We start from the raw sequence: 72,089 nt of genomic DNA on the forward strand, positions 1-72,089 counted from the left end.
TTTATCCCAGCTATGATGGACAGCATGTTCTCTCCTCTGATGGATTCAATATCAAGAGTACTATAGTTAAATACTAATCTTCTATAAGTGACTCTGTAAGTGCCTTAATGGTCTACATATCTGGCCAGCAGTTATGTGGGGCAGGCTTTTGGTGAAAATAAAGTTAAATGTTTTTCTCTATACTCTCCAAAAATGCTTCTGTTGTCATTTATTCTTGTAATAAGAGCACAGACCTGTGTTAGGAAAGGCCTACTAATGTCCAGTTCAAAATTGGGGAGCAGATTTTTAGTTATCCTGGTAACAACCTTACTGTGCTTATAATTTTAGGGTTTCAGTTCACCATGGGGTATGGCTGATCTGAGACTTCATAGCTTTGCATTCTTGAGACTTTCTGGCATCTTCTGTTAACATCTTGTAATTCTTGTCACATTGATTCTTTTTGTTTAGTCTTTCCTTCTTTTTATAGATATAAAATGCTTGGGGAAAACTATCAAGACCATGTCTTCCTGAACAATAAACTAATACCTGAAAGGTTTTTTTATATATATGAAGAGCACCATCTGCTTCATACCACCCTGTCCATCTATAAATTGAACAACAAAGAAGCATCTATTAAATATCTTCTAAGTTCCAAGCACCATGCTTATGAGAAGAAAAAAAAATAATATGATTACTATCTTTAGGGAAGTTGTATTCAATGGGACAAGATGACATATACATATATAAGTAGCTACAAAATGTTAAAATAAATATCAGATAATATGGAAGAAATGCATTATCAGCTAAAGGTTGAGGAAAGGCTTCATGTAGAATATAGAGTTTGAGTGACCTAGAGAAAGGATTTTAAGAATTCTGAGAGGTCTGGGAGACAGAGCAAAGGCAAAAATATAAAAGATGGAAATTCATATGTGAGAGACAGCAAGAAAAACTTAAATCTTTTTCTCCCTTGCAAATTTTAAACCCTCTACTTTGATAATATTGCATTAGCTTACATTAAGCACAGTAAAAGGATATACAAGTGAAATAAATCTATATGATCTACAAAACCCAAGTCAGTTCTTGGCTATTCATCGATGCTGTATTTTCCTTATGTGTGTGTGTGTGTGTGTATATATATATACACACACACACGTATATATACGTATATATATATACATATATATATTAATATTTTAATTTCCCTAATTACACATCAAAACCATTTTTAGCAAGTGTTTTTAAAACTTTTAGTTAAAATTTTTCTCCCTTCCTTTTTCCCTATTCCTCTTCTTGAGAAGGTAAGCAATTTGATATAGGTTATACATGTGTAGTCATGTAAAACATATTTTTATATTAGTCATTTTGTGAAAGAAAACAGATTTTTTTAATAAACAAAAAATTTCAAGAAAAATTAAGCAAGAAAATTATGTGCTTGTGATAAAATATTATTGTGCCCTAAGAAATTATGGGCAGGATGCTCTCAGAAAAACCTGGAAAGACTTATAGAAGCTGATACAAAGTACCATGTACTTTTGAAGGGCAAAATAATATTCTATCACAGTTACATAACAAAATTTGTTTATCCATTTCTGCAGTGGATGGGCATCCCTTCATTTTCCAATTCTTCACCCCCAGAAAAGTACTGCTATTAATATTTTTTAATGTAGAGATCCTTTTCCTTTTTTTTTTTTTTTTCTTTAATCTCTTTTAGGATATAGGACTAGTAGTAATATTACTTGGTCAAAGGGTATGCATAGTGTTATATATGCATATTGGCCATAGTTTCAAATTGCTCTGTGGAGTGGTTGAATCAGGTCACAACTCCACCAAAAAATGCATTAATGTCACATTTTCCCCCACATTACCTCCAACATTTGTCTTCTATTAATTTTTTTGTTCTTTTTATTTTGTTTTGTTTCTTGATTTACCATAAAACTATTATCTTTCATTTGCCCAATTCTAATTTTTAAGGAATAATTTTCTTCAGTGAGCAAAATTTTGTACTTCCTTTTCCATTCAGCCAATTCTACATTCTTAAGGAGGTATTTTTTTTTTCTTCAGTTAAGTTCTGTGCCTCTGTTTCCATTTCATCAATTCTGCTTTTCAATGCATCCTTTTCCTCATTTTAAAAAATTTCCTTTACCATTTAACCTACTCTATTTTTTAAGGTATCATTTTCTTCAGTATTTTTTATATCCTTTATCAAGTCAACCCCTTTTTTCATGACTTTCTTTCGATACTCTCATTTCTCTTCCCGATTTTTCATCTACCTCTTACTTGATTTTCATTTCTTCAATGGTTTTATTTTTTTCTCATCATTTATGTATCTTAACTTTTAAAATACACATTTCTTTATATCATGTTGAGAGAGAAAAATCAGACCAAAAGGGAAAAACCATTGGAAAGAGAAAAGAAAACAGAAAAAATAAGTGAACATAGTTCTTTTTCTTATTATGCTTCAGCTGAAACAAACAAAAAAAAGCAGTAAAATAGATATAATTAAATATAATAGACGTCTATTAATTGGGGAATGGCTGAATAAGTATGGTGTATGAAGGTAATTGAATATTGTTATTCTATAAAAAATGAGGAGATTGCTTTATATCACTGAAGCACTGAGAAAAAAATACAGGTCTTTCATAGTTGATCATTGCATAATCTTCTTGTTACTGTGTATAGTGTATTCATGGTTCTGCTTGTTTTAATCAGAATCAGTTCATATAAATCTTTCCAGGCCTTTATAAAATCAGCTTGTTCCTCATTTTTTATAGAATAACAATATTCAATTACCTTCATACACCATACTTATTCAGCCATTCCCCAATTAATAGATGTCTATTATATTTAATTATATCTATTTTACTTTTGCTTTATCTGAGAAACCCGTGCTTTTTTTTTTTTTTTTTTTTTTTGCTTTAGCTAAAGCATAACAAATTCTGCTCTAGCCTTTTGCCTTGACTGTGTATGTATTTGTGTCAAGTGTGTTTCTTGTAAATAACATATTATAGAATTGTTTTTTTAATCTGCTCTGCTATTTGCTTCTGTTTTATGAGAGAGTTCATTCTATCCACATTCATAGCTCTGTATTTCCCTCCATTCTATTTTCTTCTCTGTGTATACTTTTGTTCTCTCTTTCTATCTTGTCCTTTAGTAGTGTTTTGTTTTTAATATATTCTATCACTCCTCCCCCATTTTCTTTCACCTTTCTACTCTAATTTTTTATAGGGTAAGATAAATTTCTATACTCAACTGAATGATTAAGTTATTCCCTCTTTGTGCCAAAACTGATAAGATTAAGCTTCATAGAAGGCTCATCCCTTCCATCCTTTCCTTCTATTGTGATAGGTCTTTTGTGCCTCTTCAAGTGATCTAATTTGTTCCATAATACCTCCCCTTTCCTCTTGTTTGAGTACAGCCCTTTTCCCACCCCTTACAGTCTTTGTCTTTGATATCATCACATCAGAATTTATTCACAACCACCTTTGTCCATGTGATGCTCTATTCTGACTGCCAGAAACAACAAATACAGTTCTCAAGAATTACAGATACCATTCTTCCATCTAGAGATATAAACAATTTAATCTTTAAATAATAGATATTTCCTCCATTTACCTTTCTATATTTCTCTTGAATTCTACATTGGAAGATTAAATTTTCTGTTTAGTTGTTTTTTTCAATACAAATGATTGAAAATCTCTTACTTCATTGAAGATCCATCTCCACCACTGAAAGATGATGCTCAGTAGTTAATTCTTGGTTTTAACTCCAGGTCTTTTGTTTTCTGGAATATGGTATTCCAAGCCCTCCCATCCTTTATTATAAATGCTGAGGGACACTGGGAAATCCTGACTGTTGCTCCTTGATACTTATTTGCTTTGTCTCACACTTGCTGTATTTTTTTCCTTGACATTAGAGTTCTGGAGTTTTGCAACAATGTTCCTTGGTGTCTTCCTTGTGGCATCTTTTTCTGAGGGTGAGACTCTTTAATATCTATTTCTCCCTTTGTTTCAAGTACATCAGGGCAGTTTTCCTTGATGATCTCTTGAAGAATGCTATCCAGGGTTTTTTTTTTTTTTGTTTGTTTGTTTGTTTGTTTGTTTTTTTTGTTTTGTTTTGTTTTGTTTTGTTTTCCCCCTTTTTGGTCATGATCTTCAAGTAGTTCATTTAATTTAAAATTTAAAAATTGTTTCTTTTAGATCTATTTTCCAAGTCAGTTGTTTTTCAATGAGGTATTTTACATTATTTTACATATTTTCATTCTTTTTAGTTTGTTTCATTGATTCTTAATATCTCATAGTTATTAGCTTCCATTTGCCCATTTTAATTTTCAATGTGTAATTTTATTCAGTTAACATTTGTATATTTTTTTTTTCCATTTGATTAATTCTACTTTTCAAGGTGTTTTCTTCAGTGAATATTTTGCATTTGGCCAATTTTATTTCCTAAGGAATCAACTTCTTTTTCCAAGCTGTTGTACCCTTTACATATCCCTTATATACCTCTTGCATGCCCCTCATTTCTTGTCTCTTTTTTTTTTTTTTCTTTTACTTCTCTTGTTTGCCCTTTAAAATCTTTTGTGAGACATTCGGGGGCGGAGCCAAGATGGCGGAGAAGATACACGCCACTGTGTAAGCTCCTTTCTTCCCTCACAACCAACTAGATTTAATCAGCCTCAGAAATAGCGTTGGACTGATAGAATCCACAAGGACTGGAAGCACAGCTTACCAGCTGAAGAGAATCTGGAGTTTCAGCAGGAAAGGTCAGCTCCCAGGGGAGGAAGAAGAGAGGCCAGCACAGACGGTGGGGTAGTGGCACACTGCACCGGTCGCACTGGAGAGGGCTCTGGGATCAGAGAAACTGTGCATACCCTTTGACCCAGCAGTGCTACTACTGGGCTTATATCCCAAAGAAATACTAAAGAGCGGAAAGGGACCTGTATGTGCCAAAATGTTTGTGGCAGCTCTTTTTGTTTTAGCTAGAAACTGGAAGGTGAATGGATGTCCATCAATTGGAGAATGGTTGGGTAAATTGTGGTATATGAAGGTTATGGAATATTATTGCTCTGTAAGAAATCACCAGCAGGAGGAATACAGAGAGGTTTGGAGAGACTTAAATCAACTGTTGCTGAGTGAAATGAGCAGAACCAGAAGATCACTATACACTTCAACAACAATACTGTATGAGGATGTATTCTGATGGAAGTGGAAATCTTCAACATAAAGAAGATCCAACTCACTTCCAGTTGATCAATGATGGACAGAAATAACTATACCCAGAGAAGGAACACTGGGAAGCGAATGTAAATTGTTAGCACTACTATCTATCTACCCAGGTTACTTATACCTTCGGAAGCTAATAATTAATGTGCAACAAGAAAATGGTATTTATACACATATATTGTATCTAGGTTATATTGTAACACATGTAAAATGTATGGGATTACCTGCCATCGGGGGGAGGGAGTGGAGGGAGGGAGGGGATAATTTGGAAAAATGAATAAAAAAATAAAAAAAATAAAAAAAAATAAAATCTTTTGTGAGCACTTCCAAGAAGCCTCTTGGACTTGAGACCAATTCATATTGGTCTATATGAATTCATATTACTCTTTGAGATTTCTCTGTCAAAGTTAGTATTTTTAGTCTTTCCTGTCACTATAATAGCTTTTTATGGTCAAGGTTCTTTTCTGTTTCTTGTTCATTTTCTTTCCTTTTCTTTTTGTATTTCCTCTTTTTTCACATTTATGGTTGAGCTGGGCTCTTATAATAAAAGGGGAGTTGTCCCATGCTTTCTGTTAAGTTCTGAGCCTTGGTTCCATATATTTGGTATTTGGTATTTTGCTTCTCTCAAAGGGTTGCTTTACTTGCTCTTTCCAGGAAATACCTGGAGAGCTCCAGCAGCTTTCTATCTTCACCACCTTACTATTTGTGGTTTAAGAACCCTTTTTTTTTCCCCCCTGCTGAGGCAATTGGGGTTAAGTAACTTGCCCAGGATCACACAGCTAGGAAGTGTTAAGTGTCTGAGACCAGATTTGAACTCAGGTACTTCTGACTTAAGGGCTGATGCTCTTTTCACTGCACCACCTAGCTGCCCCTGGAAGAACTTCTAAATCAGCTACTTTACCTGATTCAATGACTTCTAAGGCATGACTGGCTGGGGCCTGGTCTTGCTAATGTAATCTGTGCTGGATCTTAGCCTTTATGTCCTGGATGGGAGTTGTCTCAGACAAACTGAGAACTGGAAAAGACCTTAACTTAAAAAAGCCAATGTCTCCCACTGCATTTGGGGCCATTTCCAGTTGTCCTGATTTGTATTTTGGCACTGAGCCTTAATGACTCTGGAGAAGAAAGTGAAATTGGTGACTCTGTACAGCCCTCTCTCATTTAAATCTAATTTATTTATATATATATCATGACATCACCTCCTTGATGTCCTGGTCCTCTTTGAGAATAAAGAACAAACAACAGTATTGTTTGGAAAGCAGTACAAATTTGTTGGACTAACTATATATATACTACATACTATACTATATATAGAATCTCTTTAAGATCTCTTGAAGGCAGTGGGGCTCATTAAAGCATGAAGAACTAATTACTTATTTGATCTAAAGTATATTTCCTTTTAGCTGAGGTTGGAATAAATTTCAGGGAGATATCAAGAATTACCAGAGACAAAAGGAGGATTGTCTTGACAATGCTCTACTCCTATAAGTCTTTTATTCATTGCATTTTCTTTATGCTATATATGTAATATATTCATATATTAAAAGCCTGACCAAAAAATAGGTATTCTCTTATACCAATATAAGCAAATTCTAATGCTCCTCATGGATTAAAAAAAAAAAAAAAAAAAAAAAAAGAAAGAAAAAGCCAAATTGAGAGATTTCCACAGAAAATGAGACTGGGTAAATGTAAGAGAAAAGGACGAATACAGTTCATGTGAACCTCATAACTGGACTTTTGAAATGTAGATTATATGTAAAATACTGTTGAAGAACATAACAGGAGTTTACAAAGAGCATCAACTAATTGGGTCAAGGAAAACAGAATCCCAGAGCAGACAAAATATGAGATGAAACCATGCTTTTGACATTTATGAGGTAGATTGCAAAGTATATAGGGCACCAGGCCTGGAATTAGTAAAACTTGGATTCAAATCCAGCCTCATTTATCTATTAGCTGTGTGATCTTTGGAAAGCCATTTAACTCTGTTTTTCTCAGTTTCCTCATCTGTAAAATAAGCTAGAAAAGGAAATTGTCTTTGCCAAGAAAATTCCAAATGGGGTCACAAAGAGTAGGAATGATTGAATAACAATAAGAACAAATAGTGATCAAATAATTTAATCTTTTAACTTCCCTTATCCTCAGTTTTCTTATTTGTAAAATGATAGGGTTGGGTTTAATGGCTGATGATATCCCATTCCATATCTTAATCTCCGTCCTATGATCCCCTAAAATAACAATGAAAATAATTGAAGAGAAAACTCTTATTCAGAGAGTTGACAGATGATCCAAATGATTTATAATATAAAAAGAACATTCTTATACAGAAGTGGAGGGAAGAAAACAGATCTAAAATAAAACAGATGTTTCCATATTCCTATAATGATTTTTTATAACATCAGTGACAGAAGAATCACTTTATTTGGACCTTAACATCTCAATTATTGATGTGCTACACAAGTAATTTTGAGACACTTAAGATGACAAATTTAGGAAGAAATTCAAATGAACTCATGATTTCACTGATGCACACTTTCCCTGCAATGATAGTAATCTCAACCTATCCATGCCTGTTTTTCTTGTGTGACTCCTGTCTATTTTCTTACATAAATTCATAACAAGGGTCCACCCAAAAGATTAAAATGCTTCTTGACTTTTTTCTCATAGTGACAAATGGTGATAATAATCATACCTAACTTGGAGTACTAAAAACATTCTGTGTATTTTAATTGTACAGAAAAGAACTCAAAACTACTCATAAGATTAGTCTGTGGCAAGAATGTAGGAGGACAAATGTCTCACTGATTCTCACAAAATTTGGGATTCCTAAAGAAATACTATGAGCACTTTGTATAAATCCTTTTTGGAAAACTAATGGAAAAACATAGGCAAGAATCACATAGAATCAGGAAACATGGATAGGTTTTGATTTGTACCAAAGGAGTACATATTTCATTTGGGATTGCTCATCCTCTCTCTATATCAATTGGGTAAAATTAAATTAGGCCCATTCATCTGTACATAAGGATCCCTAGGGGCTAAATTTTGACTTATTTTTAAAAGCTAATGTTATTTATCATTGTTATTTCTAACTCTTCATGACTCCATTTGGAATTTTCTTGGCAAAGACATTGGAGTGGTTTACCATTTCCTTCTCAAGCTTGTTTTATAGAAGAGGAAACTTGAGCAAATCAGGTTTAAGTTTTTTGCTCAGTCACTCAGCTAGGAGGCTTCAGAGGCCAGAATGGAAATCAGGAAGAGGTGTCTTCAGGTCAGGTACTCTATCCAATATACCACCTACCTGGCCCAAATGTTATATACATTTTATTGTATTTTTATTTATTGTCTTAACTATTTCCTAATTATATTTTAATCTTGTTTCATCATAAGTGGTTCAGTGGATAGAATGTCAGGCCTAGAGTCAGGAAGATGAGTTCAAATCTGGCCTCAGATCCTTATGAGCTGTGTGACCCTGGAAAGTCAAAACCTCTGTTTGCTTCAATTTCCTCATCTATAAAAATGAGAGTAATAATAGCACTCATCTCCCAGGATTGTTGAGAAGATCAAATGATATTATGATTATATGTGTTTAGCACAGTGCCTGCCACATAGTGAGTGCTGTGTAAATGTTATCTATTATTTATTCAGTACTCAAGGGTGTTGTGGGATGCTTCAGAATAATACAAACCTTAAAGTTAGGGCTGACGTCTGCCCCTAAATGTCTACAGTTTCTTTCTATGCACAATTTTTTGGCAGAAATGTTTTAGACCTGAGTGGAAGAGTATGGGGCAGAGCTAAAATAGCTATGACTCAAACACACCACAAAACTATGACTCAGCCAATCATCCTCAAAGGGCCTGACACTCAATTAGTAAACTTGTTTTAATTTCTTACTCCACAACAGAGTCTGCCTTAAGCACTGGAAATTCAGACAACAAGCCCCTGACCTTAAGGTACTTATATCCTAATAGAGGAAGTGATATATGTTCTTGTTTTTTCTAATTCTCACTACCTTGCTTTCCAATAGTAAAGATCATCATCATGTTTGATTTAATTTATGCCATTTCTTGAAGAAATTCATTCCTATTATGTATTTTTTTTTGTAATTGGATTATTCAAGATCAAGGTATTCCATATTCCTCAAGTTATATAAAATTACTTGGAAAATACTAGTGTTTAAAAAATGGTCTTTAGTGGCACTGAGAAGTTTAAGGATCTTTAAAAGAAGTGTGAATAGCACAGGAGATAGAATGTCAGTCCTGGAGTCAGGAAGACTCATCTTCCTGAGTTCAAATGTAGCTTTAGGCACTTATTAGCTGTGTGACCCTGGGCAAGTCACTTAACTCTATTTCCTCAGTTTCCTCATCTGTAAAATGAGCTAGAGAAGAAAATGGCAAACTATTCCAGTGTCTTTGCCAAGAAAATACCAAATAAGATCACAAAGAATCAGATATGACTGAAAACAATTGAACAGTAATAACAATAAAAGCTGCATATTTTCCTAAGAAGGCAGCATGTCATCATGAATAGAGAGCAGTATGTACAGAGAGAAGGGAGTAGATTCGGGGATGTCATGGAAGTAAAAATAACAAGGTTTATTAGCAAGTAAATGGAAATTTTGAGTTAGTAGAGGATCCTCCCTGGCATAATTGCTTGTCCATAGTAATCACTTAATAAACATTTGTTGATTGATTGATTGTTTTCTTGAGAATAAATGAATGACTCACATTATTTGATTGAGTTAAATACTAAAGATATTGAACCACACCTTTGGATTTGGGCTTTTAAAAGGAAGTAAATAGATCTGTCAAAGAGAAGTGATGGAATGTTAGATAGAGAAGGTAGAGCAGATTTTAGCCACAAACTTGGAAAATACACACAGAGAGAAAAATCAAGTAGCAATTTGGGTGGAATAATTGTTCAAAACCAATTAAAGAATTGTCATTATTCATCAGAAGATGATACTCATGGATATATTCGCACCTTGCAAATGACATTATCTTTAAGAAGTAGAAGAAATAATTTTATATTTTAATCTTATCAGATTTACCAGTCTATTCATATTCTTTCAAGGAAATGGCCTTTAGTTGAAAAATAAAAAATACCATACTGTTTTTTAGGACATTTTAAAATTCACCCCCCAAATTTTTAACTTTGAGATTGATTAGTTTACTTCTAGTCATTCTTTGAAAAACAAAAAAGTGTACCTTGGATGTGTATTGTAAAAGAATAACAATCACCACAGAGCACACAGGCACAAATACCTCTTAACCTATACCTCCCATACCTATACCCATACCACATATACCTCCCACCTATGTGGGAAGGAGGTCCATGGGTTCAGAACATTTCATATTTTTTTTTATTTTTTTGATGTATTTATTAGCTTTGTGGATTACTTTTTCCTTTTTTTTTTTTTTTAATACTCTATCATGAGGAATATCAGGAGCAAGGGAGAGATTCAGGTGGACAGTAGATGGTTAAGAGACATAAGAAAAAATACCAATAAGATTGTATTTAAAAAAAATTAATAGGAGTTTCTAATATGTAGTATTAGAGATTTATTTTTAGCCCAACTTGTGTTTCCATTTATTTAGGGAGTTCCACCAAAAATGTAGGGGACACTCTCTACCTAATCAGATCTACATATCTTTTGCAATTTCATTAAAAAGTATTTTGCCAATTTTATACAAAGACAATTTTTTAACATTCCTTTTTTAAAAAGTTTAGTATTATAGCATTTATTAAAATAATTCTGTAAGCTAATAGAAACAGTAAAACAACACACACACACACACACACACACACACACACACAGAATTAAAATGCATGCTATGTAAAATCCTCAACTAAAAATTTAGCAGCTAGCTAAAAGCCCCCAAAAGGACAACACTCTCAATATAATAAAGTATTGCAAAACCAATCGGCAATTTTCAGTTATCAAAATTGTGGCTTTTATATTTGGTATATATTTTTTTTCAATCAGGAAAGATTATTTTTAAATATTATATAACATAACATAGAGAACAATATTGAAAAATACATAATAATCTCTTGAAGATGACTGTAAATACATTATTCCATGTGTTTCTCATAACCAATAGCTTGGTTATGGAATATACATAGCATGAAACTATTCTTTATAAAGAATAGACAAAATACATGTTAGCTATACAGTAGCAAAGAAGAGGCACTTCCATCTACCCACTCAAAAAATAACATAATACTGTCAGAAAAAAAAAAGTCTTAAAACAAAAAAAGTCTTTTAATAAGAAAAATATAATCAAAGACTTGTACCAGTAGAAACTGTGAAGGCAAAAATGAGAAGCAACAAATAGATAGTGTGAATGTCCTATTAGTATTTTAGATATAGTAAATCAAATAGAGAAATGTCTGCAATGTGCTGGTTAGGACCTCTGTGGAGGACTGATGCAAAACCTGCACAAGTATCATATAGGATGAGATGATGGGAGAAAGGGTTATGATTATTATTATGGAAAAGACAATATACATTGTTGAAATCATTTTCATTTAAAGTGTTTGCTTGCAGAATTGAGCTTCTGGTTTAAAATATGGCATTTTGTATTGGTATAAAGGTCATGGTATGAAATAACTTCAATTGTTAAATTATAAAAATGGTAAAAAAAAAAAAAAAAGAAAAGAATTCATGATATATGATGTTAAATAAATGAATGGTTATATGATAGCCAAATGTAAATGCATCACTTAAATGGTCTCAATAGATGGGTATTGCAAGGGCACATCAGTTTCAAATACCAAAAAGAATTTAAGGATTATATTCTCTGAACTAAATACCTCTCTGGGCTATCTGTCTCCATTGGGAATTAAATATGAATCAAAGTTACTATGGGGCCTTTTATCAAAATCCATTAAAAGAAACTTGGCCCAAAGAGAGTCTCTTTTATCTGACACAAGTATTATTATCAGCTATCAAATGGATACTGTGCAATTAAGTATTAATTTGTCATTAAAAAGGTTACTTATGTGGGTTTTTCTTTCATCTAAGATATTTTCACTTTGTAAAAGTCTTTCAACAGAGTTTCTATGTTGAATAGTGTCTATTCTGCTTTTGAATCAATGGAAACCTGTAGTGGTTATAGTAAGGAAGATAAAATCAAGTATTGATACCAGTTTGACTTTTTCTTACCATTTTTTTTTTTTGATCTCTAAAAATGATAGATCTCTTTGCTAATTTTATCTTAGAATTTAGTCATGCTTTAGTCAGAGAAATTTAGGTAACACTGAAGAGAACACTGGACCTATAGTCAGGAACTTGTTGGTGTTGTTCAGCTGTTTCAATCACATCTGATTCTTCATGACCTCATTTTGGGGTTTTGTGGCAAAGACACTGGAGTGGGTTTGCCATTTCCTTCTCTAGCTCATTTTATAGGTGAAAAAATTGAGGTAAAATAGGATCATAGTATTAGTTAATTTCTGAGAATGGATTTGAACTCATGAAGATGAATTTCCTGTTTCCAAGCCCAGTGTTCTATTCATTTCATCACCTACCTGTCCCAAAGTCAGGAAATGAGTTCAAATTCAGCCTCAGACACTTACTAGCTGTGCATTCCTGGGCAAATCACTTTCCTTTAGTCCTACCATGGTTTCCTAAAATGTATCAAATGAAAAACCATATGTGAGAAGTCATTTAGCACGGTCTGGCTTATAGAAGGTAAATATTTATTTCCTTTCCCACTTTTGGCAGGCTTGAGATTTACTGTCTATGACAACAGAATAGGGTACAATTAGTTTCTGAAAGATACTTAGTAGCTATTCTCAGAAAGCATGGATGTGTGAAGTTTCTATTTTTCATGCATACTTTCTTATTACTAGTACTAGATCTAAGGTCCTTCCCTGAGGGAAGGAAAAGGGAAGACTGCCATTATCTTGCATTATTACTGGGTCCTTTCTTTCCTGATGCCTCAGGTAAGAAGCCTGGGTCTAGTCCTGTTGTAGAGAGAGGATAGCAGATTAGACTTTAGAGCAAGCATTAGCAATAACCTGACCAGCCTTCAAAGCATATTCAGAAAGAGACCCGTTACTATATCTTCAAATATATCTTTCACTTAAGAATATGTCTGAGGTTACCCCATGCCCATATCCAATACACCTCCATGTACTTAGATTATGCAAATTTTTGTTCCAATCTCCTTCACTTTCTCCTCTAAATATGAGTCTAGCAAATGGATAGATCTTTTCAGCTTGCTCACATAGAATCCTTTTATAGAGAGTCCTGGGAAAATGACTTCTGGGAAAATAATGATGTAGTGTAATGGGAAGAGACAGACTGACAGAAAAAGAGAGACAGAGGGAGATAGAGAGAAGGGAAAGAAAAAATGGGAAAGGAGGAGAGGGCAGAGGAGAGATGAAGAAAAGTCTCAGGGTCTTCTCTCATTATCTGCTCACTGTTATTACCAATGAAGGATTTTTCTTATCCAGCAATGTTTCCCTTCTAATATGTAGTTGGAGGTGGGGCAGGACCTTTCCTCTAGTGATATTTGACAGAATAATAATGCCAGAGTTGCCAAGATAAAAATTGGTCTGGCGACCAGCCTCTGATGAAAAATGTTTGAGCCCAGGGCAAGACACAAGTGTTTCCAACAGATATGAAAACCAGAACAATCCTTTGGAATAAAAATATTTGAGGAATCTGGCTGTAACTTAAGAGCCTATGGCTACCCCTTTTCAATAAATTGAAAATTATTCTGGTCACTTTTCAAAAGTGGAATGGTCTAACTTAGCTCTAGCTAATATCCTGCTGTGTAGAGAGAATTTACTGCCAGGGCTTCTACCTTCTGTTGTATAACAACTGTGCTTGGATAAACATATGGGTGAAAGGCAGAATGTCACCGAAGAAAGCTGCCTTTTAGAAATCTGGCTTGTGAAGAACCATTTGCTATATTTCAGATTCATTTGTATGCATATTTGTCCTGCCTCTACAGATATGAAAAAAGCCAGATACTTTCTACTTCAAGGCATCTTTTCAATTCAATTAGGTTGCTATTATTTTTCTGATCTTACTAATATTTTCAAGTAAGTTTAAGTCATTTTAATTATCTGTATATTTTGAAATCTTATTAGTGAGTCCCAAAGGCTTTTGTACAAAGACTTATTTTTTGGAAATAAATAAATAAATGAAATGTTTCCCCAATTACTACATTGAAAAGATATCTCCTTAGGGAACTACATGTTGTTTTATTCTTGAAGTGTTTTTATTCATCAAAGCTTAACTTAACACACATAAAAAATTCTCTAAAGCTTTCAGAAATGTCTTTTTAACATATAAAATTACAATAAAAATGTTAGAAATATTCTCAAACAGTAACACTTCCAAAATCAATAATAGAGAAATAGAAAATAAAGTTGTTTTTTTTTTTTTTTTTTTTTTTTTTTTTAATCTATTTACTTAGGAAACATTTCTTTGGTCCCACCATATTTTCGGCAATCACTTATCCACAAAACATCAGTCTTTCCTTTCCATGTCCACTGATTCTTTCTACTGCTTACTAAGTTAACAACACAAGTACTTACCAAAAATAAATAAATAAATAAATTATTATACTCATTATAGTCTAGTCCAATCCATATCTAAAGAACTAAAGAATTCCTTTTACAACATTACTAACACGTGGTTCTTTAGTTATAGCTTGAGGACTTACAAGGAGTTTTGCTACTCACTAAGTCTTAAGGTGGTCTATTATATTTTGGGATATACCTATTTTCCTTGAAAAAATCCTAAATTCATCTCTTTGCAAATTCTGCTTATTATTCTTAGTTCTGGAACAAAGAAAAGATACATCTTATCCTTTTTTTTAATAGTATTTTTTCCAAATACTTCCAAAGACAGTTTTCAGCATTCACCTCTACAAAATTTTGTGTTCCAAATTGTTCTCTCTTCCTCTCTTCTTCCCCCCTCCCCAAGACAAGAAGCAATTTGATATGTTAAATATGTGCATTCTTTTAAACATATTTCCATATTTGTTATGCTGCATAAGAAAAATCAGATCAAAGGGGAAAAAACAAGAAGTCTTATCTTTCTTTCACAAGACAGCCTTCCTTGAATTTTAAGATTACTATCATTTACCTATTAAACCTTCCCCTCCCCCCTTACCTTACTATCTCATTTCCTTCAGCTTCTTTAAATAGTATGAATATGAGATGTATTACCATTCAGATTTTCCTCCTTTGAAAGTTCTCTAGTTTATCAATATTCTTCCTAAAATGTGACACTCAGAACTAAACAAGATACCCCAGATATGTTCTGATCAGGTCTATTTCTAGACCTTTATTAACACTGCCCAAAATTGCATTAGCTTCCTTGGCTACTATATAAAGCACAGTATTGTGGAAAGAGTATGAAATACACATTTACTAGATTCTTGTGCTTTTTAGTGAACTTGTTTTTGGTGCTTAGTTTTCTTTTCCTAAAAAAGTCTTTCCTATAGTTCAATTATGTGAACTCTTTAAGGCCCAGTTCAGGTAGGATTTCTTCTATGAAAGTCTTCTTTAATTCCTTAAAATGGAAATAATTCCTCTTTCCTCTGTGTTGCTCTTTAATGTTTCATTGTATTATGCATATGTCTTATTTGTGTATGTCTTATTTGCCCTTAAACTTTAAGTTCTATGAAAATAGGGACCAAGTCTTTTTCCTTTTTATATTTTTCTATATATCTTGCAAAGCATCTATTTCAGTACTTTGTATATAGTAAATATTAAATGTTTAATGTAATAGTGAGTGAATGACCAGGTTTTATAATCTGGCTCTAACATGTAATTGTTTTGTAGCTTTGTAAGAATTATATAATCTATATATGATCCCTATGTGAAACTTAAATTTTTAAAATTCTGATTCTGGGTTATTGAATTTAATTGGAAACTTCAAGAGAGGTATATTAATAATTTACATATACTTTTCACATGTGAAATACTACAGATTTCAATAATTTTTTCAAATTGCCTTTTTTCATTTGATTTTCATAACAATGTTGTATCTTCATTTTATTGATGAGAAAAATAAAGTTCAAAAAGAATCCTATTCTTTCCTCCCCAATATTTTTTTTATTCTAAAGTTGATAAACATCAAATAAAATCTGCATTTTCATATATATTATGAAAAAAGGAGAGGATTATTTGTGAAACTACATTGCTCTGATATGTAGAACTTGCTTTCTTTTAAAGTATATAGTAAATTCAATACATAAATGTCAAATTTCTCTTACTTATCTGTGAATTACTTCAGTTCTCTCTTCATCATTTTGGAGGAGTGGAAACATATCCCTAGCTTTCCTTTCCCTAGTACTCAACTATTTAAAAAAGAAAGTCAAAACCCTTGTACTAAATATGCATAATCAAGCAAAGCAAATTAACATTGACTATGTTCATTAATGTTTTGGTTTGCATTGTGAATTGATCATCTCTATCAGGAGTTTGCTTTGTCACTGGTTTCCCAGAATCATGGTAGCACTTCAAATTAATCAAACTTCTGGAGTCTTTATCTTTACAATGTTATTAGTATATAAATTGTTCTTTTGTTTTTGCTGACTTCACTTGCATCAATGCAAATACATCTTCTCAAGTTTGTTTTCAATTTTCCCTTTCATCATATCTAATGACACAATAACATTCCATTATATTTACCTGCCATAATTGTTCAGACATTCTCCAGTTGATGGGCACCACATGTGTTTTCAAATCTTTGGTACAGCAGTTGCTAACTCTGTTTCCTTGTGGAACTTCGACTCTTCCCTTTTTTGATTAAAAAATTGGAATTTTTTTTCTCATATACCAATGGATCACTTTGTATTCCACTTTGGAGACTGTTGGAACAGATGGCATTTTAACAAAACTACTTGGTTTAAAAAGTCAATTTTTGGGAAGATGAGATATAAAATATTCTCTTCCCACTTCAAGCTACTTTTGTAAACAATATAGGTAATTATGTTAATATTTACATAATCTCATAACTCAGAGAAGCATAAAATTGAATTGTTAATATATCAAACCTAGGTAAGTTAAGATTATCTTAAAGTTGGGTAGTGGTGTCAAAAGTTACCCTTCAAGATATGAATAGTGTTATCATTTTCATATGACATTAAATATAACCTTTAAATTTGCTATTTTTTCATTTGTAGTTTTTCAGGGGAAAAACAAAAGAGAAAAATGCCTGACAAATTTTGCCAAGTAAAAATGACTATTTGGTGCCTGGTTGTCTGAGCATAGCTTGAAAAGAAGAGTTTTAAGAATCCTATTCTGTCTGATCTTGTGTGAAGAAAATGCTTGCTGCTATACAATTAATAGTTTCTTCTCCCTGGAAATTCTGGCTTAAAACAAATGAGTTGTTAACTCAACTTCAGATAATGATATCTTGTCTACAGAGTATTCTATTTTTGCATATTCTTAAACAGAGTTCAATCTCTGCCTTTATAATTAAAGAGTGAAGTTTGAGAAAACTTTTTTCCCTCTTAATTATTGAGGGTCATAATTGATTTGGGAAAGAAAAAGGTAAGAGTGAAGTGAGGAAACAAGTAGGGAAAGAAATTTTGAGTTTTTCTACTTACATAAAACTTGGATTGTTTTTATATTCTTATTTTTAAATAGTTTTTAGTAATTTAGTAATGAATTTTCACACATAAAACCACTGATTTCAGAAATGCTCTAAATTCAGATGCTGGTTCCTCAGGCACTCAAATCTTCACAGTTCTGCCAATATTTCCATATTTAGACTTTTAAAAAAAGCCTGAGGGTTCAATTAGCCCATAGTCATTTTTGGTCCTATTTGGAAGAAGCTGTAAGATGGATCATTTTCCTATACTTCAAGGGAACTTTGTACAATTGAAACCCAAATAGTGGAACATTCGAGCGGTAATCAAAAGAAAGGCTAGTCAAGGATGATCAGGACATTATTTGGAAGAGTAAGCCTGGACTTTGCTCATCCTCTGGGTTTAGTTTGGGTAGTATTGCAATTCACATGAATTAAGTAAGGCTGACCTTCCAAGAGCAAGGGGGTCTTTTCTTTAGAAATTCCTGCATTCTTTTTGCATTTTCGGGGGAACATCCAGAGTAGTACTCTATATTGTGAGAGTTGGGAAAGATGAAGAGCTGGATCAGAACTCAATGACCAAGAAATTTAATTTTCTTCTTTTGTAGTGGAGAATTTGGAGGCTCCAAAAGTTTAAGTGGCTGAGGCAGTGGACAGAGCACCAGCCCTATAGTCGAGAGGACCTGAGTTGAAATCTAGCTTCAGACACTTAACACTTACTAGCTGTGTGACCATTGGCAAGTTACTCAAGTCCAATTGCCTTGAAAAATAATAACAGCAAAAAAAGTTTAAGTGTCTTGATTACTCACTGAAATGATTAGTCAGGAATGGGATTTGAAATCTAGATATTTTAATTCTAGAACCAGCGATTTAGTTTAGTTTTTTTTTTTTTTTTTTTTTCTTATTTTCACTGTACCACACAAGTAGCTCAGGAGAGGAATAATTTATGCTTTGGTATGTTCTCTTTCTGTCTTTTATTGTGTACTAAACCTATTCAATGTTTAATTCTTTGGGATCTTAAGTGCTTATATTTGGGAAGATGATGGCCACATTTTTTAAAAGTCATATACTAGTTATCTCAACTTTTAGTTGGATGGGGATGGGATCAGTCAGATGGGGATTTGCTATAGATAGTATTGAAAATGAATTTTCCTAGTCATCACATGGCAGGGGCAGAGAAAAATGATTATTACCTTTACCCTTAGCAAGCCACTGGGCCATTTGAGAAAGAAAAATCCTCTCTACAAGAGAGGATTTTTACCTCAGAGGAAACAAAAAGCAAAACAGTAACTTTGCAATGAGAATAGTTTAGATGGTTCAGTAGATAGAAGGTTGGAGTAAGAATCAGGAAGACCCATCTTCTTGAGTTCAAATACAGCTTTACATACTGATTAACTGGGTAACCAATGGGAAAGTCATTTTAACCCTGTTTACCTCAATTTCTTCATCTTTAAAAACATGTTGAAGAAGGAAATAGCAACCACTATTATCTGAAATAAAACCTCAAAATGTAATCATGAAGAACATGACTAAAACAACTCAACAACATCAAACTTTGCCATAAGAAAAGGGACAAATGCATGTTACTAAATCTGTATTCTAATTAGGGATAGAAAATTCCTTGCTTAGATAAATAAAGAAATAGACACATATACATACATACATACATATAGATAGATAGATAGATAGATAGATAGATAGATATAGATATAGATATATAGATATATAGATTATATAGAGATAGATGCATCTCCTCATAAATACTTTATATTGAAGTAAAAATGCATTTTCCATGTAATATAAAAGGTAGAAGAGACCTTGGATAATATTTGAGATTTCTCCCTAATATCACTGATAAAGAAACTGACATCCAGAAAGAACATATATTCAAGATCACACCCCCTTTCTGAATCTAGCTTTTCTGATTCCCAATCCCAAACTCTTTCCACTATTTTTTTTTCTTTTTTAGGAAACTAAAAACAAAACAAAAACTGAAAAAAAAAATTGAGTTGTGACAAAGGTCTAAAAATACATGGTTAGAAATATTTGATTCAAGTCATGTCCATGATATCTCAGAAGAGACCAATATTTGAGTTTGTCTAATTTTCTGAGTTGTATTAATTACTAGGATTGAGTTGCATTTGTTCCATGTATAACAATATGGGCCTCTGTGGAAAATGGGAGAGATACTGGGGCATCCCAGTGTGTTTCTACAAAATTAGCAATGAATTCTTCCTTCACAAAGGAAAGAAAAATTGTATGACACACTAAGTATGCCATTTTTAGTGTCTTTATTTTTTTTAATGTTTGGTCTATTTACACTGTACTATGTAGCCAAACATCTAAAGCAAACTTTTGTTATTAGTGGACTATCCTGAGTGAGTATTACAAAGAGCAGTATCAACACAGAAGAATCAAATATTTTGACTTCTTTTAGACTGGAATATGAGTAATACTGATTTAAGTAAGGGAGCCTTTCTGTTTTTGGAGAATGACACATATTATCCTGCCTGTGAGGAAACCCATACAATTTATAATCCAGACATCTATTCTGGTTTCTCCTTCCAACTGGGAAGATCACAGAAGACTGACATAGGTTTCTTCATTGTCACTTACAGGGAATGCCCAATTCAGAGTGGGATAATAAGTGGTAAATCTTAGTCATGAAATGAACAAGAGAAACTTTTCTTCTGTGAATTTTTTTTTTGCCTTGACATTTAAAAAAAGAAATTACTTAAAAAGGAAAAAAAAAAACAGTTTAGGGGAAAAAATAACAGAAGAAATGGATGAATCAGATGAATCTTAAAATGTTTCCCTGGGTGGAGCATACTATAAACAGAACTGAGTGTTTATTTTCTTTAAGAAGAAATTTATCAATCCATCTTTATATATTTACACATGCACTTGTGTGCTTATGCACATACATAATATATATATATATATGTATATATATATATATATGTATATCACCTAATAATCCTTAAGTCATTGATTATCTAAGCTTCATAAAGATTCTTTATAGATATATGGAAAATGGTATTGTAACCTGGAGTTCTTGACTACAAACTCAAAGAATTAAGATGATTCCTCAAAAATAGACAAATATCTAAATTACATTCATTCCTCCTAGGAGATGAAAATTATTATTAAAAAATGTTGATTTTAGCACATGTTTTAAGCCGAGTTAAATGACCAAAAATCTACTTTGTGTAAAGGGAAGTATTTTTTTTTCATTTATGTGTAATAAATACAAGATAAGTACATCTTGATTTATATATTTTCCTCTTTCCACCTCCTTATTTGATAGTAGAAGCTAATATTAGTCTATTCCTTTCCCACTTCTTCAATTTTTACTTTACTTCAATGATATAATTTCCTTAAAAATAAATTCAAAAAATGATTTGGTTAAGTAAGAAAAAACAGCTTGTTATTAACATAGATCAAAATCCGAAGATTAGTCAATGGTAAAATATATTAAATGTCAAATATATGAAATTTTAAATGTGTAAGCTTTCAAGGGCAGAGGCTTTTTTTTTTTTTTTTTTTTTTTTTGAGAAAAGCATGTTTCTGAAGAAGTGACTGAAGCCTTCATAACAAAATGGCTACCAGGAAGGAATGTTGAGCACCTGTATCTTAGACTCAAACAAAAACCTGACATTTGAACTCCACCAAATAGTAATCAGGAAAGTCAATGAACTTATTCCACCCCAGATCTGCTCACAGGATAAGCCAAAAGTTTGAAGGAAATTGGAAACATGTCTGCCAGTGAAACGGGAAAACAAGCAAGTACAAGAAGAATCTGACTAGAGCTAAATGACACTACAAGATTGTTTAGCTGCAGAAAGTAGAGTGGTGGACTCCATGAGAAAGTCCCAAGGAGATCAAAAACCTCAAAGATGGTCAGAAAACTCAAAGGGGGATCTTGGAAGCCCCAAATTTTCTTAGTGGCCAGAATAGTACAGCAGCCTACAGATATGAACAGTCAAGTCCAGAAGTTTGATAATCGCTGGAGATCTTTCCTTTGAAAGTTAAATAGAGAGTAGAGCTGGGGAATGAGTAGGGTTTACATATTCAAGGTGGTGGCCATACAACTGTAATCCCTGAGATTGGAGGAGGCTGGATGAGTTCTGGAGTTCTGAGTTGTAGAAGGATTAAAGCTGATTATATATCTACACCATGTCAAACACGAAATTGTTAACTCCCAGGAGCATGGGATCAACAAAGATGCCTAAAGGATAAAGTGAGGCTTATCAGAAAAACATCAGGTCAGAAACAGATCCCCACTGATTAGTGGTGAGATTGGTCCCATGAGTGGCTACTGTATTTTCAGCCTGGGGGAGAGACAGACAAAGAGACAGACAGAGACAGAGAGACAGAGATAGAAAAAGAAAAGAGAGAGAAAGAAATTGAAAGATGGGCAGAAAGATACAGAGACAGAGAAATAAAAAAAAAAAAAAAAAAGAAACAAAGGAAAATATGTATAAAGGAAATGAACAATTCCATTGACAGCCCTCTTGTATTCTGCTGTACATATGGAAATGATCTTTTTTAAAATTTAAATTAATAATTTTAAGTGGATATTACCTAATAAAATACTTGTTTATACATAGGTAGTAGATTACCTTTCTCTCTTGCTGGAACTCTGTCTTCCCAGAAATCAGCTGGAGTCAGGATCACCAAATGTCTTTATTCTTGATCTCCACAAACCTTCCTCCCTCAAACCCCAAGAGAGAATTCCCAATTTTCTCTTCCTCCTCCTACTCACCCCACACACGTCACTTCCTCCTCTTTGTCCCACCAAACAAGTCAGCACAGAACAGCTGGGGAGAGTCAACCTTTAAATAAGTTAATAGAGGACCATCCAATTGGCAATTAGTCTCACTTGCTCCATTATCCAAGTGCATTTTCTCATTTCTAGCCCTTTACACTCTCTCACCCCAACAGTAGTATATATAGTCAGCAGTCAAAAACAAGGGTAATTGGGGGAAAGGGCAAGGGCAAGGGCAAGATTATGGCCAAGTATATAATATCTGTTAAGAGTTTTCTAATTGATGACTTGTATTGAAGTGTACTATATTGTATTAAGAAGCTATTATTCCTCTTGACCATGAGTGAAGTTAAGGGGCCATCTTCCAGCTATTTAACACTCATATCTTGAAATTCCATTGAAGAACTGATTATCCTGAATGCCACATCTAGTACAGGAGAAAGCTTCAAAATGGAAATCTCTTAGATTTAGCCTTTGAAAGACAAGATACATTTTTGTTAAGGAGTAGAAAAGGCTTACTGAGGAGGAGAGGGGTATTATACTCCATAGGCCAAATGTTAACACAATCAGCCCAGCTGGTGCCTGAATGCCTTTAAATTACCCTTCAGGGAACCTGAATGCTTTACTTCTCTTGTATATTTCCTTACTTTAACATTAGCCTTCTGAGTGCTGAAAAGCAAAGTGGTAGCAGTAGTATCCTCCAGAGTAGGACTATCTGGTGGCAGAAAATAGCATTAACATTGGACATTCCAGTCACTACTGGAAGAGGACCTCAAGAAAGAAGATCAAAATTGACATTCTTTTCAGACATTACCTTATAAAACATCTAAATAGCAGAACTGCTAAATTATGTTTTCCTTGAAGAAAGTTATCTTATCTCTATCAAGTTGCAATCTATGTTGATTCTTTTATTCTTATTACCTTTTCTTTGTGAGAATAAGCTACTTTTTCTAAGCTTGAATTATGTTTGTACATTAGACACCAATATGTAATTTCTCTTTCCCTTGTCTGAGACTCTTAGATTTCAAGGCCTATTAGCTACTATCCCTAGAATAATGGGTCTAGAATGACAAATAAATGTGAGATTGGGGAGTCAATTTCATCTCTTTAGAAGTCAGATGATCATAGATCAGATCCCAAGCAAACCAAAATGGCCAGATAAAGCTAGTATAATTTCCCATTCCTAGGATTTTAGTCTAATAGTTGCTTTTGGACTCTACTAGAGACATACACATAAGTGTATTGAAGCCAGTGAGTACTGACTCCCTAGAGCTAAGTATTAAGTTTTTCCTATGAGCATTTATACTTAGGAAACATTAAACAAGAAAGCAAGGTTTGGTTTATTTTTTTGTCAATTTTTTAAGCACGAGAAAATGAAAAAAGAAATTGTTAATAATGCAAATTAAACTTTAAAGTACATTATGTCCAATTACTTTAACGATTTACCAGCATACTCTAGCGACATGTCACACATATATCAATCAGATATATATTCATTAAGCCTTTTACTGTTTTAGCATCATAGATTAAATATAACTTTAATTTTTAAACTGTTAATACATAAATCTAGGAAGTAAAATGTATTCTAAACAATAACAGATCTGAAACTTGAATTGTGAACTGGTAAAAATAAAATTGAGTAGTCATACTAAGCAAGGTTAGATATCTTAAACATTGGGAATAAACAAAGACTAATCAGGGTAATCTCTCAACTATACACACACTCACACACAGTTTTAAATATCATAAATTAAGATATCATCTCAGATGTGGTGCCTTTTGACAGATTTATCTTTTATGTGAAAGAGAAAAGAGGAAAAGTAGTGTTAAAATATGCTCAAAGTGGAAAAGGAGTAGAGAAACAATAATTTGTAAACTCTAGAAACTAACAAGGGATATATACAATTATTATTGCCTTCAAAGGAGATTTGACAAATTTTGGAAAAAATACAGCTGCATATATGTGAATAATTAAATTGGAAATTTACAAAAGTATAATAGCTGGGAAATGAAAGATGCAATCAGATTGAAAAGATGTCATTTCTTTTGTAGGGAGGAAGTCAGAGTAGGTTGATGATAATAGGAATTAATGTAAGTTCAATTAACTGTGACCCTCAAATAGCTTAGAAACCCCAGATATAATACAATAATTAGGGCCTTTCTAAGTGAGTCTGAGGGGAAATCCACAGAGAATTTGAGCCATGCCTACTGTTTCCCAGAATTAGGGAGGATTCTGGGAATTCTTTTTTTGAAGCTCCCACAGCATTGAAATTTTGTGAAGATAAAGGCAACTCCAGATTCTGCTCTTGAATTCTGAAGTCTCAGTGGGCATTAATAAGGCCCATGAGGCATTTTGTCTAGCTTCCTAAATTGACTTGTTCTTTAGAAAGACTATAAATCATCCAAATGTTAAAACTATTCTTTTGATACTGTTATTTCTGTGATTGCAACCACAAATGAGGAAAAAAAAATGATAAATTAAGTCTAAAAGAAAAAAAAGATGATTCTTGTAGAAAAGAACATAGTTTTTATCTTAGTTTTTTACATTAGAGGTTATTCAACAGGTAACATGGTGATTACCTATATACATGATTAATGTTTATGTGTACAGTTAATGTGTTGTTTTAATTTATATCTCTATGCATGTATTAGTTTGTATATACACATTTGATAAAATTGTGTGGTTACAAATCATATCTATTTTATTAATACACTGATGTTATCTTCATCTCAAAGTGAAAAAGCATCTCAGTTCAGTTTTCACAGAAAACCATTCCCTATGCATAATTTAGAATGATATTGTGCAAATACAATGGAGATACATTCATTTTCATTTTCACATTCTACCATACTAACTCTAATAATTTTTCAAAATATGTACTACTGAGCACAAAACTTAAATATTTGTTGACAAATGGAATCAACATAGCAAAATTTGATTTCTGATTAAGTTACCTTGTGAAATAATGTGTTCTCCCAAAAGTATATTCCAGACTATGTGAGATGGCAGCATAATATCTTGTCCTGGACACAGAAGACCTAAATATTAAAACAAATACTAATTAAAATAAGTCCTAATTAGAATATAATTCATTTGTCAATTCAGCTCTATTTTTGATTATGCCAGACTCAGGGAGTACATGAACAGTTTTTCAATTTTACCAGGAACATATTTATAATTTCAGTAATAATTGCCTCAGGCTATCAGGCCAGCATCCCTTTAAAAAATGCTCCAGTAAAAAAACAAAATGTTGCTAAGATCTTCGTCCACTATGGTATTCCTAATTACTGTTTTAGGAATGACTTTCTTATAATACAATAAAGAAAAGCTTGGTGAGAAGTATAATTATTTTACTATTTCCCTTGAATTTTGCCAATAGACTTTGGCATTAGTGGAGTATCTCCACCTCATACTTCTCTGAAGCAAGGAAATTAGAAGTTGCCTATCCCTTGAAAGTAGTCAGGGACCATTCTTCTAGTCCAGTGGTCCTCAAACTTTTTAAATAGGAGGCCATTTCATTGTCCCTCAGACTGTTGGAGGGCCGGACTATAGTAAAAACAAAAACTCACACTCTGTCTCCACCCCTCAGCCCATTTGTCATAACCTGCTGGCTGCATAAATGTCCTCAGCAGACTGCATCTGGCCCGCTGGCTGTAGTTTGAGAACCCCTGTATGCATTTTAAAATAGTCTGATACTTTACCAAATTTCAAAATTCTTAAACACATGTATAATTTGGATGTTCCAATGAAGGGGGAAAGAGTTGGGCATAATAGAAATTTAGCACTTCACATCAGTTTGTCAGCCAATATTAATTTATTTATTTATGTATTTGTTTTTCTTGAAGCAATTGGGGTTGAGTGACTTGCCCAGAGTCACAGAGCTAGGAAGTGTTAAATGTCTGAAGCCAAATTTGAACTCAGATCCTCAAATTCTCAAATTCATTTTATCTTTTGGGAAATCCTAACTATAATTCAGTGTGTGTGTGTGTGTGTGTGTGTGTGTGTGTGTGTGTACACACATTAACATATGAGGCAGCTATGTGATGCAGCAGATTGAGTCCTGGGACTTGAGTCAAGAAGGCTTATCTTCCTAAGTTTAATTCTGATCTCAGACACTTAGTAATTATGTGATTTTGAACAAATAGCTTAACCCTCTTTGCCTCAGTTTCCTTATCTATAAAATGAGCTGAAGAAAGAAATGGAAAACTACTCCAGTATCTTTGCTTAAAAAAAAAAAAAAAAAAAAAAAAAACAAAACCAAAACCAAACCCCCAAACCCTCCAAAAAACAAAATGAGGTCACAGTCAGATATAACTTTAAAATGATTGAATAACAACAGACATATATGTATGTATATGTGTATGTATATTTAATGTCCCTTTGAGGAAGAAACTTCAAGACCTTGTGATTTCATCAGTTGTGCGTATTCTATGAATCACAGAAATCTGATGGCCTTTGAGAGATACTGGGCTAAAATCAAAGTAAAACAAAAATCATCCTGTTGTAGCAAAAATGATAATTTAGCTGTCTCTTAGATGACAGACATATGATTCCTTCGCAAACCATACTTATAGAAATCAGCATCTTTGCAGATTGTTGGGACTTCAGTAAATGTTTTGAGTAAAATGAATAAAAAAAGCTCCCATTGAAACTGTGGTTAACAAGTAGCATGCTGCAGTTTATCTGCTAGTTTTAAGTTTGCAGGGGAAAACCATATCCAAAATATTATAATCCTTCAGAGCTCTTTCATTTAAAGCTTGTGCTTTTTTCCCCGTTCTTGAAAGTTAAATGCTGAATATGTTTTCTAGAGGAAATATTTCAAAGGTGGATTTTCAGCTATGTAAGTACATATTTAGGCTAAAGTTAGTTGAATGAACATTTTCTAAAATTCTTGAAAATACCCTTCTCATATTAATTCAAGAATCTTGGATAAGCTAATTAATTGCTGCTGCCAAAGGCAAAATTCCATGTCTATTAGAAATTGCTACTGTAGTTAGAGCTGAATATGTGGATTTTTGTTCAGAGAGCATGTTCTTAGTTGTATTAGCAATTGCAGCAAAAATTTATGTCAAACCTAGATTAAGAACAGACTCCAGTCCCTACAGACTCCATCAGTTTGGATTCACAATCTTTATATATTACGATTTCATTCTAATTAGTGTTTTGGAATTATAGTTTTCCCCTTGACAGATAGAGTACAATAGTTCTTTCACAAAGCCTACTCATTATGTCTTACTAGAATCTGCCAAGACAACATAAAACTTATTCCTCAGGAGGTTTAAGAGACTCATTGGGTTATTTTACTTTTATAAATGACCTTTCTATCTGCTTATTAATTGAAAGCATCTACATTATAATGAATCATATATTACTGTAGTTAAAGGAATACATAATAAAATAAAATAAAAAAGAATATATAATAAAAAATTTAATTAAAAAAATCTCATTTTAGCATGTATGTGACTTCTATTTGGGATTATATATATATACACATATGTATATATAGATATGTAGTTATATACATATCTATGAATAAGTTTATGTAGATATCTACATGTGTGTATTGAATATGTAAATACATATTCAATATGTACATATCTTAAATGTATTGCAGATCTATGTATATGTTACAGATATGCAAACATGCATATGTGTGTATATACATGCATATCTGAAATGCTATAGAATGATATAGTAGAAATGGCTTGGATAGAAAATCAAGAAATTTGGGTTCCTAATGCCAGATATTCTACTCCTGAACAAATCATCTTTTGGGGCTTCATTTACTTTACATATAAAAACAGGGAGTTCAACTAGTATTTTCTAAGATAATCGATTTCCATCTCTAACATTTTATAATGCTTCATTTCCTTATCAGAACCAGATACTGTGCTAGGTATTAAGGCTATATCAACAAAACTATGAGTATAATTTGAACAAATTACTCAGTCTCTATGCCTTGGCTGGCCAAACCATAATGTCCATGGTCCCTCCATTTCTAAATCTACAATTTCATAATTCTATGGTCACAGCCTATCCAATATATTTCTATTTGTTTTTAATTTTTAATTATTATTTTTAGTATTGTCATTAAAGAATACAGCAGAAATTTAAACCATTATGATGACTGATCAATTATTTTTCTGCTATGTGATCAAATGCATTCCTTGGAAAGGTTTTAGTTGTTTTTTATTTGCTCTGTGTGTGTGATTTTTTTTTTTTTTTGATAAGTTGTCTGAACATTAAAAAAAAAAAAAAGATTCACTGTCTCTGAAAATAAATACAATCTCCTCTCCCTAAAGATACAAATTACAAATGCCACCCTGAATATTTGGAAATTCCTTCTCTGGCCTCAAGCTACATAACAATTGTGATGACTATAATCCATTTCAACATGCTATCATTCCATAACACTAATTTGCAACTTAATGTTAGAACTTCTCAGAAATCTAGCCAATTGCATAAGTATTATCTTGGGATTTAGTGCTGGAAAGCACCTTAGATATTATCTTGTCCAACCCCCTCATTTTGTAGATGAGGAAATGAAGACCCAGGAATAAACTTAAATGATAGCAATATTAAAAAAAAAAAAAAGGTGATACACTGGCATATTTATCCTAAATTGTGGAAAGTAGCTTTTAATTATAATTCCTTAAAACACATAATAATAATAATGATAATAATAATGTTTCTAGTATAGACGTTTCTGGATGCCTCATCATGGTAAGGAATTGACCATACCTGAGTTCTCAAAGATCAGTTCCACTTCATGCAAGTTATGGCAAGTCTTATGAAAATGCAACATCTTTTGTGTATAATCTTGATCAAGTATAATTTGAAAATATGAATCTGTTTTCTAAGGACCAGTTTTGATAAGCTTGGAGATGTTTATAATGAGAAAGTTATTTTACCAGTGAAGAACACACACATATGCACATATGAACATATGTATGTGTATAGATATGTATGTATAGGCACATGTACATAGAAATATATGCATACTTATGAACATGTGTGTTTATATATGTATTTATGTATGTATATTTATATGTGTGTATGTATGTATGTATGTATAGGTAAGTATAAATATATCACTAAAGAGTGATGACCTGAGTTAGTGGAGTTAGAATAGTGATGATACTATTGATCTTTTAAAACACTTTAACCAAGTTTCTTGGTCTTTCTTTTTTTCTTTAGAGGGACCAAATCCTTTGAAATGCTTGGTGCCTTGATCAGGAAACTCTGCATACTCAATTAGATAATAAAAATCATGGTGAGTTGCTATTTAATCTTTTATATTTGTAAAATGTGGCTAAACTATTGCAAAAGCTTTCTTGGTGTCCTTGCCTCAAATTTTGCCCATCTGCTGTTTATCTTCCACTCATGTATTAAGTTCAAATATTACTACATTATTCCACCATTTTAGTAAAATGCAATAGTTCCCTATTACCTCTAGGATCAAACACATAATTATTCATTTGATTTTAAGGTCCTTTATAACCTATCCTCTTCCAATTTTAGTCTATACTATAGTTAGAGAACTCATATGCTCTGAAATCCAGTAATATTTGCTTCCTGTTTCTTGAATAAATTGCTTGATTTGTTAATCTAAATTTTCATGCCTGCTCCCCATTCCTAGAATCCTCTCCTTCCATGTCTCTGCTTCCTGGTTTTCCTGATATCTTTCAGAGTTCAGGTAAATTCCAATGTGCGCAAGATGCCTCTTGTTGTCTCCCCCAATGCTAGTGCCTTCCCTCTGTAGTTGTCTCAAATTAATTCTCTATATATTGTTTTAGTACATAGTTGTTCACATTTTGTCACTTTCACTAGATTGTTAGCTCTGCAAAAGCAGGGGCTTTTTGGATATTTTTATAGGCACATCTCTAAAACCAGGACCCTCAGCTCAAGTTTGATGTTGAATTAAAATCAGGTGTTTACAAATAATTTAACAAAGCAGGAGGCTTACTTTTTCCTAATATGCAAGAATATACAAAAAAAAAGTTACAGTGGTACCTAGTTTCCCTGCATTTAACCTCATGTTGAAAAGCAACTGGTCAATAAGTCAATGGAATAAGGAGATTCATGTGATCTCAGAAACCCATTAAGTCCTAAAGGACATGTGGCTTTAATAATCCCAGGATTGGAAGCTGCATCACAGAAGCTAGATCTCTCAGGGAAGGTATGTTAGAAAATCACTGGTCCCATCACAGCCTTTCTTTGTATCACTATTGCTTACTAAGCTACTTGATGTACATCTGGAGCTAAATAAATTATTATTTATTTGACTCATGAAATATTAGTAACAGATTAAATTTTAATGAAAGAAAAAATTTAATTGATCTCATTGGTATATTGAATTTAATAATGAGGTGAACAACAATAAAATGATTCTATGATTATCACTTTCCCATTTTCTATCATTCAATGAAACAAACTGTATAGAATTGTGGAAAAGAAAAAAAAAAACACTCTTTACTTGACACAATTAAGAACTTTAGCAAAGTTGGAGGATATAAAATAAACCTACATAAATCACTGGCATTTCTATAAGCAACAAAGACTAGCAACAAGAGATAGAGAAATCTCATTTAAAATAACTGTAGACAATATAAAATATTTGGGAGATTACCTGCCAAGAGAAATTCAGGAACTTTACAATTACACCAAGTATATTGTGCAAATTCATAATTACAAAACACTTTTCATACAAATAATGTCAGATTGAAACAAATGGAAAATATCTATTGCTCATCAATAGACCAAGCTCATACAATACAAATGACAATTATGTGTAAATTAATCTAATTATTCAATGCCTTTCCAATCAAATTTCCAAAAAATCCTGCCTATTTTATAGATGTAGAAAAAAACAAAAAACAACAACAAAAAATTAATCTGGCAGACCAAAAGGTCTAGAATATGAAGGTAACCAAATGTACATATACACACACAAAGAAAGGTAGCTTAGCAGTACTAGTAATTGTACTAAAAGTATATTGCAAAGTGGCACTGACTAAGAAATAGAGTGGTAGATCAGTGGAATAGGTTAAGTACCCAAGACAAAATAATCAATGACTATAGTAACCTCCTATTTAATAAACCCATAGGCTCCAGTTTCTGGGAATGAGAACTCCCTATCTGACAAAAAAAAAAAAAAAAATTTGGGAACACTGGAAAATAATATGGTAGAAACTAAACATAGACTGACATCTCACATCCTATACTAAGACAAGGTTGAAATGGGGTTCATGATTTAGACATAAAGAATGATACTATAAGCACATTTGGAGACCAAGGGATAGTTTACCTAATAGATCTTTGAAGAAAGGAGGAATTTATGACCAAACAAAAATAGAGAACCTTATGAAATACAAAATGGATAATTTTCATTACAATAAATTAAAAAGGTTTGGCACAAACAAAATCAATGTAGCCAAGACTAGAAGAGAAGCAAAAAGCTGGGAAATCATTTTTATAACAAATGTTTCTGATCAAGGCCTAATTTCTAAACTATATAGAAAATTGAGTCAAATTTATAAGAATATAAGTCTCTCCCCAAATGATAAATGATCAAAGAAGGAGAATAATTTTCAGCTGAAGAAATTAAATTTATCTATATTCATTTGAAAAAATGCTCTAAATCACTATTGAGTAGAGAAATGCAAATTAAAACCACTCTGAAATACCACCTCATATCTCTCAGATTGGCTAAGATGACAGAAAAGGATATTGATAAATGTTTGAAGGGAAGTGGGAAAACTGAAATACTAATATATTGTTGGTGAAATTGTGAATTGATCTAGTCATTTTTTAGAGCAATTTGGAACCATGCCCAAAGGACTGTCAAATTGTGCATACTCTTTGAACCAGCAGATTCATTACTGGGTCTGTGTCACAAAGAGATTTTAAAAGAGGGAAAAGGGTCCATATGTGCAAAAAATGTTTATACCAGCTCCTTTTGCAGTGATAAAGAATTAAAAATTGGATGGATGCTTATCAATTGGGGAATGATTGAATAAATTGTGAAATATGAAAGGGTGTCTGAAAGAAGCCCCTTTCCTTATAGCCAATAAAGAAGAGGCAGATTTAAGCCAAAATGTCAAGAGAGGCCAATTAAGTCAAAATAAGATGTTCCTTGAGAGCCCTACCAGGGAAAATGTATCCATCCTAGTTACCATCACTAGCCATTGGTTTTATACAAGTAGGAAAAAGAAGGAGGACAGCAAAATGCCAACACATGATTGAATCAGGGCCTTTGTGATTGGGCACAAAACAAAAAGGAAGAGGAAAGAAAAAATAACAAAACAAAAGTAGGGTAATATATTTAGTCCTTGGCTTGAATCTTGAGGCAGCTACCTCATGTGGGTATAAGCTGCTGCTTCTGAGTCTGTACTAGATAAACATTGATGTCTCTGGAGGGCTCTGCTACCCACTCAGGATCAGAAACTTTCTTCAGATAATCTAGTAGTATACACCTACAAATATGGCAGCTCTGGGAATAGTCAGAAGGATCTAGTAGGAACTTTTAGAGAAAACTCTTCCATCAAGCTTTGAATCTGTACTTCTAATAGCCATAGGTCCTTAGTTAAGAGTCCCTAAATAATACATGGAAATGATCTAAATTTCCTAGATACATAGGACTAGGTTCAAATGATGAAATAAAGTTTTGTTTTTTAATCACAATTCACATAATTCCATAATTCTATTAAGTCAGGTACATATCAAACTTTTTAGAGGTCTCACAATGTACTAGTTCTGAGAATGGAGATTTACATGTTACCAAGATAATCAGGAAAACTTAGACATAAATATTTTAGAACAAAATACCAAAGCAATATAATAGTCATCACGAATATTAAATGATATCATCTCCTTGTATCCTAGTAACCCATTTTCAGTATCCATTTAGTCAGCACATTTTGAGTCCCAGATGTCTCATGTAATTATCTGGTTCCTAGATATCTTTTCTTAGACGATAGACTTTATTCTAAGGGTACATCTAAAGGGGGTGAGGGTCAGCATTTCTTGTTCCATATCTAGAGATTCTTAGATAATTCTGCTAGTCATGTCATTGAAAAATGTTTCTACAATTTTGAAACTTCAGAGAATTTCAGTTCATATACCATTTGTTGTTTCTTCTTTACCTATATCTGATATAAGAATTTTTAAAAAAATTTATGTGTCAAATTGCAAAATGAACTTCTGCATTTTAAAATTATTAGGCAGACACCCTATTTTCATTTTACCATTATCAATACAATTCATGTATAAAATCCTTAATCTCATTTTGAGTACTTATTACTAAAACATAATTCAAAGCTTGAAATTCCATAATAGAAAATTTTTTTCCTTTTTAAAGTTAAAGCTTTTTATTTTTCAAAACATATGCATAGACAAGTCTTCAACATTAGCTCATGCAAAACCTTGTGTTCCAATGTTCCTCCCCTTTCCCCATGCCCTCCCCTAAATGGCAAGTAGTCTAATACATGTTAAACATGGTAGAAATATATTAAATACAATATTTATATACATATTATATAATTATCATGTCACACAAGAAAAATCAAATCAAAATAGTAAAAAAAAGAGACGCAAAATAAAATGCAAACAAACAAGAAAAAAGTGAAAATGCTATGTTGTGAACAACACTCAGTTCCCACAGTCCTCCCTCTGGATGTAGATGGTTCTCTTCATTACTGAACAATTGGAACTGGTTTCAATCATATCGTTATTGAAGAGAACCACATCCACATAATAGATAAATTTGGAAGCCAGTCATGTGTGTGTGTGTGTGTGCATGTGTGTGTGTGTGTGTGTGCGTGTGTGCATGTATATATCGTTCTTAGAGAAAACAATCTAATCTTGTTGCTTTTCTCAATATTTACTATTCCATTTAATTAGAAAACTTTCATATTATATCTTTGTCTTATTACTTTGCCAATCTCCTACTTGCAAAAAGTAATGGCCTTTTAATCAGCTCTTAATCATTTTGAGGTCTCTGTAGCTATTGACACTATTGATAACCCTCTCATCTTTGATATCTCTTCTCCTTAAGTTTCCAAAGTTTACTTTTCTCTCCTATTTTTCCTCCTACTTATCTGAGCATCTCTCCCCTGTTTCTTTTTCTGAATTTTGATCCAGATCATGCTTTCTAACTATATATTTAAGATATATATATGTGTGTGTGTGTATGTATCCTTCAATGTTCTGTTCTAGGCCCTGTTCTCTTGTTCTCTTGTTCTCTTGGGGATTTTACAATCCCCATGGATTTAATTACCAGCTCTTTGCTGATGATTCTCAAATCTACTCATCCCACCCCAAATTCTCTCCTGACTTCAAATCTCACATCTCCAATTAACTTTTAGACATGTTGAATTGGATTAGCAATAGATATCTTAATCTGCATATATAAAAATAACTCATAATTTCTTCCCTTATAATCCCAACCCACAAGTACTTTTTTCTTTTTTCTTAAAGATTGTACCTTAACTACCTGCTACTTAGGGGAGGGAGTGGGGGGAAGGAGGAAAACATTTGGAACAGAAGGTTTTGCAAGGATCATTGTTGAAAAATTACCCATGCATATGTTTTGTAAATAAAAAGCTTTAATAAAAAAAAAAGGACTTGCCTTAAATCCAAATCACTCTGGCTCTCATTGATTGACCAATAATAGGTCCCAGTCCAAGCCCAAATTGTCATTGTGTGAGCCCTGATTAGGTCAGAATGAATATAAATAGTAATTTACTTCTCTTTGAGCCAGAAATCTTGAGCATCTAATCCTCCAAGAATGATATGTATAAGTGGATGTGCATATACGTGTGTAAGTATACATGTGTATATACACACTACATATATACACATATATAAGATATATGCATATATATGTGTATATATATGTATTTATGCATATATATATATTTTTTAACTAGATAAAAGAAACTGCTTCATTTTTTTTTACCTAACCTTAATCACTGAATGGAGTTGCCTTAGAGAAGCTGATACTTGGGAAAGACTTTAGCTTAATAAGACCAAAAGCTTTCCAGAGCTATCTCCAATAAAATGATTGTATCTGTATCTTGCCACTGAACCCAGTTGGCTCTGGAGAAGATAGAGAAGATGATGGCTTTGCACAGCCCTCCTTCACTTAAATACAATTTACTTGCAAGTCATGACTTCATCTTCCTAATATTATGGTCCTCTTCAAGAAGGAAGAACAACTAATTATTACAGAGGAGGGTAATCCCTCAATTCCTCAAGTTCACACATTGGACTCATACTGAACTTCACATAGTCTCTCATATCTCATATCCAAGCTACTGTCAAAGTTCATTGAATTCACTTCTGAAGCATCTCTCAAACATACCTTCTTTTTTCCTCTGACACTGTCTCTATTCTAGTACCTTTTTCATCTGACTACTGAATTATTGCAATAGGTTGCCAGCGGGCCTGCCTGATTCAAGTATCTCCCCACTCCAATTTATCTGTCATGCACTAAAGAATTTCCTAAAGCACAGATCTGATTGTGTCACTTCCCTATTCACTAAACTCCATTGATCCCCTATTGACTCCTAGAATAAATACGAAATGTTCTCTTTGGCATTCAAAACCTTTTGTTAGCCATCTCTCTCCTACCTTTGCATTCTTCTTACATCTTATTCCCTGTCACAGTCTCATATTCAGGGTCACTGACCTCCTGAATATTCTGCAAATAAGACATTCTATCCCTTGGTTCTGGACTTTTTCTGGCTGTCCCTGTATGTCTGGAATGCTCTCCCTGGTCTTCTCTGACTATCCATCTCTCTGGCTTTTTTTAGTTTTAATCCCAACTTTTATAGAAAATCTTTTCCACCCTCTCTTAATTCTAGGACTTACCATCTATTAATTATTATTTTTAATCTGTATATAGCTTGCTTTGCATACATGTGTTTGCATATTCTCTCTCCTATTACATTATAAATTCCTTAAGGGCAGAGATGGTAATTTGCTTCTTTTTGTCTTTCCAATATTAAAAACAATGCCTGAGATATAGTAGGTATTTAATAAATATTTAGTGATCAAAATATGGACAGAATTTATAGATTAATAATGAATTATAAACAGAGTTGACCAGGAAGAGAAAAAGCTGGATTGTTTTTGGAATATCAAAATCACTTGCTTATAACCAAATTATCCTTAGGAACAAATAATACCAATATTAAAATGAAAATTAATGCCAACATTCAATTATTGATATTAATAATATAATCAATTCTGAAGAATTGAAAATTAATATAGCACAGGATCTAATGGAGAATGAGCATAAGAAAATAAGTAGACTATAATATACAATCAATAAGGAACAACAGAGAAAAATACAAGTAAAATATATCATTAAAGAAATGTAAATTGGGAAGAAGAAATAGATGGTTTTGTTGCAAGAATAAGAGATGAGAGATCAAGAATTAGAATATTCTACTAGTATCTTTACTATGTAAGGATAAAATGAAAAAAAAAAAAAAAACAACCTTCAGCATTTTGAATGTTTTTTCCTATCTTCCCTCCAGTGCCAAATTTCCAGGAGGCTCTGGACAGAAATGGATGGGCTACAATCTACTTCACTGGAATTCCTAAATTAATAATCACAGATCCATTTAACAATTGGAAAGAGGCTATAGTTGACAGAATAAGATTTCTTGGGATTTTAACTTTACTGATTGCTATGTATTAATTTTTCATAGTCCTTTATCATGTAGTGACTTTTACTTCCTGTTATACAAGGGAACTGAGGTAAGGAGTAGCAAAGCAATGCAAAAATAAAATTCTCTCTGGAGGAGACACATTACAGTTCGCCACTATATATCTCATCCTAGCTATGGAACAGAACACCTGTATCCACTTCAATCTTCCTTGGCCAACAGCACCTATAAAACTGGACAACTCAGAGTAAAATAAAAAAAAATACTTTGAATTATAATCTTTTAGCTCCTGTGCTATAGTAACTATGCTACAATTTTTGAATTTTCTATAGAGTAAATTAAAGCCACTGTTTCTTGACAAAAGAAATTGCCCAGCAGTAGAGTTTAGTTATCCGAAGCCATTATTAGGACAAATTGTCAAGGAATTTGTGATTACTCTTGCAACACAACCAGGCTATTTCTTCTTCTCATTTTACATTTCCTTAATGATGTATTTTACTTCCATTTTTCTCTGTTGTTCTTTATTGATTGTATATTATAGCCTGCTTATACCCTTATGCTCTTTCTTCTCCATTAGACTCTGTGTCATTTTCATTTTTAATTCTTCAGAGATGGTGATTCTCTCAAGCCTAAGCAAGAAATTTAAAGATGAATTTCATATTTTTGATCATAAAATCTTTCATCAATTTCTATGGGAAGAAAATTTATAAATGAATTTTATGAAAACAGGTCTTAATGGATAACATAATTCAAATTTTATTTTTCAGTTAAATAGACGACTCGGCTATATGTTCTTGCAGATGAAAAGAACATTAAAAATAATGAAGATACGAATCACTATTGATCAGAGAAATACAAATTAAGACAACTCTGAGATACTATTATGCACCTGTCAGATTGGCTAAGATGACAGGAAAAAATAATGATGAATGTTGGAGGGGATGTGGGGAAACTGGGACACTGATGCATTGTTGGTGGAGTTGTGAAAGAATCCAACCATTCTGAAGAGCAATCTGGAATTATGCCAAAAAAGTTATCAAAATCTACATACACTTTGATCCCAAAGAAATAGTAAAGAAGATAAAGGGACCTGTATGTGCCAAAATGTTTGTGGCAGCCCTTTTTGTAGTGGCTAGAAACTGGAAAATGAATGGATGCCCATCAATTGGAGAATGGTTGGGTAAATTATGGTATATGGTATATTAAAATATGGTATATGGTATGGTATATGGAATGTTATGACCAGCAGGATTAATATAGAGAGGCTTGGAGAGACTTACATGAACTGATTCTAAGTGAAATGAGCAGAACCAGGAGATCATCATACATTTCAACAACAATACTGTATGAGAATGTATTCTGATGGAAGTGGACATCTTCAACAAAGAGAAGATCTAATTCAGTTCCAGTTGATCAATGATGGACAGAGTCAGCTACACCCAGAGAAGGAACACTGGGAAATGAGTATTAAACTGTCTGCATTTTTGTTTTTTTTTCCCAGGTTATTTTTACCTTCTGAATCCAATTCTTCCTATGCAACAAAAAATTCGGTTCTGCACACAGATATTGTATCTAGGATATACTATAACATATTTAACATGTATGGGACTGCCTGCCATTTAGGGGAGGGGCTGGAGGAAAGGAGAGGAAAATTCGGACCAGAAGTGAGTGCAAGGGATAATGTTGTATGCATATGTACTGTCAAACATGTTATAATTATAAAATTAATTTTAAAAATAAAAATTAAAAAAAAAAGAAAATAATGAGGATAAGGGAGGATAGGGGAGTAGATTGCTAAATCTCTAGCTCTCCTGATTTTTCTCACAAATAGAACAAATTTACTTCTCAAGGTAAATATAGACTGCTGGAAAATCAAGACTTGGGCAGAACAGAGGTCTTCCTAGTACAACTCAAGATGATAGGAAGAAAGCCCCCTAGTTGGAGATTAATCCCTGTGAAGTGCAAATATTCCTGACTAGCTCTTCAGAAATCAAGTGGAGAGTCCAGGGGCTAGCTGGGTATGGCTGGAGACTCAGGCAGAACCACAAAAACTTTTACCTTCTGGATGGTTTGTGGAGTGGAGAGTCTGAGTTCCAGAAGATTAAGTTTGATTGGGAACACCAGGCCCAGCTGTGTTGTAGAGCCATGGCCATGGGGGAGAAGGAATCAGCACCTGGTGAGTGCAGAAGCAGGCTGTTAGAGATCTTGCTGGCTGAGAGCACTTGCAGGGAATGGATCTTTGGGTTTGGGGTTCCAGGTCAGAGGGGAGAACTGAAGTGAAGCAGTGAAGCTAAACTATCCTTCCACCTCTGAAAGAGAAGAGCTTACAGCAATATCTCTTATTAAAAAAAAAAAAAAAAAAAAAAAAAAAAAAAAAAAAAAGGAACCAGCAAATAAGAAAGAACCCCACAAGGAAGACTTGGATTCATCTTCAAAAAAGGACACTGAACTAAAGAAAAGCTTCTTTTACTCCAAAGAGTAATATGAAATGTCTCACTGCCTGGAGAGAATTTATAGAACTCAAAAAAAATTTAAAAATCAAATGAGAGACATTGAAGAAAAACAAACAAAAAAAAACAAAAATTCAAAACATTAAGATTATGAAAAATAAATTAACCAACTAGAAAAGGATATACAGAATATCAAAGATGAAAGTACTTTTTTGAAAATTAGAATTAAGAAAGGGAAGCTCATGAAGCTATTGAAGACCAAGAAATTACAAAACAGATTATAAAAAACAACCAAAAAAATAGAACACAATGTGAAATATAAGAAAAACAACATATCTAGATCACAAATCAAAAAAAGAAAATATTATAATAATTGGACTATCTGACAGTTGGGAACCAAAAAACAAAAACAAAAGCAAAAACAAAAACAAAAACAAAACAAAACAAACAAACAAACAAAAAAACCCTTGACACAGTAATGCAAGAAATAATCCAAAAAATTGTCCTGGAGTGTTAGAACATGTGGGGAAAGTAGAAAGAGGAAAAAAAAAACTGATCAAAGAGATCCTTTCTGAAAACACATAAGAATATTATTTCCAAATATCAAAACCCCCAGATCAAAGACAAAATTTTGCAGTAAACAAGAAAAAAAAAAATCGATTGAACATACAGTGGACCTACAATGAAAAAATGTATTGGACTTATCAGCAGTTAAAAAAAAAGATTGCAAGTTCTGTAATCATATATATTGACAACGAAAAGAACTAGGCCTGTGGGAAAATAGCATATTCTGCAAAATTATCCATACTATTGGATGAGAAAACATGGATAGTCAACATAATTGCAGATTTTCAGGACTTCTTAATCAACCAAACCCGAACTCAATAGAAAATTTAACATAAAAGAGCCAATATCAAATATCAATTTCAGGTAACTTAAAATAGACAAATTGTTTATTTTTTTACATGGGAAATATATAACAAATGTTTAAGATTAATATCAATAATAGAGTAGCTCAAAAGAAAGATTGGGGCAGAGTTAAGGTAAAAAATAGTAATTATGTTATACAAATGATTCACAAAGAAACAAAATAGAGTCTTGAGGGGGGAGCAGAGTTAATAATTCTGCAAAGTTACTCACATCATTAATGGGTTAAATAGGTAACATTAGGTATAGCACCTTCCAAAATCAATAAAGAAATTGGGGGAGGGAGAAATTTGTGGATGGGGGAGCAGAGTGTAAGGGCAAAAAGAGAAGGGAAAGATCCATGGATAGGGGGAGGTTAAATAACGGTAAGGCAAGTTAAGGAGCAGAATTAAAGTAAAGAGTCAGCAGGGATAGGAAAGATGTGTGTGTGTGTGTGTGTGTGTGTGTGTGTGTGTGTGTGTGTGTGTGTACATAAGTATATCTTTTCTTAATTATAGCTTACTAGGGGCAGCTAGGTGGCGCAGTGGATAGAGCAACAGCCCTGAATTCAGGAGGACCCGAGTTCAAATTTGATCTCAGACACTTAACACTTCCTAGCTGTGTGATCCTGGGCAAGTCACTTAACCCCAGCCTCAGAAAAAGAAAAAAAAAATATAGCCTGCTAGGGGAAGGTAGAAGATATGAAAGGGGGGAAAAATAATAAAGTAAAATGGGTGCCCAGTAGAGAACAAAAAGATATTTTACAAGGAAGAAAAAAATAAAGGCGAACACTCATGAATATAATTTCTTCTAATATATACATACTTTCTAGAACTGGTAATTCCTTGTTATATATTTTGAATCCTCTCTAATATTTTGTTGTGCACATAACAATGTTGTCTTTTGTTTTGTATTCCTTTTCTTATTTTTTTCTGTTTTTCTTAATTCTGTTTTTTAAAACAAAAGATTAAAAAAGCAAATAATGAGGATATTTAGATGTCATAGATTAATAAATAATAATAATAATAATTAGCATTTACATAGTGTCATAAGGATTTTATAAACTCAAAAAATAATGGTGCCATTATTATCTCTATTTTAAAGGTTTATTGAGTGGAGGAGCCTGATCAGGGGTATGATTCAGGGAAATTTATTTTATGGTTAAATGAAGGATGGATTAGAATGAGGAGAAAATTGAGGCATATAAAGTCACCTGACTTTGTTTAGTTTATTCAGGGACACAAAGATAACTAGTAACTTTGGGAGGTCAAATTTGAATTCAGGTTTTTCTAACTATGGGACTAGCAGTATATAGTTAACACAGTATATGGCCTGTGTTAACTACAGGCCATATACTGTATCATTTAGTTGCCTTTTAGATAATGTTAGTCATATAAACAACTCCACTGAAAAGTATAATTAGAAATGAATAAAGTTTGGATTACCATATGAGAAGCATGGATTTTTGAAGAAGGAACTTATTAATAGTTTGAGTTTTTAAAAAACTTTTGTCTGTTTTCATAAAGAAACCATGGTGAAATGCAGAAAAGATGCCATTCCATTTCTTTTTAGCATCTCTAGTCAAATCTGTTACCTTTTGCAAATTAGTAAGCATCCACTAGATATTTGCAAGAAATTAGAAATTCCTGGAAATTCATTACAAATTGTGAAAATTTATTTTAAAATATGATTCAATGGTCATAAAGAAGTGTTAATTTTAGAAAATATAAATTATGATGATTGAAATAAAATTTTGCATTGTTCCTAACCTGAAATACTAATTTTAGTTCATATGACAAAAAATCACCACAGGGCATGAGAAACATGATTTATGAATAAGCAGCTTTTGCAGTAAAATATGAGAGTAAATGTCTTATTTTCATCTGTTCAGAAAGTAAGTATTTTATGCCAAATTCTGGTTTCAATCTTAAAACTGGAAGCATGATGCTCTAGGATGTGTCCAGATTGACTGTTTTGGAGACCAAATGGAAATCATGGAAACTGACAAACTGACCTTTTTATAATGAAGCCTTCCTCAGGGAACATTTACAAATTAAATATATTCAGTCATGTTTTCTATTTTACCTCCTTCTACCTCATAATACATTCAGTGAGCCTTACCATTCATCTATGTGCCAATTTTGTGCCTTGCCATAAATTTTTATAACCAACTGGCTAGTGCCATAGTACAAATTAGCATTTTTTGTGAATACTCAACATCATAAACTTTTTTCCCCTTTAGTATATACAGAAAAATGTATTAATGGAATCAACCCACTTAAAAAGGAAAACAAAAGTCATTAAGTTTGGTTGGAAGATAGTTCACAGATTGTATCAATCAATTTAAAAAAAAGACCTTTGATAAAATACATATGGAAGTTGGAGGGGAAAAATAAATGGGATAGTGTTTTTCTCTCTAGACACAAATATAATATGGGTACTTTAAATGGTAGCAAGATAATTTCAGGCTCTTAACAAGAAATAGAAAGGCATAAACTTCCCACTGTCAGAATAGTTTAAAATTAATTTTTAAAAATCCTGATCCTGGATAACTTGCTGTCACACACACTATTATTCTTCTAGTGATTTGATGTTATTGAACTATGAAACACTATTGTCTCAGAAAAATCACTACTGCATGGATATATAGGGCAGGGAAAGATGTAAGTTGGAAAAAAACAGGTTTTCTGAAACATACTGTCAGTAATAGTTTGTCCCCAAATAGCTGAAAAGGCATCAACAATGACTGAATAACTAGAGAATATCTAATTATGTAATAAGGAGAGACAAACAATAGAGAGCTTGAATACTTCATTGATAGTTGAAGATATCAAAAGAACAAGAGAAATGCATCCAGAACTCTTGAGTTTTATATATACATCTGCTCTTCTCGCATTAGAAGATAAATAATTTGTGAGCAGGGATTATTTTTCCTCATATTTGTAATCTGTAACTTCTCCAAAGTTACAAAAATAGTAAACATTGGTGGTACAAAATCAGTGTTCTTTTTACTCACTAAGAATGCTTACAATTGAAATCATAAATCTTTGTTACCACTGCTCACAGTACCTTAGATTTACAACTGGAAGAGACACCAGATACCATCTAGTCTAACCTCTTCTTTTATGTATGGAAAAAAACAAACAAACAAACAAACAAAGTAAAAATTAGGGAAATTAGGAAAGCTTTCTAAGATCACAAAATAGTGATGGATAGATAATGTTCTTTAAGATTTTTTAAAGCTCAAGTTTCTGTAATTAATTATAGAAAGTGAAAAGCAGCTATAAATAGATTACAAGACTTTGACCTCTGATATTCAAACACTTTCTTTGACTAAATATGAAAGGAGTAATTTTCCTTCTTCACAATCAATACAGAATGGAGGCCTTAAAATATATTGTTGTCAGTTCTCAGTGATTTTCCCTTTCTCACACCATCAAATAAAAACAAAACAAAACAAATGCAAAACAACAAAATTCTTTCATTGAAGATTCAAGTCAAATCATTCATTCCCCTCCTGATGTGTTGGGGATTCTCCTGGATTTTGATATGATGATTCTGCTTCCTCTGACACTGGAACATCCCTCTGCCCTGCCAAGACAGGGGTATTCTGGAGCCAGCTGGAGCTGACTCTTTGGAAAAAATGATTGTTAAAATTTCAGCTCAAGCAATAGCATTTTATAAATGCTATAAATAAGATCTTGATGCATCATTTTCTGACTGCTTAGAGTTTTAGATTCAGGAAAATGATGGAGAAAAATGTCAATAATGCAAATTAAATTTAATAGTAGTATTGCACTTTTTCCCTTCAGAGTACCATTTGTTAAACATTTACCAATATAGCACTATTCCAAGGACTTCCATTTTGGAGAGAAACACAAACTGGCTATTTCTGTTCTGTATGTGTTTCTGATTCTATAGTGGATGTTCCCCCATTCCCCTGATCTATTTTCAGTTTCTTTTTATGTATCATCTTTTGATGTTATAATATAAACTACCTGAGTGTAGGGTCTCTCTTTTATTATTATTATTATTGCTTATATATGTGCACCTGGCATGTAGTGAGTCTTGATAAATGTTGCATGCCTGCAAAAATGCATAATTTAGGGAAATAAAAATACCTATTTAGTTCATGGATAAAAATGTCTAACTTGCCTGTACCTCTCTGACAAAGGATGGAAGTCTTATGTTCCTCAGAAGTTATGGTTAGTGACATACTACTGAACTGATCAAAATTCTTCATTTTTCAATGTTGTTTTCATTTAAATTATTGTAAATTGTTTTGTTCATTCTAATTGCTTTTTTTATTTTGATTGCTTTTTCCTGCATCAGTTAAAAATATTTTCCCCAATATTTCTATAAAAATACTGTTCAGTTTTCTTATAGCCCAATAATATTCAAATATATTAATCTATTGTAATTTCTCAGTCATTTTTGAATAAAATGTCATTTTCCTTTCTTTTAATTTCTTTACTACTATACAAAGTGTTGCTTTAAATATTTTTTGTTTATTTTTGGGACTACTTCCCTCTCTTTGACTTTCAGATATACATCTAGCAGTAGCTACATGTAAGTGTATGAATGTTAGTGATTTTTCTAATATAATTCTAATTTATTTTCCAGAATAGTTGTCATTGAATCCTAATTGTATACTAAGTACAAATGTGGATTCAGGCACTTACTAGCTATGTTATCTTGGACAAGTAATTTGTCTTTCTCAATTTCCTCCATTGTAAAATGGAAATTATATTAGCACCTATGTTCCAGAATAGTTGTAAGGATCAAATGAGATAATAATTTTAAAGCACTCAGCACACAACCTGTCACATATTGGATGTTATATAACTGTTAGTGATAATGATAATGAAGTCAGCCAATGAAACATTTATTAAGCATTGTGCTAACTGGAGATACAAAGATAAAAGGTAATGTCTGCTCTCAAGGAGCTTTCAGTCTAAAGCAAGGAGATAACATGCAAATGACTATGTACAAGCAAGATATGATGAAGATAAATTGGAAATTATCAACAGAGAGACGTTACTAGTGTTTTCATAACATTTTGTACATTAAAATTTTTCATCTTCTGTAATTTTTTTGAATATGATTGCATAAAGTCCAAATCTGGAGTTGTTTTATTTCTATTTCTCTTATTACTAGTTCATTAGAATAATTTTCACATGATTATTGACTGATTACATCCTTTCTTTTGAAAAATGCTTATTCATACGATCTAAATATGATGGCTCTAAAACTGTGCATAACTTTTGATCCAGCTGTGCCACTATTGGGTCTGAATTCCAAAGAAATCAAAAAGAGGGAAAAGGACCTACGGGTGCAAAAATAACTAACAGTTCTATTTGTGATGGCAAAGAATTGGAAAATAAATGCATGCCCATTCATTGAGGAATGACTGAATAAGTTATGGAATATGATGGTAATGAATATTATTGTTCTATAAGAAATGATAAACAGGCTGATTTCAGAAAAATCTGGAAAGATTTACACGAACTGATGCTGAGTGAAGCAAGTAGAAGCACAAAAACACGTACATAGTAAGGACAAGATCGTTTTATAATCAACTATCTTAGAATTAGCTCTTAACAATTCAGTGATATAATGTAATTCTAATAAATTTTGGATAGAAACTGCCATCCTTGTCCAGACAGAGAACTATGGAGACTAGATTCAGATCAAAATACATTGTTTTTACCATTTTTTCATTCTGTTATTTTTTTTCTTAAAGTTTTTTTTTCCTTTTGTTCTTATTTTTCTCTCCAAACATGTTGCATATGGAATTTTGTTAAACATGAATATACATGTATAACCTAAATAAGCAAACAAATAAATAAACATAAAGAAAAATGTTTGTTAATATCCTTTGTCCATTTACCTAGTGCGGAATATTTTTTATTCTTATATGCTGATAATAATTTTCTATATACCTTGGATATGAGACCTTTATAATAGAAAAGAAAACTCTAAACATTCTATTGACACTCTAACACACAAAGATTCACTTTTACTCTTAAAGAATTTGGGAACTTTAAGGGAGAAATAGAATATATTTCATATAGGAAAATGCTGATTTTTTGGAGTGAGATACATATCTTAGTGGGGAGAATTTGTACAATTGTAATTTATTGGTTATTATGTATAATACCTTTGTATTATCTAGATTGAGACTTCTGTAATTATTCCCAATTGTGTGATAAATGTTTTATTTCAATTAAAATAAATAAATAACTTACTTGAAAAGTTCATTTTATTATCTTTCTCTTGGTAGCACTGTCCTACTTATTACAATCCTTCCTATAGCCAATTTGTTCTCTATTTATTAAAATATACACTTTTTTCCAGATCCATTTCTTTCCACAGATCTTTCTGTGTCATTTTTGGGCAAAAAAAAAAAAAAAAATCAGTCTCCTTTAACTCAGAGAATCACGGTATAATAAAAAAAGCAATAACTTTCAAGTCAATCTATGGTGATAAATACATGTGTGACCTTAAACAGGATCCTTTACCTCTCTGGGGCTCAGTTTTCTCATCTGTAAAATGAGGATGGTGGTTTAGATGGTGTCTAAAGACCCTTATGGTTTTAGATCTATGAACTTTTAGTCATTTTTTGTTCCCACTTATGACATTTATATTTCCTTTTCTTGTGTCAGTCACAGCACAGAGAACAATGCTGAGCAAATATTTTTCATTGATTAATTTATTCGTTAATTACTGTCCCAAAAAGAAACATGGGGTGCATTGTAATGTGCTGTTGTCTCCAGAAACTGCCGAGAGCCGCTCCAAGAGTCGAGACTCTTCTTCCTCCAGAGAGCTGCCCCAGGTCTGGCCCAGACAGAGACTCCCAATCTCTCAAGTGCGCCCCCTTTTATCCTCCCAGAGAATGGGCATGGGATAACGCAAGGGCTTCTGGGAAAAATTACTTCAACCAATGAAGTTGCTCCTCCTAAGCATGCAAGCTCCTCCCCAGGAGTTCACAGGAGTAAAACTCCCCTAAAGGCCGGAACTAGAGAATTGTTAAGTACCGACTTAGCACTTAGTAATAATCTAATATCTCATTATCTCATTAGCACTTGGTAAGAACTTAGCAGTGCATAGAGAGTGGGTTTTGATGTACAGCTGTACTCTTTGGGAGGATAACTGAACCAGGGTGTGTCAGCATACCTAACCCACATCTATGACAGGAAAAGAATATATTATTCTGGCAACCTTTGGTAGGATGTAGCTTTGAAGTTGTTGCCATTGTTTTTTCCTTCAGTAATCATAGCTTTTGCCTCAGCTCTCCTACAACTAATGGATGAATGTTTGGTTACTTTGCTCATAGTAGGATATTTAGTCACCTTGAAACTAATCTGTTTTTGTGTAAAATTGATTGACTTTTTTTAAATATAAAAGTTGTGACCAATAGAGTACCTATTTCAATCCTTTTATACTAATCCAATCCATTAAAAAAAAGAAAGAAAGAAAGAAAGAAAGAAAGAAGAAAGAAAGAAAGAAAGAAAGAAAGAAAGAAAGAAAGAAAGAAAGAAAGAAAGAAAGAAAGAAAGAAAGAAAGAAAGAAAGAAAGAAAGAAAGAAAGAAAGAAAGAAAGAAAGAAAGAAAGAAAGAAAAGTGCTTTTAAAATAGCCTCTTTATTTCTGTAAATTCTGGGAAAGATTTTAAAGTCTGTTTGGATCATAATTGTATCTGGGGTTTGTGACCCCTAATGATTCTTTGAATTCACATATTTTTCTTTATATTTTAGGCTGATTATCTGCTAATCACAAAATGATGAAAGGAGGTTCAGATTCTTTAATGATTAATAGCTTTAATTTAAAATAAAGTCTTTTATTGTGTTAAATGAATCATTTTCAGCCAGAAAATAAGGGACATAAATAAAGGATATTGAATAGCATATCAGAAAAAAAACTGACAGATGATGAATAAATGAATTTATTTCTATCGAAGTGTGGTCATTATTATCTTTGAAGTCTTCTGCTTAAGTCAGAAAATAGTTGTTGGGTTTTTTAATGCTCGCGTGGTGAACTAATATGCAGAATAAGAAACATTTTATTTGAAGTGGTCAATGTTAGAATTTGTTTTGCTTAATATTCTTATCAGTGCATATATTAAGTGCCTAGTAAATATTGATTGCTTCATTATGCTTATATGATACAAGGGTTTTGTTTTTCTTTCTCTCCTTTAAATTATATTTTATGTTTTAATTAGCAAAAAATATGCCTTATTACTTCCCTATCATAACTTCTACTCCTCAGTTCAGAATAAAAGAAAAACAAAATTCATTACAAATACATATGGCCAATCAAAACAAATTTTTACAAAAAACAAACAATTGTCACATTCTGTATTCTAAGACTTTGCTGTCAATTCAGAAGATAGACAGCATATTTCATCATTAGACCTCTATAATTGTAGTCTGTCATTATGCTGATAAAAGTCCCTAATTCTTTCATAATTATTCATCTTTACCATATTATTGTTGCATAAATTGTTTTTCTAGCTCCTTAGATCCTCTTCTCTCTCTGACCTATATCTGTGACCCAGAATATTGCAGTAAACAAAACAGCAAGTTGTTGTCTGTCTCTGTTCAGATGTTCTACCCAATTGCTCTAAGTGTTTTCTACCTTACCTAACTCCATTGTCTGCAGAGCTCTCTGCTTGTACTTATTTTCTTTTGCTGAGCTGTGCTTGAAAAATGATTGTTTGTGGTGTGTGTGTGTGTGTGTGTGTGTGTGTGTGTGTGTGTGTATGTGTGAATTTCCTCATAAAAATTCAGTCTGATAAATTTCTTAGATCTGGTGGGAGGAGTTAAATAGAGGGTGCTCAATTGTACTGTTTCCTGGAACTACATCATTTTCACTTTTTTTTCTTCTTTTTTTCTTTTTTCAAAGAGTAGAGGGAAGCCAGAAAGAGGGTGGGGGGGAAAGTTTGGTAATTAAAAATATTAAAGTGTGTTTATTTTATTTTAATAATGATTTGTGATATTTTTATTATTATATTGTAATATTTTATTGGGAAAAGCAAGTGTCTTCATTTTAAAATTGCTATAAATAAATTATTAAAAACCTGATATATGGATTTAAAGTAATCCTGGGAAGTAGTTATAATAAAGAATATGAATATCTATATCTGCCTTCATAATCTTGAAGGACTCTGCAATGTATTTTTGGTCTGATATTTTTCTTTTATATTACTTTTTAATGCCCCTTTCATTGCTAAAATTTTATGAAAGAGCTAGCCTCATGTCTAAGACTTTTATCAGCATAATGACAGGCTACAATTATAGAGGTCTAATGATGAAATATGCTGTCTATCTTCTGAATTGACAGCAAAGTCTTAGAATACAGAATGTGACAATTGTTCGTTTTCTGTAAAAATTTGTTTTGATTGGCCATATATATTTGTAATGAATTTTGTTTTTCTTTTATTCTGAACTGAGGAGTAGAAGTTATGATAGGGAAGTAATAAAGCATATTTTTTTTGCTAATTAAAATATAAAATATAATTTAAAGGAGAGAAAGAAAAACAAAACCCTTGTATCATTATAATATCATGTCATTTCAGACACATACTAACTGTATGACCATGAGAAAGATATTAAATAATGTAATCTTTTAATCAAAGAGTAAAAAGAATTATATATATACAAAAATAATTATAGGAGCTCTTCTTTTGTGGTGGCAAAGATTGAGAAACCTAGCAGATGCCCATTAATTGAGCATAGCAAAATAAATTGTGGTATAGGAATTTTATGGCACACTATTATGCTATGAGAAATAACAAAGTTTTAGAGAGACTGGGGAAAATGTTCTGAATAGTAGAAACAGAATAACAGTTTATATATTAAAAAAGCAATGTAAAGACAATTTTGAAAAGATTTAAGAACGTTTATCAGTGCATTATCAACTGATTCCAGAGGATTCATGATGAAACAAGATAGTGATCATCTCCTCAAGGAGTGACAATACACACAAACATGTATGTTTATGTGTATGCATATATGTATATATTTACAAATATATTTGTAGTGCATGTATATATGTGTGTACATATAAAATCAATATGGAAATTAATTTTGCTTAATTATGTATATTTGTTAGAAAGGTTTTATCTTTCTTCCTTTTTTAGTATGTAATGAGTGAGAGGTAGAAAACAAAATTTTAATGGAAAAACTAATTATGTAAACAGTCAAAGAAAATTACTTCAGTATTTTAAAGATGTATTATTGTACATTTCATCAAGATAAGTATTCTCTCTGCTAAGGAAAAAATGTAAAATTTAGATTCAACATGTCTTCCATAAGTATGTATTATAAACCTACTATTTCCCTTAATTCGTTTAGAATTAAGTTACTGGTTTGTCTTCTCCTTTAGATTATGATGAACCCCTATTTTTTGGAAATTAACTATCTTATGAGTTACTTATAAGATACTTTGCAGAAAAACTGATTTTTCAGCCAAGAGATATAGCTTTAGCAGAAAGTCTTCATGAATTATTTTAGCTGAAAATAATTATAATCTGGTCATCAACTGATATGAATTTTTGTGAATATCATCTATTATTCTTCACTGCATAAAATATTTAAGACTTTAAAAAAAAAAAAGACTCAAAGATATGCATGAATCAAGGCACTAAACATAAAATTTCCAAAATAGCCATTATGATCATTATGTTCCCCTCCCTAAAGTTAAAGTTCCCTAAAGGATTGATGAATATATGTTAGTATGTGTGTTTTCCATGTAATATACATATATGCATGTAACATACATATATGTATGTAATATACATACATACATTTATAATTTTAAAATTTTACATTACATTTGTCTTGTATAACAACTCATTAGAACTTGAGTTCTTTGCTTGCTAAGCCATTCTTTGGCAGATCAGCTTCTTCTGGTCATCTGGCATATACCTTTGGAATTCCTTAATTTCATTCACTACCAAACTTGGAAAAATCTGCATCCAAAATTTTAATTTCTGGCCTATGCTCAGGGATGAAAATAATAAAGCAGAAGAATTCTTCTAGGGACTCAGGAACACATATGTAAGCACATGTTCTCCCTGCCATTTGTTTGCAGATGCCATTGCTGGTGTATTAAAGGGAGTGGCAAGGGTGGGGAGAGAAATTCCTTCCTCTATTTTTGCTAGAAGACCAAAGAGATAAAGAACTGAGAATCCCAAATGAGAAAAGCAGGAAAAAAGAGGAAAGAGCCATTCCACATCTCTAGAATCTATTCTTGATTCCCTTGATTTTCAGTCTTCAGCCATCTTTACAACAATTTCCCAAGCAGGGAGAATCTCAGGGATTATTTAGGAACTGTGTCATCCCACAAAGGCATTATCACTCAGCAAAGAGACAGCATGAAGTATGATTCATGTCTAAGATCTGCTCAAAAGTGGGTCACAATATTCTCAGATAGAAATAATGCTCTATATTCAAGATAAGTATCAGCTATTAATTTTTCTTCACTATATAAGACAAAAGATGTGGGAGAGATTAAATATTCTAATAAAAGCTCATTCTCTGGATTTCATCAGTGACTCAACTAATCAGGAATACACTGATTAATACCTCACTAGATTAGATATATAGTCATGTAATTACTTTTTAGTAGTTTCAGTTTTATCCAACTCATGACCCTATTTGCTGTTTTCTTAGCAAAGACACTGGAGTAGTTTACATTTCTTTTCCAGTTCATTTTACAGATGAATAAATTGAGGCAGGTTTAAGTAATTTGCTAGTAAGTGTCAGAGGCTGGATCTGAACTGTAGTCTTCCTGATTTTTGGTCCAGTGCTCTATCCATTGAGCTACCTAGCTGACCTATCTAGAGATGTGTATACATAATCTAAATCACAGTTTCCTAATTTTTTTTTTTGGTGATAGATCCCTTTGGTGACATTATAGAACTCATGGAAAGAACTCTCCTCATGAGAACAAAGTTTTTAAAAGTGTAAAATCAAAGACATAGGATTACAAAGAAAAATAATTATATTGAAATATAGTAATCAATGTACTAAAATGCATGAGTTAAATATGCCAGGATAAGAAACCCTGCTCTGTATAGAATAGAAAGAGAGAGAAAGTGGTGGTATGGTAGTTTTTATTGAATAGATAATTGGATTTTAAACCAGAACACTTGAGTTTAGGCCCTCTCTCTAACATGTATTGGTTATATGATCCCAGCCAAGTTGCTGAACTTTTCGGAGCATTAGGTAATCTCTGTAAACTGAAGAGAATGTGCTGATCTGAATTGGATATATAACAATTTTCTCCCCTGGTCATTCCTTATATTAATGAAATCAAAGGTTCTCTCTCTTTTTATCTCTTATTTATTTATCCATCCCTCTCTTTCTCTTTCTCCTCTAGTTGAAGAATCTTTTTTGATATTGTATACTCACCAACCTGTTAACAATAGTAGCAGTGGATGATGTGTATTCTTGGCTTTCTATGACTATTTCCATAGGGAAAGCTATTGTGAAATCAAGTCTATCTTCAGACTGTCTTCTAGACTTTTAAATTCTGTATTTTAAAAAGGAAATTATATAGCTAAAACCATATTTAAAGAAAATAATTTTTATCATCAAAATTCAATTATAGTAAAAATATAGCTCAGCCTCCAAACAGCTACATGTTGTCTTATTAACCATATCATTAGAAAAGGTATTTTCAGAATGCCTGACTTGTTTCCATAATGATTTCCCTAAAGGGAGCTATATGAATGATTTCTTTGGGGGAGAGGAGGAAATGATCCCTAAAAAAGATAATGAAATAAGGAGAAGTTGTGTGATTGATTGAAGAAAAGTCCTAGAAAGGAAATTCCCTCTGTCAACTGTAGAGTGGAAGTTATTTTGCAACTAATATAATTAAGGAAATTCTCAGAGAATTAAGAGGTTCAGTAGTTCCTTATTGCCTTGAGTATAAAATAGAAATTCTTTAGTTAGAATTCTTGTTTGTCATTTAAGACCTTACACTCCTCCTAGCTTTCTAGCTTTGTATTGCATGCATGACTCACCTATATAAACTTGACTTTTTAGTCACATTGGACTATTAGGCATTCCCCAAACTCTGAAACCCTAAGTGTCTTTCCCTCCCAGAATGATTTTTTAAAACTAGGTAAAATATGGCATTTTCTGCTTCATTTCTTATCTGTCCTTAATCACTGATTGGGAATAGCCTCAGTCAAATTGAGACCTATTAAGGACCTTAGCTTAAGTGGGGGATTCTGGGAAGAATACAGAATAGATCAATAAATTCCAAGTTCTCTAGATTTCTCCCACAAATGAAACAAAATTGTGCCTTAGAGTGAATGTAAATGGATGAAAAACAAATAATACTAAAGATCAGACTCTAGTTCTCCCAGGACAACCTAAGAAGCTAAGAAGCCTGGAAGAAAAAAAAAAAGACCCCAAGATGGAGGATTAACCAGTGTGAAATAGAAACACCTACAGGATACTTTCCCTGAAACTACAACCTGGAGCTCTGGGGCTAGCTGGATTTAGAGGGAACCTCAGCCAGAGCTACAGGAACTTTCACTTCCCTGATAATGTGGGGAATCAGCTCTGAGTCCTAGAAGATTGAAGGAACCCCTTCTGATTGGGAATGCCTGGCCCAGATGTACTGCTGAGACCCGCCCTGGGCAAGAAAGAACTAGTACAAGCTCAGGTGAGTGTAGAAACAGTGGGGCAGGAATACTGACAAGAGGGTGGAGTTCTTGGTCCAGGTCAGAGGTGAGAATTTAAGTGAAACCAAGGCACCATTCCCCTTCCTTTCCCCCATCCCAAGACTAGAAAGATTATGCTATTAAGTCCTTATTAAAAAAAAAAAAAAAGCTTCCACCCCAAAGAGTAATGTTAAGTGACTATTTGCCCAGAAAGAATGTATAGAAGCACTCAAAAAAAAAAACAAAACACTAATGCAAAAAAATTTCCTAAATCAAATGAGAGATTGAGGAAAAAACAAAAGAATAGACTAATCCAAGAAAAAACCAAGATTACATAAAAGTAAATGAATCAACTAGAAAAGGAGATTCAGAATCTAAAAGCAGAAAATGACTCTTTGAAAGTTAGAAGAGGCCAAGACATAACAAATATATATATATATATATATACATATATATATATATATATATATATATACATATATATATATATATATATATATATATATAAAGAACGAAAAAATATAGAAGAGAAGGTAAAATACCTTATAAGAAAAGCGACAGATCTCAAGAACAGATCAAGAGATAAAATAAGAATTATTGGACCACCTGAAAGCTATGACCAAAACCATAATCTTGTCAGAACAATAGAAGAAATAATAAAGGAAAACTGCCCTGAAGTGATAGAACAAAAGGGGAAAGTAAAAATAGAAAAAAATTCACTGATAGTTACCTGAAAGAGATCCTACAAGAAAAACTATATAAATATACTTGCCAAATTTCAAAAACTCCAGAGCAAAGGAAAATTTGTACAAGAAACAGCAAACAATTAAAAGATGCTGTAGCTGCAATAAGAATTGAAGAATTTATAATTTTATGAGAGGCTACAATAAAAGACTGCAGGTCATGGAACATGACCAACCATCAAAAGATTAGAATTATGGCTGAAAATATGTTCAGCAAAATTAAGCACAATATTGAAAGGGGAAAAAAGGACATTTAGTGAACTGTCAGATTTTCAGAATTTTTTCTCAAACATATATGAACTCAGTAGAAAATTTAACATGACAGTCAACATGAGAAATGTATTTCAAGGGATTCAATAAAGACAAATTGTTTATGTTTTATATGCCGAAATATAAGCGATATGTCTATGATTGACATTGATAATTGGGTAGATTGGAGTAGAGTTGAGTATGATGTGACTCCAAAAAGCAAAACCATCTAGGAAAAGGTAAAAATAGTAATTATGCTATATAAATGAGGTACTACAACAAGAAATCACACATAAGAATGAGATTGGGGAAGAGAGCTGGTAGTTCTGAAAATCTACTCTCATTAGAAATCAGTTAAAGAGGAGACATTACCTATATAATCCAAGAAGGACATAGCACCTTCCAAAATGTATTAAAAAATAAGAGGGGACAACTAAGTGGCTCAGTGGATAGAGTATCAGCCCTGAAGTCAGGAGGACCTGAATTCAAATTTGGTCTCAGACACTTAACACTCCCTAGCTGTGTGACCACTGGGCAAATCACTTAACCCCAGCATAAAAAAAAAAAAAAAAAAAAAAAAAAAAAAGCAACCAACCTGGAAAACAGATCCAGGAGAACCAATCTTCGAGTTAATGAATACCTGAAAAACATAATGGAAAGGTAATCAGAAGGAAGGAGACCATTTAAGAAACCATTATAGTTCTTGAACAAGAGTGGTAGCTGTGTTAAAGGATATAAATGGGCTATTTTAGTGTTAGAATTAATACGACTTGGTAACTCTTTGGATATGAGAGATGAGGAAAAGGCAGAATCAAAGATGACTTTAAAAAGGGAGGATTTAAAACTTGATCTTTATTAAAATGGTTATTGTCCTCAACAGAAAATGGTAAATTTTGTGGAGAAGCACAATTAAGAGGGAAAATATGATAAGTTCCAAAAGTCATTCATTTATTAATATTAAACAAAGTTTAAAATAGACTTAGTAAGCTTCCCAAGAATATTACTAGATTAATCAAATAAGCATCAAATAAATGCTGACTATATACTAGGCTCTATGCTATGTAGATAGATGACAGATAAATATATAGGACATTTATTAATTACTTATCATGGTCTTATAATTAACATGTTGTTTATAGGTGCTGGATAAAGGTTGGCATGAAAAAATCTGAAGTGTTTAGATTTTGCCAAGGTTTTCTGGTATTCAGGCACATAAGCCAAGAGTATAAGAAAATCTGCCAAAATATACTTAGACTCAGTGTCAGAAAAGGTTCTGACACAATAGTTACATAATAATTCCCAAGTTTAGAAATATGCTAAATAACTTAGATAATTTAAAGTCACCTGATTTTTAAAATTCAAATTAGAGAAAACATAATGAAAGGTATTCAGATATTAAAAAAAATGGACTGGGGACTGTGAAAGAGGATGATTATATAAGGGAAGGCTCATATAAAAAAATTTTTTTTTTTGACATGTAGGAGAGTGAGTTAATTGTATGGGTATATTGTTCTTATAAAAATAGTGGAGAATGCAATATTTTCATGATTTGAAATAGCACATAACATATTATGTTTATTCTATATTTAGAAACATTTGGGATTAATGATATGATTGATCATTGTTAAAGTGATCTGACAGCATCATAGAAATTAACATGACATCTGTCCAAAATTTTTGAGTTTTTGATAGCAGAACATCATTTGAGCTGCTAAATCCTTTATTCTTTTACATTTTGAAGGAACACACTTACTGTCTTGTTTATGCAACTGGTTCTATTTTATATTTTTTAATTTTCAAAAATATTTTTCCTTTAAGTTTTGAGTTCTAAATTCTCCTGCTTTATTTTTAAATAATTTAATTCCCTAAAATGCAGTTTAAAAATCACAATATTTATTCAAAGGATTAATTAATGTGTAAATCATGCTTATTCTTTCCTTAATACACAGATTATATTTTTTAGCATAGGGTCTATATTTTATTAGTAAATATTTTACTTTCTGAATGATCTTTATGTGGAATTCTATACTAGTTTTATTATTATCATAGTATATTAGTAGGCTAATCATTTCATAAAGTATGTCATTAATTTAATTATATTGGTATTTCAACATACTACAAAGAATTAGTGGTTTGGGAACTTTGGGCATATTATATAATAGACAATGTATGTACTACATTATATAATCCATGTGTTTCATTAAATCACATATTATTTCAGTATTTTCTATGCCAGAGCATGAATTATATTCCCAATAGCACCTCATAAATTTATAAAGCAAAAAAAGGTTATGTTGCCCAGATGCTTTCTCAGAATATAAGCACTCCATTAACGACGCATTTATTTTAGTGAGCATCTTAAAATATTTAGCAAACAATATGGCTATTCTCAGAGTAAATTAAAATTAGTTGACTACCAAAACATGTATATTTTTGCACACAGAGGTGAGGAAGTAAATGCCTTTTGAAAAACAATTTATCTAAGCATCTAAATTGAAAGTGAAAATAATATTTTCTTTTCTAAATTGGCATTTATCATAAGGTATTCAAAACTTGGTTCAATCAGTTCTAACATGTTCCAACATGAATTGATACCTTGGGAAACAATTAGAAATTAACCAAATTTTGGTTTTGTCAATACATGATGTCACATTTGAGGTGATCACGAAAGAAGAAAATTGCATCAGTTCAAAGTAATTTACAAGGGCCCACTCTTTCTGGAGTTTACTTTCACTAGCAAAATTCAGATCTTTTTCAATGTAACATGTAAAATTTATTATATGACTAGTGGTGTAGTCAGTATTGTGGGTGGAGGAGGTCTAGGCCTTTCCTACACACTTCACTTTAAACCTTTATCCTTCTAACACTCTCTCCATTAGCACTCTTGTCTCCCTCTGCCCTTTTACCTGTATTCATCAACTTTGTCAGCCTTGACACCCTGGAAAACAGGTCAAGCAACCATCCCAGACTGAAGAGGTAATCACATTTATTGCAGCATTTATAAATTTCTTAACCATTTAACATATTGTAAAAAAAAAACCGCTATTTTTATTAGCTTCCTATCCTTTTTTTTTTTTTTTTAGGTTTTAAAATATTGTGTTCTACCACCATTCTCCCCATAATCCCTGTCATTTTTATTCCTCAGTTTCATATAGAACAGTGATTTTTTAGGGACACAAATGGTATAGCAAAAATGACCCTACTCTGGTGCAACTATGATTTATTTCATTGGCATGAATGCTTCTATGAAGGCATCTTTTCTTTCATGTTTTCTGTGATTCTAATTTTTGTTTCTTTAATTTTTTTATAATGAAAATCTATTTAGCACACTGGAGGCTTCTTTGTTCTTATAGTTTCCAAAGGATTCCAAGGTACCATAGTTCTGACACTTACAAGCCATATAACTGTCAGAATGCCATTTTTTCCCCTCTGACCCTCAATTTTCTGACTTGTAAAATCAGGGTGAAAAACACTTGCTTAAGATATTAGGATGTATTTCTCCCAATTATCTATCTCTTTTGAGCAATGAGTGCCTAGGGGCTGACAATTCCCTACTCTCCAAATATCAATCTCTCTTTCTCAAAGAGTAATTATAATTGTAACTCTATTCCCATCTCTTCTCATTTGTAAGTGTCAGCTGCTTTCCTTACTAGTCTGGACAAGGGTGTGGAAAACTAATGAACATTTTGACTAGGGAATCATCTACTGGGAATATTACATCTTCTTTTGTGACTTGTTTTATATCAGTGAACTCTGGTTAGATGAATTTGGCATAATGGAGTCAACCATATAACTTAAGTATATATAAACTCATGACCCAAGAAGGAAAAGAAATACTAAATATATATAAAACAACTCAATTGTTGGACCCACTTCTTATGTCTAGACTCAACATTATTCTCAGTCACTATAACTGGAAGAGAGGAAACATTTCTCACTCCATCATGTTGGCTTTCCAAAGCTATTCCATTCAACACTTCTTTTAGGGTCAATGTTGAGCCAAAGTATGTACATTTGTAATACAGAGTCTTGACTGCTTTCTGATTCCTAAGTTTAACCACTGAAAACTTGGACTCAGAAGTTCATTTCTCCTCTGGCTGCTTTTGTTATCCAATCAAGTAGCAGATCTTGTTTCTATCTCCCTAACATCTCTCTAACATATGCAGCCTTTCTTCAATCATACAGGGTCCCATTATCTTTCTCCAGACCCATTGTTCCAAGTTATTAATTGGTATCTGATTTTAGTTTCTCTGATTCCACACAACCTCCAAAGTGATTTTTCTAAAACACTCATTTGACCACATCACTGGTTCTCTACTTAGTAAATTCCAGTGTCTTCCTATCACCTCTAGGATCAAATGTAAATTATTCTATTTGACATTTAAAGACTTCTACAATCTGTTCTTAAACTAACTTTATGTTCTTATTAAACTCTCCTCTACTCTTTCCACATGCTAGACATACTTTCTCCACTGCCATTCCTCACAAATTTCAAAATGCTATGTCATTTGTGATGCTTCTTCTCTAAGCCTAGAATCTTCTCTTTCCTCACTTATCTCTCATGTATTCCTTGGTTTTCTTCAGGATTTAGCTCAAGTAATGTCTTCTGTATGAAGTCTTTTCTGGTCTATCCAGTTGTGAATGCTTCTTTATTTATTTAGATATAAAATTACTTTATATCTATTTTATATGTGATAAGACGTATGTATCACCTTCTCTAACAGGATGTAAGATTGTTGACATAAGGATTCTTTATATTTTATAATCTTAGGACAGTGCCTAGTATATAGAAGGTATTTAATATATACTTTTTAGTTGTATGCAACAATATAATAGACACCATATTATTAGCAGCATATAGAAGGGAATACATGTAATACTGTCATAACCGGACTAAGAGCATGAGTCCCATGCAATGCTTTACATAACACATTTGTTAGTCAGCTAATAAACATTTATCAAGTGCCTACTATGTATCAAGCATTGTTCTAGGGATAAGAGATAGAAAAATGAGGCAAAAGGGAGTCCCTGACCCTAAGGAACTCACATTGAATATAGTAACCCAACATACAGATCACATTTAAAAGTAGAATATATACACATTCCAGATTCTATTGTTGCCTACCAATTCTGTTTTTTGTGATTTCCTCCTATGAATTCATGTGATTTCCTCCTATAAATTCACCAGGACAAATGGATACCAATAGAGGTATGTGACTATCTACTTGTTATTCCCCATTTTAGCTATGTCACTCTTCTCCTTTAACAATTATAATTTCTTTATTGATATCCTTTTCACACTTTTTTTTGTAATTTTTTTGGAAATATATTATAATTTACATCATTATATTGTTCTTTTTTTGTTCATTGAGTGATCAATTCTACTTATTCAGAAATTCCAATATTCTATTACTTAAAGGAAATATATTAATGCAAAAATGCACTTTTATTTAAAGTCCTCTTCCCCTACAATTTTGAGGAGAGCTAAGAATTTTCCATTTACACTATTTATGTAAAAGGTAGATACTTCTTATATGAAAATAAAGGAATTAATTTTGCTCTAGAAAAATGATGAACAAGCTGATTTTAGAAAGACCTGGAAATATTTACATTAACTGAGTGAAACTAGGATATACATTGTACACAATAATAACAAGAATGTGCCATGATCAACTGTGAAAAATTTGATTTCTCTTCTCAGTGGTTCAGTGATCCAAAGCAATCCCAATAGACTTTGGAAAGAAAATGCCATCTGCATCCAGAAAAATAACTAAGTAGACTTAATGGAAATCCATATATGCTATGTTCACTCTTTTTTTCTGTTTTTTTTTTTTTTTTTTTCTCCTTGAAAGTGGTGAATACCTAAAGTAGCCAGCATGATACAGTGGGAAGAGCAGATAATTTGGAATTCAAGTGTCTGAGGAATTCTTACCTATTAGCTTGACCTTGTGTGACCTTGGATACATCCCTATCCTTTCTATACCTCAGTTTCCTCATCTATAAAATGAGGGGGTGAGAGTGGACCTTGATGGTGTAATATCCTTTATACCTCTTAATTAATGATCCAGTGATCTCTGGGGAGCATATATCCCCTGCTTTGAGTCTTACTTGATAGTAATGATCAGACTGTTCTCATATGAGATGTTGCCTCTGTATATATCAAAATCATACAAGATTTATAGGAAAATGAAACCCTGACTTACTGATAATTGAAGTAGAAAGAAATAGGATGAAATTTCACTTCAATTTAAATTGTATTCTGTTATGAATAATTCATCATATTATAAAAATATTTAATAATTCAACAACAAACATAACCATTTAACCAAAATTATTACAAATCAATTACCCCTTACCTCTCTCTCCCTCTCTCTGTCTCTGTCTCTGTCTCTCTCTCTTTCTGTATGTATATACACACACACACACACAACAACACACAATAACATAACATACAACAACAAATACATACACACCCCCACCCCCACACACCATAAAAAAAACAAAATCACAAACAACACAAATCAACTAACATTCACACATAAACCTCATGTTACAACTCAAAACTAAAACACACAAAACAAACACTCAACATCAAACACAATAAACAACAATCTTCAATATCACTTTAAACCTAACATAATTACAATAACATAATTCCAAACATAATCACAATAATTACTATTTTAAATCAACCATCTATAGATATAGTTAGAAGACGCATTCCCAATTGTGGGAAAACACAATTTAATAGCAATGAAAATGGGTTTACAATTCTGACTCCCATATGGCCTATAATACTGAGTGTGATTTTTTTCACATTTCACATTTTAAATACAGCATAGAGGTGCCAATTTCATTTTATTCGTGAAACTTATTCTGCATTTTTTAAAAATCTAGTCTGTTAACTTTAAGAGGTCTGTATGTTTTCAGGACAGACTGACACAATTGATTTTCTGCCCTACTTTTGACAGAAAGGAGTAGAGGGAGACAGAGTTAAGGTAAATAATAAATGGGAGACATTAATTGAAAAGGACAATATGGTAAATGTGACAGCATAATAAAAACAATTTGAAATTCTGCTAGCAGATAGCTACTTTTGCAATAGACACAATTTAAGTGAACATTAATTTTTAAAAGATATACTAACTGGAAAAGATCTGAGGAAGAGAGAAATTTATAAAGAATGAAACCCTAAAATGAAAACAGTCTATTTCAGTGACCTTTATTAAACAAGCCTAGAAATTACCAATGATAGTGAATTTAAGACTCATATTAAGTGTTCTGAAAATGTGTTGTGAGAGAATAAGTAAAGTTGGATATTACAATGAAACAATTTCCTTCTATATATGCTACTAAATTATAAGCAATACAAAAAGTGGTATACATTGAATTATGATTAATAAGTTAGTCTATTTTATGGATTGAGGTGATCTCAAGAGATATATTATATAATAATCTATATTAACACATTTTTTCCAAAAGTAGATAATGGCACACAGATAAAATCATAAATCTAACAAAATATCAAATATAGTTTAAAAGCAGATATATAAAATACTTGAGAACAGAAATGAAAATATTTATCTATTTCAGTCATGAAATATGGAAATTTATATTGAAAGATTGAACTAAAGAAGCCTTAACACTAAATTATAACCACTAACAACACAGGCAATTCCTATTTCTAATCACATAATTTTATGATAGAAAACGTTAAATGAATTTTAATAGTATATTGTTTCTTTTATACTACTGAAATATAGTTATTCTACTATACTACCTATAGTTTATACTACTGGAATAGTTATAATACTGCTATGAAAATATAATAACCCTCCATTTTGTAAACCATAACTGTTAATAAGGGAGATAGATATATAAGAATAATGACTGACCTAATTTCATAATAATTCATGTTTAATAATACATAATAATTTCATAATAATTCATGTTGAAATCATTTTGTTAAGATTTCATTTTTACTTTAGTTATTTTAGTATTTTTGCTTTTAGTCATTCAATTCTAAACTCTTATCACAACTAAATACAATATCAAAAAGCAATTCTGTAAAACAGAATTGCTTTTCTAACATTTGATTTTTTCCAGATCTTCCTACTAAATTCATAAACTTTTAATTTGTGAATATATACATGTTCCTGAGACCTAAAAGGGCAAAATTGCTTCTTCTAGATTTTTATTAAAAAACCTTTATAGTTTATTATTTATATACACATAAACACACACATGATTATATTTTCTGACACTGGAACCTGTCATAGACCAGTCATATTGAGAATATTAATAGGTATGTACAAGCATTTGTTAAATACAATATAATTTTATGATTTCAGCATATTCAGATTTAGTTTAGATGATAGAATTTATATACGATTCATATTTTCTCTATATATACATGCATACATACACATACATGTGTTTTTTAAGAGTAGTGCATCTTATTTGTGTTGAAAGATTTGAGAACCTGGTAATTGGTCAAGGAATTCTTTCTTGATTGATTTCTCCTTAGTTCATCTGATGAAATTATAGGATTTAAAGGGAAGGTGATAGAGATAATCCTAGAAAACCTTTTCTATAATATTTTTAATCATCATTGAAGTGTGCTCTTTAAAAGGTACAACTCTTGAAGCAGCTAGATGGCACAGCCCTGAAGTCAGGAGGACCTAAGTTCAAATCTGGTCCCAGACACTTAATACCTTCTAGCTGTGTGACCCTAGGCAAGTCACTTAACCCCGATTGTCTCAGAAAAAACAAAAACAAAAACAAAAACAAAAACCTGTAACCACTCTTAAAAATATGCAACAAAAAAGAGCAATGAGATATATAATATATGTGTGTGTAGGGTGTGTGTAGGGTGTGCATACATTAAATGTATGATTCATTTGAGAAAGAAACAACTAAATATGTAGAAAACTGTTCTAGCCATTTGATGGCTAAGTAAAGTATGATGTTTTGGGTCAGCCTAAGTAATAGGTCAGTAAAAGCATGTCTGTCAGTAATAAAACCACACAAATTATGGCTGCAAAAATCCTAAATAAAATGTTAGCTAAAATATTACAATATTATATTACAAAAACAAGTGAGGTTTATACTAGGAATGTAATGATAATTTTATCATTAAGAAAACTATTACTATAACTGATTATATCAATAGATACAGAAAAAGCTATTGATAAAATACAACATTCATTTCAATTAAAATACACAAAAATATATTTATAAGTGGGTTTTTCCTTAAATTGATAAAAATTATGTAAAATCATCAGTATTTGTATTTGTAATGGAGATAAGCTAGACACTTTGCCAGTAAGATCCAGTGTGAAACAAGGAGGTCTACTGCCATTTTATTTAATATTATATTGGTAATTTTTATTTATTTATTATTTAAAATTATAATGGAAATCATATCAATAGCAATAAGAGAAAAAAAAGAAATAGGATTAATCAATAGAGAATGATGTAATAAAAATATTTCCTTCTATAGCTGATATGATACACTTCAAAAACCCAAAGACTCAATAAAAAGTTATTTGAAACAATAATTTTAGCAAAGTAGCAGAATATAAAGTAAATCCACAGATATCATCAGTATTACTATATATTACAACAAAATCTCACCAGAAGAGATAATAAAATATATTCCCTTTAAAATAACTCTATACACTGTAACATACTTGGCAGTATATTTGCCATAACAAATCCAGAAATTATAGAAACAAAATTAATGAAAAAAATTTTTGTAAATAAAATTAGATTTAAGTAATTGCAGAAATATTGTTCATGAGTAGAGAGTCAATATAGTGAAAATGTTACTTTATTTAAACAAATGTAAATATTAATGCCTTTCCAATTTCATTACTAAAAATATTAAAGCACCCAAAAAATCAAATAGAAAAAAATTACCAAAAAAATAGAAAAATAATAGAAAAATATATTTGAAAAAGTGAAAAAGTCAAAAATAACCAAAGAAATAATAGAGGAAAAGTTTTTTAAAAGGAACCTTACTAATACCATATGTTAAACTACAGAATAAGACAGCAATCATCAAACTATCTGGCATTGGCTAAGAAAGGTAGAAAAGTATATTAATGGAACAGAGGATATGTACAATTTATAGTAGCAATCTTGTAATTATGGCAATCTTGTATCAAATGTAAAAACATAAGAGTTTGGGAAGAGAACTCATTCTTTATTTTATTCATAATTTTATATTTCAAAATACATGCAAAGATATTTTCAACATTCACCCTTGTAAAACCGTGTGTTCCAAATTTTTCTCTCTCTTGCCCCACTTCCCTCATCCCAAGATAGCAAATCATTCAATATAGTTAAACATGCACAATTCTTGTAAACATATTTTCATATTTACCTTCAGTACAAGAAAAATGAGATCAAAAAGGGAAAAAGGAGGAAGAAAAAAACACAAGCAAAGAACAACAGGAAAGGTGAAAATACTATGTTGTGATCCACATTCAGTGCTCATAGTCCTCTCTCTGTATGAAGATAGTTTTCTACATCATAAGCCTATTTGAATTGTCCTGAGTCAACTCATTGTTGAAAAGAACCAAGTCATCAGACTTCATCATTATATAATCTTGTTATTGTTGTGTACAATGTTCTCTTGGTTCTACTCACTTCACTTAGCATCAGTTCATGTAAGTCTCTCCAAACCTTTGTAAAATAATCCTGTTGATCATTTCTTATAGAACAATGATATTCCATACTACTCATATGCCATAACTTATTTAATCGTTCTCCAACTGATGAGGATCCACTCAGTTTCCAGTTTTTTCTCACTACAAAAAGGGCTGCTACAAACATTTTTGCACATGTGGGTTCTTTTGCCTTTTATTTATGATCTCCTTGGGATATAGATCCAGTAGAGATGCTAGTGGACAAAGGATATGGAGTTTGTTAGCCTTTAGGACATAGTTCCAAATTGCTTTCCAGAATAGTTGCTTCAGTTCACAACTCTACTAACAAATGTATTAGAGTCCCAGTTTTCCTACATCCCCTTCAAAATTTATCAGTATTTTTTCCTGTCATCGTGCCAATCTGAAAGATGTTAAAGGTACCTCATAGTTTTATTAATTTGTATTTCTCTAATCAATACAGATTTAGAGCATTTTTTCACATGAATAGAAATGCTTTCAATTTTTTCATATGAAAATTGTCTGTTCATGCCCTTTGACCATTTATCCATTTATCAATTAGAGAATGAATTGTGAGAATTTGTTATTTGGCAAAAATTGTTGGGAAAATTTGAAAATAGTAAGGTAGACCCTAGATATAGACCAATATCTTATATCACTTCCCAAAATTAGGTCAAAATGGATACCTTACCTAGACAGAAAGATATTACAAGAAAAATTTAAAAATCTAAAAAATATTACTTATAAGACTTATAGATTGGCAAATAACTTATTAATAAATAAGAGAGAATTGAATGGGAATTAAGGCAAAACATTTTTATTACATTAATTTAATTTTTTGTGCACATAAAATAAATTATGGTCAAAATCAGAAGCAAAGTAGAAAATTGGAGAAAATCTTTATAGATAGTTTCTCAGATAAAGGTTTCATCTCAAATATGAAAAAATCAAAGGTTGAAGATAAATGACAATATGTATGCAAAATTTAAAGTGTTACATAAAATTTAATTACTATTACTACTAGTATTGCTATTATCACATTTCATCAACATGTCAATGTCTTTCTTTTTTGTTCATTATATTCTTTTTTGTTGTGGAGGTAATTGGAGTTAAGTGACTTGCCCTGAGTCACATACCTAATAAGCATCTAAGGTGAATTTGAATTCAGATTTTCTCTAGGACATGCTCTATCCACTATGCTTTCCAGTGGATTCTTTATCATCATATTCTATTATTTCATCAAGTAGTCTGGGAATAAATCAATTGATTAAAAGTTTCTTGGTCAACCTTTCTGTTCTACTATTTCTTCTCCTTTGTTAAATTTTTGTTGACCCCGCATATCATTGGAGATACTTTGTATTTATTTTCCCAATTCCGAATAGTTTTCTAATAATTTGTGGATGCTCATGCAATTATCCTTTTGAGCTCCTTTATTTAGAATCTTGGAGTAAAGAGTCTTATCAAATACCATGCGGTATATTTTTAGGATAAGGTGGAAATTAATGATCTTTCATGAAGCACCAGCCCTAAAGATTATACTTGGTCATTAATATATAATTATACAATTTAACAAATAATTTCACAAAATTTTCATAAATTTCTGCTAATCTTGATGTTTGAAAAAGCTAGCTTCAATGCTTAAATAATAAATAAATAAAAGTCAAAAGGAAAATTGATCTTTCCAAAATGCAAACTTATCCCAATGAAGATATTATAGGGAGAGGTATTAGGGAAAGATGGGGATATTCATAATTATGAGCTAATTGATAAAATCAACTTTATGATTTTTATCGGGGCATTTTAAAGTTAACAGAAAACTCAAAATGTACTCCAATATAACTTCTATTACCAATTCTGTTGGATAGTTAGGTGGCACAAGGAGAGAAGACTGGGCTTGTAGTCAGAAAAATCTGAGGTCCACTTTTACCTCAGACACTTATATTGGCTGTTTGATCCTGGGCAAATCACTTAATGATTATGTGCCTCACTTTCTCAGCTGTAAAAGGAGAATAATAACAGCACCTTTTCTGTAGAGTCATTGTGAAGATCATATGAGATAATACTTGAAAATTATTTAGTCCAATTCCTGAAAAAGAGAAGATAATTAATAAAGTCTTCCTTCTTAACTTGAATATTAAAATGCTAAAGTGTTAGTATGCTAGAAAATAGTACTGGATGTGGAAATAGAGGACCTAGGTTCTAATCCTTACTCTTTTTGTTACTTAGCTATATGATCTCAAACAAGTCACCTTAACTTGTCAATATTGCTTATAAATACAATTTTAATAACTTCCAAATTTAAAAAATTTGAAATTATTCTAATTCCTAGAAAAAATTTAAGATCCAATATTCATATGATTGCAACCATAATGTACATATGCTGATAATTCTTCTAAAGTGAATTTGATATTAATAAAAATGTTTTGTTCTTCATTTTTTTGTTGTTAGGTTTTTTGTTGTTTCTGTTTTTGTTTGTTTTTTTTCTGAGAGAGGTCAGGGAAGACATCCTGCCTTTGTATAAAGGACTTTTGACTTGGGAAAGATCTTCAATAGATTCTCACAAAAATCCAGTAGATCAGTATCCCCACTTAACAGCGAAGAAATTAAGTAATATCTGGAGCTAGAACTAGACTCCAGGAGTACTAGTTGCAAGCTTTAGGCCCTTTCCACAGGACCACCCTTAGAAGGAGCTTGAACTATTGAAGACCAATCAAGAGGCAGCTCTGAGATGGAAAACTCACTTCAGTTATTTTGAAATAAAAGATGAAGCAATTGTGATGTTAAAACATTGATGTTCATATCACATGAACTGATTCACTGCCAAAACATATGTTTATAGTCATGCATATACAATCAAATATCTTTATTGTCTATTTATGCATTTTGAGCAAGGCTTTATTTTAATTATGATAAATTTTAAGGCACTAATTACATGCTGCAATATGGTTGCTATTTTTGAACACATAAGGCATCAAATCCAAAATTATGATCTCAGAATGACAGTAATGAAGTCATATCCATCTTTGCATGAGATCTCATGCATTTATTATTTTCACTCCTAAAGTGTGTGTACTGCCAAATGCCTTTGAGTATTTACTGATAACATTTAATATTGAAAAACGAAATTAGACAAACAGCAGCTGGACTCAAAATCAATATTCTCTAAGATGGAGTATTTGAACAAATGAGAACTATAAAGAAAAAAGATAATGTTTTGTATACTAATTTATAATTTCTGTAGGTATTCTGAATATGGAATACTCTGGAGGATTGATTGAAGACCAGTATGTAAAAAACAGCAACAATATTAATAATTTACATTTTTATTATATGAATCCTTGTATAAGAAATAAGAGAGCTATCCTCAGAGTCAGGAAGATGATGTCAACCCAAGTTCTTTCACTGACACATGATGCAAGCTGATCAAGTCTATTAATTGTGATCTAGGGAATTCTGACATTTAAATTGCAGAACAGGTGATAATCTATACTGAAAAAGAATTCCCTTTTTAGAAGTTCCAGTGAACCAATCTAAAAAAATGTATAATTACATAACAGTCCAGGGTTTACAAAGTTGTTTCTTCATGTAATGGATCTGGCCAATGATAGTCCAAGCTTTAGTAATATTCACATCATGCTCTGCCTGAAGCAATTATCCATTTGGGTTTTGAAGTATATGAGGTTATTCTGTGACTGTTTTTTTCTCTTTTTACTGTGTAGACTTGATTGATGAGCTGAATTGAGAATACTTATAACAGTTATTTGTATTTTATTCCTGAAAAAGACCATGACATCAGGTCATAATGCCTTGACATGCAAGTGTATTGGACATAAGTGAGGGATGGCTGTGCAAGGTCACCTGCCTCATTTTCTCCTCCAGGGCCATTTGGGTCCAGTAGCCAGATATTGATCAGGACTGGAGATGGACTTCTTTTCTTAGTATATTTTCTAGGTGAATATCCCTTTGTGAAAGCTAATCAATGTTAATTGGATAAATTATACTAAATGAGTTGGGTCAATTTAATAAACATTTATTAAGTGCCTACTAAGTTCCAGGCACTATGCTAAGTGATAGGGACATAAATACAAAAAAGAAAACACATAGCTCCCTTCCAGGGGAAAGGAAAGGAAATTGAAAAGGAAAAGAGAAAAATACCAAACAATAATAGAATAGGGATTTATTGTTGTTAAGTTGTTTCAGTTGTAGTGAACTGTTCAAAACCCCATTTGGTTCTGTTGGCAAAAATGCTGGCATGATTTGGCATTTCCTTCACATTTTATAGAAATGAAACTCGTTTTATAGATGAGAAAGTGGGGAAAATAAGGTTAAGTGGGTTGCCCAACATTATACTGTTAGTAAGTGTCTTTAGGCCAGAGTTGGACTCAGGAAGATGAGTCTTTTGACTCTAGGCAGAGAGCTCTATCCACTGCACCATCTAGAAGGAGAAATACTATTGATAAATGGCAATTGATATTGGAGAGAACATATAGGAATGGGGCTTTAAACTGAGAGCGCTAGAAGACCATCTCAAAATTTCAGAGGTGAGTTTTAGGACCTTGAGCCAAAGATGTCCTTGGGAACCTTATTAGTCAATTTAGGTAGCAGTTCTAAAGATCTCTTATCCTTTGAAAATTTTACTTTTTAGTCAGCAGAAGTTATTTTAGAAGCCTCAGAGTTTTAATAGAGCTAAATTCACAAGAACTCTATAAAGAAAGCTAATGTATTACCTCCATTTTCAAAATGTGAAAACTCAAGCTCCCAGTGAATTACCCATGATCACATAGCTAGTAAGAAACATTGCATAATAAGCATATAATTTAATTATACAAATTAAAAATTTTAATGATAATTATGCAATTTTCATATTTTAGAACTAACTATTTATAGCAGTTCGTCTTCACTTTAGTGTCACTAGGGAAACTAAGATCTATTTGGCTAGTACTTTTTGTGTGTTTCTCTCAGTTCAGGTCAATAGTCAAATAAAAGGCTCCTTTTAACTAAACTGTGAACAGACATGAAAAAACATCACAGAACATCTAAAAATATTCCAAAATCCAGATAGATAATTGCATCAGGCAGAACATGCTACCTATGCTTACAAAGACTATGATCTCATGAGCTCATTTCCTATTATATAAAGAAAGCATCCTGTAAACTATATGGTAGTATACAAATACACAGATTTTAGGAGTTTCCAGTAATGTTGGAAAATAACGCTGCATTATTTTTTTTTAAATACAATGTATTTAGATCATGGAACAGTGTGGTTTCTGAAGAATTAAATAGGAGTATCATTGCCAGAGGAAAATGAAAGTTCATTGAGTGTTTGAGCAGGCTGCAATTTATAAAAAATATATAATTATCCAAAGTGACAGAAGTTGTCAAATAAATATCAAAGCTAAAAAGAAGATGAGATGTCTATGTGACAAAAGAGAAAACTGATCAACTGATTTAATGCTATTTTGATGTGAAGAGAAAATGAGGAAAGTACCTACAACCCTGGGAGAACTTGCTTTGTTAAATTGTTAAAAAGATATGTTTAGCAGTTGCTTAGAATGATCGGGCATGATTGCATTGCCAATAACAATGAAATCATTTATACATTTGACAATTTGATCATATTAAATGACATGATAGAAAAAAAACAGGGCAAGATAAAATCAGATAGACATGAGTTTAAGTGCTACCTTTGACACATAGACAGTTATTTTGACAAATAACTAATAGATGATGGGTAAGTCACTTAATTTCTAAGACTATGTTACAAAAATTATTTCTAATTTATCATGAAGGAGGTTTTATATAACAGGTATGCCTCACATAGATGAAATCACAAATATAGGCCAAATATACATCCTATATAAGTTTATGTATATTTATATATTTGTATGTATATGTATACATATTCAATAATGTAGTTGAGTTGATAGAGCACAGGGCTTGGAATAAAGAAGAATCATCTTAGTGAGTTCAAATTTATTTTAGACCCTTGTTAGTTGTATGACTCTGGGAAAGTCACTTTATCCTATTTGCCTGAGTCCCTTAGCATAAAATATGATGGAGAAGGGAATGGCAAACCACTCCAGTTTCTTTGCCAAGAAAAACCCAAATGGGGTCACAAAGAGGTCTGAAATGATATGAGAGTATATACATAAATATATGGTGTCTCAAAAGTCAGAATGCATTGTTAAGC

Source organism: Sminthopsis crassicaudata, chromosome 5, assembly GCF_048593235.1.
Source record: "Sminthopsis crassicaudata isolate SCR6 chromosome 5, ASM4859323v1, whole genome shotgun sequence".
Lineage (NCBI taxonomy): Eukaryota > Metazoa > Chordata > Mammalia > Dasyuromorphia > Dasyuridae > Sminthopsis > Sminthopsis crassicaudata.